The sequence below is a fragment of the Canis lupus genome, chromosome 6 (genome assembly GCF_011100685.1).
Source record: "Canis lupus familiaris isolate Mischka breed German Shepherd chromosome 6, alternate assembly UU_Cfam_GSD_1.0, whole genome shotgun sequence".
In the NCBI taxonomy this organism is placed as follows: Eukaryota; Metazoa; Chordata; class Mammalia; order Carnivora; family Canidae; genus Canis; species Canis lupus.
In genome coordinates, this window is record NC_049227.1 from 6,036,888 (window position 1) to 6,106,349 (window position 69,462).

At 50.6% G+C, this 69,462-nt stretch overlaps 3 protein-coding genes and 1 non-coding gene across 9 annotated transcripts in view; 1 reads left to right on the forward strand and 3 right to left on the reverse strand.

The window, feature by feature from the left end:
* The first annotated feature begins 295 nt into the window (after positions 1-295).
* Positions 296-38,915, forward strand: RFC2 (replication factor C subunit 2). 5 transcript variants are annotated; one of them, XM_038539077.1, is made up of 12 exons: positions 296-444; positions 692-841; positions 19,920-19,989; positions 22,674-22,715; positions 23,030-23,136; positions 26,774-26,875; positions 28,942-29,042; positions 31,999-32,156; positions 32,336-32,401; positions 34,757-34,837; positions 36,628-36,741; positions 38,538-38,915. In XM_038539077.1, coding segments are annotated over exons 1-12 (1,104 nt in total). In that variant the 5' UTR covers positions 296-442; the 3' UTR covers positions 38,649-38,915. The 5 variants fall into 5 exon arrangements, with proteins under 5 accessions (XP_038395005.1, XP_038395009.1, XP_038395007.1 ...); XM_038539081.1 differs by lacking the exon at positions 36,628-36,741; XM_038539079.1 differs by lacking the exon at positions 26,774-26,875.
* A 1,655-nt stretch (positions 38,916-40,570) lies between these two features.
* Positions 40,571-55,340, reverse strand: LAT2 (linker for activation of T cells family member 2). Its single transcript, XM_038541707.1, has 17 exons — positions 54,986-55,340; positions 54,800-54,894; positions 54,407-54,506; positions 54,187-54,319; positions 52,583-52,725; positions 50,859-50,981; positions 50,205-50,244; positions 47,743-47,786; positions 47,521-47,581; positions 47,239-47,276; positions 46,933-46,968; positions 46,821-46,851; positions 46,359-46,414; positions 45,104-45,169; positions 44,770-44,841; positions 44,267-44,388; positions 40,571-41,409 (listed from the first exon to the last, which is right to left on the reverse strand). The coding sequence occupies exons 1-16, from the start codon at positions 55,338-55,340 to the stop codon at positions 44,285-44,287; spliced, it is 1,497 nt and encodes a 498-aa protein (XP_038397635.1). The 3' UTR covers positions 40,571-41,409; positions 44,267-44,284.
* Positions 55,341-59,925: 4,585 nt separating this feature from the next.
* Positions 59,926-69,462, reverse strand: part of EIF4H (eukaryotic translation initiation factor 4H) — a 27,155-nt gene continuing 17,618 nt past the window's right edge. Inside the window, exons 3-7 of one of the 2 annotated variants that reach the window (XM_038539082.1) lie at positions 68,101-68,165; positions 67,916-68,012; positions 67,510-67,569; positions 62,243-62,380; positions 59,926-61,944 (exon numbers count right to left, since the gene is read on the reverse strand). In XM_038539082.1, the coding sequence (XP_038395010.1) occupies positions 61,805-61,944; positions 62,243-62,380; positions 67,510-67,569; positions 67,916-68,012; positions 68,101-68,165 (500 nt within the window). In that variant the 3' untranslated portion in view covers positions 59,926-61,804. The remainder of the gene's footprint in view (positions 61,945-62,242; positions 62,381-67,509; positions 67,570-67,915; positions 68,013-68,100; positions 68,166-69,462) is intronic. The other variant, XM_038539083.1, reaches the window with a different exon arrangement.
* MIR590 (microRNA mir-590) lies at positions 66,290-66,350 on the reverse strand. The gene has a single exon (NR_049341.1). It is a non-coding gene; the product is annotated as a microRNA mir-590 (primary transcript).

The following is a 69,462-nucleotide window of genomic DNA, read 5'->3' on the forward strand; positions in this document are numbered from 1 at the left end:
ATTAAAAAAATCTTTTTTCTTTTCTTTTTTTTTTTTTTTTTTTAAAGGAAGGCATTGGGCTGGATTATCTCCAAAAGTCCCCCTCTGCCTATGAAAGCCTGGGCTTTAGTATAACCACATTTCAGAAAGATAAAAGAGTCAAAGTCTGAGTGTCTCAGGAAACAGCCCTATGAGTAAAATTCAGGGGATGTGCGCTGCCACTGGTTTAGTTCCTAGAATTCCCAGAAGGTATAGAAAATGCCAAATCTCCCGCCCCGGGTCACCTTGATCGGCCAATTCAAATTTCCTCCAAATACCACGCGGGAGGCGGCAGCAACCGAAACTCTAAACTGCCTCCGGTCCCTACCAGCAGGCGGGGGTTTCTTCCCTCCTTGGCTCGGCCGAGAAACTCATATTTTATTCATGAAAATCTGAGGCCCTGGGAGGCCTCGGCCTAAACAGGATGTAAATATTTGCGGGCGGTGGGGGAGAGGTGGTTTTTGAGCTGGGGCTGTCCTAAGCAGGGGACCTCCGGACGCCGCTTACTCGGGCCCGCCCACCTCCATCCCCTCTATAGGGTGGGTGTGGGGGGCATGTGCAGGCTGTACCCCTGACTGGGGCCCGGGTTTGGGACTCCAGTGCCCTCCGAGGGAGTCCCCTAACCTTCTGATCACCCCCCCCCCCCGCCCCGCCCCATTCTCTTAATCCACAGGGTTCCTCCATCCGCCTTGCTGAGACTTAGCACTGGCTTCCTGGCGCTTGCGAGGCGCGTGGCCAGCTCCCCAGCCTCACCTGCCCTTCCTGCACCTGGACACCCTTTGTCTCGGCTGCGCGGAGTTCCCGCCATCCCCAGGCTGTACAGGTATTGCCCCGCGCTTGCTTCCACCGCTTGTTTGTCTGGACTTAACTTACCTCTTTGAGCTTTGACTTGTCTCCAAGACCCCCCTCCCCGAGTTTGCACGGACTACGCCCTCTTCTGGAACCCGGGCCGCCCCGCCTCTCGGGCTCCCCCGGGAGAATAACTCCTGCTCGGTTCTCAGGGCCTGGCCTGAGCATCACTTCCTGGAAGGAACTGTCCCTAATGCTTCTCCACCAGCTCTGAGCTCAGAGTCGCTCTCCTCCACCCGTGGCATCTGCCGTGCTGAGCGGAAGCCCTTCCTCATCTGTATCCCATACTGGGGACAGGGCCCTGACTTCGGTCCTGTTCACTAAATAAATATTTGTTGAATAAATGAACAGGTGGATGGATGGACGGACCCATAAAGACATGGTCCAATTACCGCCTGTGTCTGTGGCCATCTCTGACTTGCCGCTATCCCCAGCTGGCGCATCTGTACCTTGGATGGCGAAGCTTCTCTTTGGGGGCCTTTCACACCGCACCAGCTTGTCTCTAGCGTGTGTTCCCCCCACCCCACCCCACAGCCTGTGTACAGTGTCCCTGCACTGAGGGCACTTCCTGGGGCATAACAAGCTGCAATCTTGGTAGAATCTTGCAGGGTATCGAGGATTTCCGAAGTTATACCCTGCACCCCACAACCTCTGGCAAGATGCAAACATTCTTTCTGTGAGATGCACCTTCTTGGAATTGGGGCCCTTGGGGCTTCCCGAAGAATGTGGTATGCGCTCAAGCGCACAGGAGTGGGTGGGCATGCTCAGGCTATGCTTCACTTCGTGACTCCTTCAGGTAATGAGACCAGTGCTTGGCTATTTCTGGGATTAGGGAAAACAAAATACACCCCCAAACTGGAGTACCAGCAGGTCAGACTGGACCCAAGAGAAGCACCCCTTTGGCAGTGGAGGTGGTATTGAAATGGTGGGTGTGACCTCACACTGAGAATAATGTCCCGGGGAGATTGGTGCAGAAAGAAACGTCAAGCAGCCTAGGTGAGGTTTTAAAAATGCAGTTAGTCAACCCCAAATTGATCTGTGTAGACATGTGTTTTTTCTCAATTATAGGACTTCTTAGCTTAAAGTGGGCTCACTATCTAGCTGTCTGAATGTTCCAACACACAGAGAACCCAACAGGAAGTGAAAGAAAGAAAAGAAAAAAAGAAAGGAAGGAAGGAAAGAAAGGGAAGAAAGAAAGGAAAAGAAAAGAAAAGAAAAAGAAAAGAGAAGGTCCCACAGGAGCAGCCTAAAGGGCCTGTCCTGGCACTCACGTTTCTTCTGGGAGAATCTCCACACCCCCACTCCCACTGTGGTCCCTGCCTTTCTGGGTTCATTGAACTCTTGGAGCAGAAGTTCATTCCTGCTGTGTGCCCAGGCCCCCAGACCTACCCCATCAGAACCTCTATGGTGGCCTCCTGGCCTCGGCATTTGTGTCAAACCATCTCGGTGATTCTATGCAGCTACACTTGAGAAGCCTTGACCGGAGCTTCCCGAGACCGCATCTGTGTCCTGCTCCCAGCTAGTATGTCACTGTACCACACCTGATGTAGCAAGACTTTTACATAGAATTATTGTTTACTTCAGGGGCACCTGGCGTGTGGAGCGTGTGACTCTTGATCTCAGCGTTGTGAGTTTGGGCCCTATGGTGGGTGTAGAGATCACTTAAAATCTGAGGGGCACCTGGGTGGCTCAGTTAAGCACCTGATTCTTTTTTTTTTTTTTTTTTTAAGCATCTGATTCTTGACTTTGGCTTGAGTCATGATCTCAGGGTCCTAAGATCAAGCCCTGTGCTGGACTCTGTGCTGGGTGTGGAGCCTGCTTAAGATTCTCTCTCTCTTTCTCCCTCTGCCTCTCTCTGCTTGCACTAAATAAATAAACAAATAAATAAATAAATAATCTGGAAAAAACCAACAACATTGAATTATTACTTTTTTTCCTGTAACTCTTTTTTGCATGGAGACTTTTTCTAGTTGGCATACGTGAAGGACCTTTATTTTTTTCATTTTTATTTTTTTAAAGATTTTATTTATTCATGAGAGACAGAGAGAGAGAGAGGCAGAGACACAGGCAGAGGGAGAAGCAGGCTCCATGCAGGGAACCTGACATGGGACTCGATCCCAGGTCTCTAGGATCACACCCTGAGCTGCAGGCGGCGCTAAACTGCTGCACCACCAGGGCTGCCCAGGACCTTTATTTTTTAATGACTATGTAGTATGAATATAGCACAATTTACCTCCCCCTTCCACCTACAGATGGATTTCTCTATCATTTCCTGCTCTCCCCTGTTCTAAATTACCACAGTGAATATCGTCATACATATATCTGTGCATGTGTAAGCATTTCTGTAAGACGAGTTTCCAGAAGGAAATTCTGGGTCCTACAATATACACTTCTTTGTTTTAAGATTTATTTATTTGAGAGAAAGAGAGAGAGAGTGATCATGACTCAGGGGCAGGAAGGTAGAGGGAGAAGCAGACTCCTAGCTGCAGGGAGCCCCATGCAGGACTCCTGAGACCATGACCTTAGCCAAAGGCAGATGCTCAATTGACTGGGCCCCCCAGGCTCCCAAGAACCTACACCTTCTAAAGCACTGCTAGAGGGGCACCTGGGGAGCTCAGTTGGTTGAGCGTCTCCCTTAAAAAAAAAAAAAGATTTTATTTATTCAAGAGACAGAGAGAGAGGCAGAGACACAGGCAGAGGGAGAAGCAGGATCCATGCAGGGAGCCCGATGTGGGGCTTGATCCCAGGACCCTGGGATCACACCCTGAGCCAAAGGCAGACGCTCAACCACTGAGCCACCCAGGTGCCCTGAGCACCTGACTCTTGATTTTGGGTCAGATCATGGTCTCGTAGTCATGACGTCAGCCCTGCTTTGGGCTCTGAGTTCAGGTTGGAGTCTGCAGGAGATTCTTTCTCCCTCACCCTCTGACCCTTCCCCCCACTCATGCTCTCTACCTCTTTCTCAAATAAATAAGATCTTTAAAATAACTTCAAGGGATCCCTGGGTGGCGCAGCGGTTTAGCGCCTGCCTTTGGCCCAGGGCGCGATCCTGGAGACCCGGGATCGAATCCCACGTCGGGCTCCCGGTGCATGGACCTGCTGCTCCCTCTGCCTGTGTCTCTGCCTCTCTCTATCTCTCTCTGTGACTATCATAAATAAATAAAAATTAAAAAAAATTAAAAAAATAAAATAAAATAACTTCAAAAGAAAGTAAAAATTAAAGTGGCAATGATATATATATACATGTATGTTATATGTTACACTATGTATGTTACATGTAACATGCATATGTGCATATACATTTGCACACCACATTAACAACCAAACAGAAATACTCCTGGGAAGCCTGGCTGGGTCAGTTGGTGGAGCGTGCAACTCTTGATCTTGGGGTTGTGAGTTCGAGCCCCACATTGGGTGTAGAGATTATTTAAAAATGATAAAAAATCTTAAAAAAAAAAAAAGAGGGACACCTGGGTAGCTCAGTGGTTAGGCGTCTGCCTTTGCCTCAGATGGTGATCTCAGGGTCCCGGGATTGAGTCCCGCATCGGGCTCCCCGCCGGAAGCCTGCTTCTCCTCTGCCTGTCTCTGCCTCTCTGTTTCTCTTGAATAAATTTAAAAAATCTTTAAAAAAAAAAGAGGGATGCCTGGATGGCTCAGCAGTTGGGTGTCTGCTTTGGCTCAGGTCCTGGTCCTGGGATCCAGGATCGAGTCCCACATCCGGCTCCTCATGGGCAGCCTGCTTCAAATCAGCACTCCTATCCTGCATCAGCCAGTGATGGAGGAGGGATAACTGGACAGAACTGGAATGAGTGTGGTGCGCTGGTCCCCCATCCCTCAGCAGATTGAGAAGCAGCCACAGGAAGGCCAGGGCAGACACACTGAGTACAGGAAGAAGGGACAGCTTGGACGAATAAATAAATGGAACAAAATTAGAAGTAAGGAATCCAAACCTCCTCGTGGCCCAGGTTCTACAGTGTGGGGCAAATAGTTCCACCGCATGCTGCCTGTAGCCACGGGGTAGTGCCCACATCGCAGCACACAAATCCCACACCCACTGTACTGATCACCCTAAAGCACTGGGAAAAATTCTGTACCTTTTTTTTTCCCCTAAGAAGGCAAGGAAGTGTGTGAAGCAGTTTTCAGTTTCTCAACTGTTAAAATTTAACAAAATAGTTAAAATGAAAAACTTTGCATACAGAGGGCACTTAACCGGAACGTGTACTTACGTAGAACAGCTTGTCTCCTGAGAGGGTTATTAAACCACTGCTCTTCAGAATTTGCTTAAAGCAGGGCAGGCTCTCCTTGAAATCACCAGCCTTACCCACCCTAAAATGCCCTCTTGTGAGGAACAGTAAAGGTCTTTTAAAAGATGCATCTCAGGGTCATGTGTAGGTATCTCCCCTTGCCCCTCAAAGCCCAGGGTATCAGATCGGTGCTTTGCTGCTGAGGGGTGTAAACATTTAAAAATCAAGAGTTCTCTCTGGACACGTTTGCTCAGGTGTGTCGGATTTAAGCTTGAGCAAGCTTCCTTTGAATACTTAGTTCACAGGGCATCTCCCTGTGGGGCCTGGGCCACTCTGCTGAAATGCTCTCCAGGTGTCACTTGTAGTGTGTGGGACACCTGTACACCTGCCACGATGCTTGGACCATGACGCTCCTGTTAAACTAGCTTGGCATCACCTGCTGTGGTCAGAACAGAGTTCCCAGAACAGTGCTCATAAGGGGCTCGTCCTGTGGGGGCTTGCCTTGCGAGAGTCACATCGCAGCTCCACAGTGAGGACTGTCATTGTCAAATGGGCAGCCTTCTCTGAGATGCCTGTGAAAAGAGCCCAGCCAGAGATTACCCTGTGACCTCGTTAACCAGAATGACAGGGCAAGTCACACGCACAGAGATACACACCAGACCTGGGAAGAGACTCCAGGAGAGGTAGAGACAGGCATCTGGGGTACCAGATGCCTCAGTTTCCACTTCTGTAATGGGGATGACAACCTCACAGAGGGAGTCAGTGTAAAGCCCTTTACCCAGGCCAATTGCTAGTTACGTTAGTAAACCTTAGTGGGGCCTGAAGGCCGTCACCAGCCCCACACTCACTGCGGGGACTACAGAGACAGTCGGCAGAGAGGCATCTGTCCAAGGTGGAAGGAGCAGGCCCACGGTGGGGAGTGGGACCGTTGAGTGCACCACAGGGCACATTTGTGTGCCAGCCTCACATGGAATCTCAGTGGCCCGGAGTTTTCCCTTCTGTAATAATAATAGTACTTGATAATGGAGCAGCACTTTCTTCTCTATTCTTCTTTTATTTATTTTTAAAGATTTTTATTTATTTATGAGAGACAGAGAGAGAGAGAGGCAGAGGGAGAAGCAGACTCCATGCAGGGAGCCCGACGTGGGAGTCGATCCTGGGACCCCAGGATTACTCCCTGGGCCGAAGGCAGGAGCTAAACTGCTGAGCCACCCAGGGATTCCCCTCTATTCTTCTTTTAAATATTTTTTATTTGAGGGAGAGAAAAAGAGTGCGAGGTGGGGGACAGAGGGAGAGGGACAAGCAGACTCCCCGCTGAGCAGGGAGACCAACAAAGAGGCCTCAACCCCAAGATCCTGGGATCACGACCTAAGCCAAGTGCAGACGCTTAACCCCCTGAGTACCCAGGTACCCCCGGAGTAGCACGTTAAAATATTACCTCCTGGTACTGCTGGTACAGTAGTATACTACTGTACACTAGTATAGCCGATTGGGAAACAAGTGACAATTCATTTTTTAAAAAGATTTTATTTATTTATTCATGTTAGACACACACAGAGAGAGGCAGAGACACAGAGAGAGGGAGAAGCTGGCTCCATGCAGGGAGCCCGATGTGAGACTCCATCCTGACCCCAGGATCACGCCCTGGGGCCAAAGGCAGATGCTCAACCGCTGAGCCACCCAGGCGTCCCAACAAGTGACAATTCATACAGATGTGGGTTTGCCAGTGAGCCCTGAGACAACTTTTGTGCATTTAAAAATTTAGAAAGTTACAGATTTTCTTTTGACTTGTAAAGTTACAAATTTGAGAAACCTTATTCATGCTTTCAAGTTCACTTTACAAATCTTACTTTTCTTGAAGTGCCTGGGTGGCTTAGTTGGTGAAGCATCTGACTCTTGATCTCAGATCAGGTCTTGATCTCAGGGTCATGAGTTCAAGCCCTGCATTGGGCTCCATGCTGGGTGTGAAGCCTGCTTAAAACAAATAACATGGGCAGCCTAGGTGGCTCAGCGGCTTAGTGCCGCCTTCAGCCCAGGGCGTGATCCTGGAGTCCCGGGATGGAGTCCCATGTGGGCTCCCTGCATGGAGCCTGCTTCTCCCTCTGCCTGTGTCTCTCTCTCTGTGTGTGTCTCTCATGAATAAATAAATATTAAAAAAAAAAAACAACAATCCTTATTTTCTTTTCATAACTCTAGTGAATTTTGACATTTATTGACTTATACCATTATTATTGGCATTATTATTTTAAGTAATCTCTATTCCTAATGTGGGGCTCAAACTTAGAAACCGGAGATCAAGAGTTGCATGCTCTTCCAATTGAGCGAGCCAGGCACCTTTTGATGATTGATATTTTTAAAGGCTTTTTTAGATATAGCATAATTAAAATCTCTCAAACATTTTTTTTTCTAAGATTTTATTTATTTATTCATGAGAGACAGAGAGAAAGAGGCAGAGACACAGGCAGAGGGAGAAGCAGGCTCCCTGCAGGGAGCTTGATGTGGGACTCGATCCCGGGACTTCAGGATTGCGCCCTGGGCCAAAGGCGGCTAAACCACTGGGCCACCCAGGGATCCCCCTTGGATTCTGTTTATATAAAATGTCCAGAATAGGCAAATCCATAGAGTCAGAAAGCAGATTACTGGAGAGGCTGGAGGAAGGGGCAGATGATGACCGTTGATGGGTCTAGGGTTGCTTTTTGAAGCGATGAGGTACTTTGGAATTTGTGTGGATGACTGCTCAATTTTGTGAATATATTTTAAAACTACTGAAATAGTTTTAGAAACTATTTTAGAAATAGTAGAATAGAAACTATTCTATTAGAATACTCTACTATTTAGTAGAAACCTAAACTAACTAAACTAAAACTCTACTATTAGAATAGTAGAATAGAAACTACTGAAGCCTGCTTCCCCCTCTACCTATGTCTCTGCCACTCTCTCTCTCTCTCTCTCCTGTTTCTCATGAATAAATAAAATCTTTATTTACCCTCTCTCAAACATTTTAAACTACATTTATAAATTTAATTGTTCAATTTCCTTTAAGTTTCTTAGTTTTCTGACAAACCTAAGTTCTTAAATATATCCTATAAATCTATTAAACAGAATATGTTGAATCTCAAGTTCCCTTAAATATTGTAATACAAAAAAAATAATATTGTAATACTATTTATAATTTAATAAGATTTTAACCTAAAATCACAAGTTTAATTTTTTTTAAAGGTCTTATTTATTCATGAGAGACACAGAGAGAGGCAGAGACACAGGCAGAGGGAGAAGCAGGCTCCACGCAGGGAGCCTGATGTGAGACCCAACCCCGGGACTCCGGGATCACGCCCTGAGCTGATGGCAGGCGCGCAACCGCTGAGCCACCCTGGTGCTCTCCCACAAGTTTAATTTAATTCAGTTTTACATTTTATTTTTTAAAAATATTTTATTTATTTATTTGAGAGAGAGAGCAGAAGCAGGGGGAAGGGCAGAGGGAGGAGGAGAAGTAGACTCTCACTGAGTGGGGAGCCCCATGTGGGGCTTGATCCCAGGACCCTGGGATCATGACTTGAGCCAAAGGCAAACATTTAACTGACTGAGCCACCCAGGCGCCCCTACATTTTATTTCATTTTATTTAAAAAAAAATTTATTTACTGGGATCCCTGGGTGGCGCAGCGGTTTAGCGCCTGCCTTTGGCCCAGGGCGCGATGCTAGAGACCTGGGATCGAATCCCGCGTCGGGCTCCCTGCATGGAGCCTGCTTCTCCCTCTGCCTGTCTCTCTGCCTGTCTCTCTCTCTCTCTGTGACTATCATGAATAAATAAATGAAATCTTTAAAAAAAAATTTATTTACTTATTCAAGAGGGAGAGAGAGAGAGTGGGGGAGTGCAGAGGGATAGGAACAAGCAGAACTATTGGATGAGCATGGAGCCCAATGCAGGGCTCCATTCCACAACCCTGAGATCTCAACCTGAGCCAAAACCAAAAGTCCGACGTTTAATCAACTGAGCCACTCAGGCGCCCTTCAATTTTACATTTTAGGTTAGAATTATAAAGTTCCCTTGGTAGACACTAGTATGCCAACTTCTCTTTAGCATTTCAAATCCTTAAAATACTAAATATATAACGATCATACATGAATGCTACAGAAAAATACTAATGCAAAATTTTTACTTAGGTCACCATGTTTGTATTTCTGAAACTCCCTGGGATTATTCATTTATTAAAAAAAATATTTACCAGACAGCCCAGTGGCTCAGCAGTTTAGCGCCGCCTTCAGCCCAGGACGTGATCCCGGAGACCTGGGATCGAGTCCCACGTCGGGCTCCCTGCATGGAGCCTGCTTCCCCCTCTGCCTGTGTCTCTGCCTCTCTCCTCTCTCTCTCCTCTCTGTTTCTCATGAATAATAAAATCCTTAAAATATATATATATTTACCAATGACACCTGAAGCTAATGTAACATTGTGTATCAACTACTACACTAAAAAAAAAAGAAAAAAGAAAAAAGATAGGAAAAAATTTTTAAATATTTTATTTATTTTTATTCATGGGAGACACAGAGAGAGAGGCAGAGATAAACACAGAGGGAGAAGCAGGCTCCATGCATGGAGCCCAACACGGGACTCGATCCCAGGTCTCCAGGATCAGGCCCTGGGCTCAAGGCAGCGCTAAACCACTGAGCCACCTGGGCTGCCCCAGAAAGATATTCTAATGATCCTTATTAAATTGAAGATGCTCTTGCTTAGGACCTAGCAATTCTATTTCTATCTATGCTAGAGAAATTATCTAATAAGCACAATGGAGGGGCACCTGGGTGACTCAGTCAGTTAAGTGTCTGACTCTTGATTTCTGCTCAGGTCATGATCGTTGTGAGATCAAGACCTGTGCCAGGCACCGAGCCTGCTTAAAATTCTTTCTCTCCCTCTCCTTCTACCCCTCCCCCTCCAGGGCTCAGACCACCCAGTGTAGATCCAGGCTCCCTGCTACCTGCCAAGAGACCTTAGGAACAAAGCTTGACCCCTCTGTGCCTTGGGTTCCTCTTCTGTAAAGTGGAGGTAGAAGAGAGAAGACAAAAGAATGGGGTGGAGAACTTTAGCAGTATCCTAATGTTTTATTTCCATTTTAAAAAAAGAGGAACATTTTAACATCTGTCTTGGTGGATAAGTATATGAATGTTGATACTATTTTCAGTACATTTATTTCATATGTTTTATAGTTTTAAATTTAGAGGTTAAAAGATCACAAAACAGGGCAACCTGGGTGGCTCAGCGGTTTAGCGCCGCCTTTGGCCCAGGGCCTGATCCTGGAGATCCAGGATCGAGTCCCATGTTGGGATCCTTGCATGGAGCCTGCTTCTCCCTCTGCCTGTGTCTCTGCCTCTCTCTCTCTCTCTCCCTGTGTTTCTCATGAATAAATAAAATCTTAAAAAAAAAAAAAGAAAGAAAGAAAAAGAAAAAGATCACAAGACAGGGGCCCCTGGGTGACTCAACTGGCTAAGTGTCTGTCATAGGCTAAGGTCACGATCCCAGGATCCTGGGATTGAGCTCCAAGTCAGGCTCCCTGCTCAGTGGAGTCTGTTTCTCCTCCTCCCTCTGCCCCTACCCCCGGTCATGCTCTCTCTCTCTCTCTCTCTCTCAATCTCAAATAAATTTTAAAAAATATGATTTTATTATTTTTTGAAGATTTTATTTATTTATTCATGAGAGACACACAGAGGCAGAGACACAGGCAGAGGGAGAAGCAGGCTCCCTGTGGGGAGCCTGATGCAGGACTTGATCTCAGGACCCTGAGCTGAAGGCAGCTGTTCAACCATTGAGCCACCCAAGTGCCCCTAAATAAAACATTTTTTTTTTAAAAAAGATCACAAAACCAAACACATTGTACTCTTTTCTTTAAGTTTTTAGTTTTAATTACAATGTTGTTAACATACAGTGTTACATTAGTGTCACAAGTACAATATTGTGATTCAACAATTCTGTACATTACTCAGTGCTCATCATGAAAAGCGACATATAGTTTTCTCTACAAGCACCCTTGCCTCCTTCCATGCCACTTACCACATTGCAACCAGAGACTTAAAACATAAACTGGGCCTTATTGGGGCACCTGGGTGGCTTGGTCGGTTGATTGTCCAATTCTTGGTTTTGGCATAGGTCATGATCTCAGGGCCCTGGGATTGAGCCCTGCATTGGGCTCTGGGCTCAATGAAGAGTCTGCTTGAGATTCTCTCCCTTGTCTGCCCCTCCCCCTCCTAGTACTCTGTCTCTACAATAAACATTTTTTTTTAAATAAAGATTCTATTTATTTATTCGTGAGAGACACAGAGAGAGTGGCAGAGACATAGGCAGAGGGAGAAGCAAATTCCCACAGGGAGCCCAATGCCGGATGCAATCCCAGGATCACGACCTGAGCCGAAGGCAGACACTTAACCACTGAGCCACCGAAGTGCCCCTACAGTAAATAAATCTTAAACAAAACAAAAACTGGGCCTTGTTTCTTTTACCTAACATTTCTCTCGTCCTGCACAATCTGGCTCCTGTAGGCCTCTTCTCTCTCCAACACTGATTCGTACTTACCCTGGATCCTCCAGCCATTGTGTGGTCATTGTGTCTGTCAGGTCTTGTTAGGCCATGGGGATATGGCAGTGACCAGGATGGAGAGAGCTCCTGTTCTTAAACAGCTGCCATTTTAGGGAGGAAACAAATACTAAACAAAGCAATAAATCCAGATAATTGTGAGTACAATACAGAAATAAACAGGGTCTCAGGAGAGCAAAGCCAACAGGCACTCAGCTCTCAGATTCAGAGTTCAGATCTCAGGTCAAATGCCCCCTGATAGGTGGTACCCTATCACTGCAATCAGGTCCTTATTCTTATTCTTATTATCTTATTATTCTAACATTTAACCAGAATTATAAGTAAATAAACATCTGCTTGGCTGCTTGGTGTGTTTCCCTCCCTACAAAGTCAGCTCTTTGAGGGTGGAAGCTTGCCCTCTCCATGCAAGTGGCTGTAGGCACTCAGTCAATATTCGTGAAAGACAGAAACCAGGAATGAGGCTAAATGATTTCTACCAGTTTCCAAATTCCATGAATATAATCAGAGCAACTCCTGAGGACAAATGTTACCCAAACAACAAATCCTTACACTGTAGGTATGTTTAGGATATATACCTTTTCACTACATGATGAGCCTTTTAATACTGAAAATGCTAATAAGAATGTTAGAACAATTCTAAGGATGATGGAACACTGCAGCATCTGAGAGTTAACAATTATTTCAGTGGCAGCATCACCACTTAAAAAACAAACAAACCAGCTACAATTCATCAAGAAACCCACTGGAAAACAAAATGTGATTTTTTAAAAAAATTCAGGATAAGCAAGGCAAATGGCATCAAGTAGGCTCGATATTCTGGGGCAGTGAAGGGTACCAGTGGATGGAAAGCAGGTGTATAGGGTAGTCCTGGTCTTGAGATGCCACCCGATTTTCAACTCTACGACCTGTGTCATCATTGGGGAATTGGGCTACACTCTAGTGATCAAAGTCATGGTGTCATTTTAACCAAGATTTGTTGCCTGTCCCATCTAACAATTTATGAGAATGCTCTGGCTTTCAGTAAAGGAGTTGTTCTTTCTTTTCTTTTTTCTTTTTTTTCTTTTTTTTTTTTTTTCTTTTTTTTTTTTTTTTTTTACAGAGGGAGAGAGAGAATGAACAGCGGGAAGAGTAGAGGGAGAGAGAGAATCCCAAGCAGACTCCACACTGAACACAGAGCCTGATGCAGGGCTTGATGTCACAACCCTCAGATCATGACCTGAGGTGAAATCAAGACTCAAGAGGCTTACCCAGCTGAGCCACCCAGGCACCCCAAGAATTTTGTTTTCTGTCTTTTGTTCTCCTTTCCACGCCCTTCGTCTTTTGTATAACTAACTGCCCTGGTGAGGTTAAGAGTCAGGGAGCTTAGCCTAGGTGCAGATTCAATTTCCTGGGATTTTGCAGATTTGTTAGAAGAGGAGGAATTCACTTGGGCTTGCCCTTGACCTTTCCTTTGGTTTGTTGCTTGACCTGTGGTTTCCCCAACATGCCCTGCCCCCCCCCCCCCCCCCCCCCCGCCCCCGTGGCTGCTGTATGGCCTACAGGAATAGCTGGAGTTGGGATCCCTGGGTGGCACAGCGGTTTGGCGCCTGCCTTTGGCCCAGGGCGCGATCCTGGAGACCCGGGATTGAATCCCACATCGGGCTCCCGGTGCATGGAGCCTGCTTCTCCCTCTGCCTGTGTCTCTGCCTCTCTCTCTCTCTCTCTGTGACTATCATAAATAAGTAAAAAAAATTAAAAAAAAAAAAAAAGGAATAGCTGGAGTTTTTAAACTCTGAGCTCTGTTTGGGATCAAGTCCAACAAGTCACAGAAGGCTCAATATAAAGAAGCCCTGTTATACAGTTCTGCCCCAAAGGTCACCTCCTTCTCTGATTCTCCTGGCATCCTAAGTGTATCAGCAAATGCAGAGTCCTGTGGGTGCCAACAGGCCTCCTGTAGAGTGGGAATTTTGGAAAAGAACCATGAGAGAGTTAAGAATTATATATGGTTTTCTGTATTTATTGAAAATGATTTATTTGTAAGCTGTGTATATGGTGGAAGGGGTGTGTGTGTGTGTGTGCAATAGCTGACAGTAAGGAAAATATTAATTTCATCACGTGGAAAACACCCCAGGGAAAACCATGAAAAAGACATTTCAAGAAGAGTTTCTATTTCAAGAAAATTTGTATCTTCTCTGGAGAAATAGAGGATCTTTGAACAGCGATTTCTGAAACAGGCAGGATGGTTCAAAGGAGAATGGAAGAAGGAGAGCCAACTTCAAGCTTCCCCTGCCCCCAAATCATATAAAAGGGAAAAAGAAAAACACTAAGTTCTGAACCTGGAAACTTTAGTAATTACCACCAAAGAGAACAAACTGCTTCAGGATTTGAGTCATTTGTGGTTCCTGCCCAACTGGCAAGAAGTTAAACGGAATGAGAAATCATGTGTTCCCATCCATCTCACAGAACACAATTGTAAGTTGTGCCCACTGCTTCTAACTCGCTAGCCTGGGTGCAGAACCGGAATGAGCAGTTAGCGGACAGAAACTCGGCATTTACTATGTGCAAAGGAAGGAACCAGGCATTAGGCTGCAGGCACTTTTCTTCTCATGGAGCTGACCACTCAGGTTAGAAAGAGGGAGCAGAGAATTCACATGTGAAAAGTGAATATAACAGCAATATTGTGTTCTCCAATAAATGTCTGTAATTGGGGAAAGAAATCTGAAAGGTAAGGATAAAAATTGGACAAAATCACGTGATCTAGATTTTGGAGCCCATGATGATTTGAATGACATCAATCACCTAGAAGACAAGGTCTTCTACCAAAACGTATAGAGATTTTAACTGGTGATGGCAGGAAAACAGCCAATGGAGTTCTGATCGCCTTCTGGTGAAAGCAAACCAGTTCCTCACAGCTGACCCAAACTGTTGTGAAAACATGGATCCTCACTGTTCATTAAAGACCTTCAAATCGAACAATTACCGAGCACCAGTCCTTGTACTAAGCAAATAGGGATAGAGATAAATGGGTCCCAATTCTTCTCTTCGATTTGGCCATGAAAGCCAGTTTTTTTTTAAACCAATTCTTTTTTTGTTTTTATAAGTATTTTTTTTAATTTACTTATTCAGAGAGAGAAAGAGACTGAGAGGCAGAGACACAGGCAGAGGGAGAAGCGGGCTCCATGCAGGGAGCCCGACGCGGGACCTGATCCTAGGTCTCCAAGATCAGACCCCGGGCTGCAGGCCGCGCCAAACCGCTGTGCCACCAGGGGTGCCCGAAAGCCAGTTTTTAACCCGAAATTATGGTGAAATATGGTAAATGCAACACAATAGAATTTTTAAAAATTTTATTTATTTATTCATGAGAGAGAGGCAGGGACACAGGTAGAGAGAGAGAAGCTGGCTCCATGCAGGGAGCCTGATGTGGGACTGGATCCCAGGACTCCAGGATCACGCCCTGGGCATGAAAGGCAGGCGCTCAACTGCTGAGCCACCCCCATCAATACAACAGAATTTTACACGAGGGGCACCTGGGTGTAAAATTGGCTCAGGTCGTGATCCTGGGGTCCTGGGCTCAAGCCCCACATCAGGCTCCCTGCATGGAGCCAGCTTCTCCCTCTGCCTGTGTCTCTCTGTCTGTCTGTGTCTCTCATGAATAAAGAAAATCTTTAAAACATTTTTTTTTCCTAATCCAAACAATACAATATTATACCAATTGCTTTGGCAGCATGGTGGGGAATGAATCCTGGCTGGACCACCTACAGCCTAAATGACATGGGACAAATGATCCAATCATTCTCCAGCCTGCTTCTGTGGATAATTAGGAGTATCCGCCTTGGGTCTGGTGCACAACGAGTGCGTAGTAAACGACAGTCATTGTTCATTATCTTTATTATTCATCATTTTTAAAAAGGATTTTTATTTATTTATTATGATAGTCACACAGTGAGAGAGAGAGAGAGAGAGAGAGAGGCAGAGACACAGGCAGAGGGAGAAGCAGGCTCCATGCACCGGGAGCCCGACGCGGGGCTCCATCCCGGGTCTCCAGGGTCGCGCCCTGGGCCAAAGGCAGGCGCCAAACCGCTGCGCCACCCAGGGATCCCTATTATTCATGATTATTAGGACATCTGGGCTTTGCGATTGAAGATTACTTCAATAGGGCGAAACCCCGGCGCAAACAATGCTCAAAGCATTCGGGCATATGGAGCACCCATGTTTCCGGAATGAAACGCGGTCACATCCCGGAGGGGACAGCAAGTCCCACCTCGCAGCACCGTGAGAACGCCCCGACCTCAAACGCCAAGCGCCAGGGCGCGGGAGCCCACCGCACGGGAACCGCCGCTTCCACCCGGACACCCGAGCGATCGGGACCGCAGGGCACGGCCCACACGTCAGTCGGGGTCCCCGTCCGAGTCCGCGTGGGCCCGCCGGGGCGCAGCCGGATGCCCCTACGCCCCCCGCCCCCCGGGCTGCCCGGGCGCCGCCGCCGCCGCCGCTCCAGACCCACAGCGCCGACCGGGCCTCCCACACAAATCGCACAGAGACGCAAACCGCCGAACGTCCCCTCCTGGAGCGACCTGCCTTCTCGGCGTCGATGCGATCCGGCCTAACCTTCCGTTCATTAGCCGTCTGGACGCCGGGGCTCCCGTAGCCACCCGCACCCCCCAACCCCGGGCCGCGGCCGGGCGCTCTGCGCAGGCGCGAGAGGCGCTGGCCTCGGCTTCCGCGGCGGCCCGGCGGCCCTCGGGGGCTGGGGCGGGGCCTACGTGATGGCGTCATGGGGCGGGGCCTCCGGCGCGGGAAGAATGGAGGTGCAGGAGAGCGGCGGTGGCGCGGGGGAGCGCGGGCCCCAGGACCCTCCGCCCGCCTCCAGCAAGGCCCCGGGCAGCGCCGGCCACTACGAACTGCCGTGGTGAGGGCCCCGCCCTAAGTGATGGGTGCTGTGGGCGTGTGGTGGGCGCGTTGGCGGGCCGTGTCCTGCGGGAACTCAGGGGCGGGAGGCCGCGGGGTGGCACCGAGTAGCTGCGGATTTGGAGAAGGCCCCGCCTGGGCTGCGCGGTGGGCGGTCTGAACTCTGGAAGCGGGTTCTAATTGTGCTAATTGCGGTCGTCGCCGCCCCCTCAGCGCCTGGCGGGAAGCGTCGCGTGCGGGGTCGGTCGGAACTCGGGGTGGTGTGCTGCAGGCGCGTCCTGGGCACCGAGAGCAGCAGGTGACCTGGACAGTCACCTGCCACGGGCGCAGGTGTGGTGTGGGCCATCCCCTTCGGGCCCACTCCTCCATCCTCCTTGAGTGCCCATCCCTCCAACCCACCCCTCTCCTGACCAGATACCTAAATGGAGAGCAGTACACCTTCCTGGCCCATCCATCCACGGCTGCACTGTCCAGTCCCCCAGCCACTGGCCCCTTGAGGCCGTTGAGAGCAATGGAAATGAGGCTGGTCCGAATGGGGATGGGCTGATGGTGTACAAAATACACCCGATTTCCAGAACTTAGTATAAAAAAAAATCTCATTCGTAATTATTACATTGATTACATGTTGAAAATGATAATCTTTTGAATATATTAGGGTCAGTAAATTGTTAATAAAATTAACTTTCACCCATTTTTACTTAAATAAAAACAGTTTTTAAAATTTATTTCAGAGAGGGAGAGAGAGAGAGAGAGAGAGAGCGCGTGCACGCACAGCGAGGCGGGGGTGAGAAGCAGACTCCCCACTGATCCCAGAGCCTGGATGCAAAGCTCTATCCCAGGACCAGAAGATCATGACCTGAGCCAAAGGCATAGGCCTAACCAACTGAGCCACCCAACTGCCCCTCATTTTACTTCTTTTGTTTTTTTAAAGATTTCATTTATTCATGAGAGACACAGAGAGAGGCAGAGACACAGGCAGAGGGAGAAGCAGGCACCACGCAGGGAGCCTGACGTGGGACTCGATTCTGGGTCCCCAGGATCAGGCCCTGGGCTGAAGGCTGCGCTAAACCGTTGAACCCCCCAGGCTGCCCTCATTTTAGTTTTTAATGTGGCCACAGAAAGTGTAAAATTACACATGTGGCTTGAGTTATATTTTTTTTACGCACAACACTACTTTACATGCTTAGGATACTTCATTATACAAAACACTCTGCTGGGGCATCTGGGTGGCTCAGTGGTTGAGCATCTGCCTTCCGCTCAGGTCATGATCCTGGGGTCCTGGGATCGAGTCCCGCATCAGGCTCCCTACATGGAGCCTGCTTCTCCCTCTGCCTGTGTCTCTGTCTCTCTCTGTGTGTCTCTCACAAATAAATAAATAAAATCTTTAAAAAACAAAACAGGGATCCCTGGGTGGCGCAGCGGTTTGGCGCCTGCCTTTGGCCCAGGGCGCGATCCTGGAGACCCGGGATCGAATCCCACGTCGGGCTCCCAGTGCATGGAGCCTGCTTCTCCCTCTGCCTATGTCTCTGCCTCTCTCTCTCTCTGTGACTATCATAAATAATAAATAAAAATTTAAAAAAATAAATAAATAAAATAAAAAACAAAACACTGCTGCCATGAGCTTCCATTTCATGGGGAAAGAATAAAGAATAAACCCAATAGATATGCAGTATATTTGATGATGATAGGTGGCATAAAGTAAAATGACCGTGGTGGTCAGTGACGGCCTTTAATGAGATAATTTCAGCAAAGACCTGAACTCAGGAGTGAGCCATGTGGTGATGTGGAGAAAGCTTTCAGGCAGGAGGAGCCCCTGTGAAGGCCCTGAAGGAGGAGCATGTTTGCCATGTTCATAGTCCAGTTCAAATTTCAGCGCCTGACATTCCAAGTGTTGGCTCTCTCCCTCTTCTGAGCTTCCACAGCCCTTGGTTTATATAACCGGTTTAGCACTATAGCACTATATTTGCTAAGCTCTATGTGCTTGTTGATAGGAAAAGCCTTTATTCATTCATTCATTCATTCATTCATTCATTTCATTGTTTATTTTAAAGATAAACATTTATTTATTTATTTACTTATTTGACAGAACACAAGCAGGGGCAGTGGCAGGCAAGAGAGGGAGAAGTAGGCTCCCCGCTGAGCGGAGAGCCTGACATGGGGGTTGATCCCAGGAATCATGACCTGAGCCTAAGGCAGACACTTTACCAACCTGAGCAACCCAGGCACCCAGGAAAAGCCTTTAGAGCAAGAACGATGTCTTGCTTGTTTCTCTACCTTCCTCTTTTCTGCCCTTAAGGTCTCAAATTCCTTATATGGTGCTCAGCACCTGGAAAGGACTGAATATAAACAAGAAATGAGTAGGAACAAGCATGCTCCATCTGCTGGTCTTGGAGGAGAGCTCTTTATTTACTGTAGTATGTGACAAACAAGCTTCTTTGCACTTAGCTGCTTCTGGAGCAGAACCAATACCTGCAGGGACTGCAAGCTGAGGGTAAATCAGAGAGTACAGTCAAGGGCAGAGGAAGTGTTGATGGTCAAATCATTGCAAATCTATGCCACTTCTGTTCTCAGAGCTAGAGAAAGTCATAACATAGCTTGCTTTATTTGAAAAGAGAGAAGTGTTGAGGTGCCTGGGTGGCGCAGTCGGTTCAGCATCTGACTCTTGATTTCTGCTCAGGTCCTGATCTCAGGGTCATGAGATCCAGCCCTTCTTGGGCTCTGGGCTCCAGGGAGTCTGCATGGAATTCTCTCCCTTTGCCCCTCCCCCAGCTCATGTGCACGTATGCCCGTTTGTGTGCATGTGTTTTCAAATAAATAAATCTTTAAAAAGAAAGAAATGTTGATCTGAGAAAGCCACTAGCCTGTCCACATAGCCTCATAGGATCACAGGATAGGCTTATGATTTCTGTCTAGCCAGCCCTGCTGTGCACCTGGCACAAGTGTGCAGGAACTGGCAGGTAAGGGATGAGAAGGGGGCTGGGTTGCACCATGTCTGTCAGATTGGATGATATCAGTGCCGCATGTACTGAGCTTCTGTTGTGACGGGCAGACCGGGCTGCTGCAGTGTCCCATTGCTCCAGATGGCCCACTCTGGCCCTTCTCCAGCAACAACAGGTGTGTCTCTGCCGTGGCGGGTTTGAACCCTGTGGTGTACAATCCTTAGGCACTTTTCAAAGGGCACTTGGGTACCTTTTTAAATGTAAAACCTACAACATTTACTGTATTTAAATTGAATGTATACAGTCTTCTGACAAAGATCTCAGGATTGCCCTTTAGTGCTTGTTCTTGGGCAGAGTGAAAATAGTCATGTCAACATCTTTATGCATTTTCTTAAAAACAGGGTTGAAAAATACAGGCCAGTAAAGTTGAATGAAATTGTCGGGAATGAAGACACAGTGAGCAGGCTAGAGGTGAGTGATTTTTTTTTTTAAGAGATGATCTTATGTCACATCATGGTTTTGAAAAGCTTGAGGCATTTGGAGGAAGGCTGCCAAGATAGTGGGGTGGGGTGAACCATGAATCCAGATTGAGGGATTGAGAGATAGTCTGTTTGGAGAAGACTGGAAACCATGGTGTCTAACTTCACATGTTTCAAGCACTAGGTTATTGGGGTGGGGTTCTCTGACCTATGGTTCTAGAGCCGGGATGGCAAACCTTTTCTGTAAAGGCCAACTGGAAGATATCTGAGACTTTGTAAACTGTATAATGCCTTTGTCCAGTAATCTTAATTTTTTAAACAATCCTTTAAAAACATAAAAATTGGGCCGCCTGGGTGGCTCAGTCAGTTAAGCATCTGCTTTCAGCTCAGGTCACTCACGATCTTGGTCCTGGGATTGCGCCCAGCATCTGGCTCCTTGCTCAATGGGGGAATCTGCTTCTCCCTCTCCCTCTGCCCTTCCCCCTTCGCTGCTTGTGTTCTCTCTCAAATAAATAAGTAAAATCTTAAAACAAAACAAAACAAAACAAAACAAAATCATTCCTAGCTAGGAGGCTTATAAAAACAGGTCCAGGGGCACTTGGGTGGCACAGTCAGTTCAACGTTGGACTCTTAGTTTCGGCTCAGGTCATGATCTCTGGGTCATGGGAATTTTGCTTGGGATTTTCTCTCTCTCTCTCTCTCCCTTTGTCCACCCTGCTCGTGCTCTTTCTCTTTCTCTCTCAAGTAAATAAATCTTTTTTTTTTAATAATAAATTTATTTTTTATTGGTGTTCAATTTGCCAACATACAGAATAACACCCAGTGCTCATCCCGTCAAGTGCCCCCCTCAGTGCCCATCACCCATTCACCCCCACCCCCCGCCCTCCTCCCCTTCCACCACCCCTAGTTCGTTTCCCAGAGTTAGGAGTCTTTATGTTCTGTCTCCCTTTCTGATATTTCCCACACATTTCTTCTCCCTTCCCTTATATTCCCTTTCACTATTATCAAGTAAATAAATCTTAAAGAAACAACCAGACCTCAGCTGGATTACCTCTCACTTCCCCCCAACACTCCTTCATTATAGTTTGCCAACCCCTGCCTAGAAGGCCTAAGTGACAGGACACAGCCTACTTCAGGACGACAGGAACAAGTAGGAGTGAGTATTCACAGTATAGCAAGCTTTGAAATCCTAGCGCTAGAGGTCTTTAGTCAGAATCTAGAAGCCCAGCTAATTGAGGCATGATGGAAGCAGTCTCTGCAGTAATTGGGCCTTAGACTTTAACAGCTGCCAAGATATTTATTCTACAAATGTATTCATTTTACAAGTATTTCCTGGCCAGGTATGGTATGATGTTAGGAGCTGTTGATATAACAGTGAACAAAATAGACACAACCCCTGCCTGTGTGATTTAGTCTCATAGAGGCTAAAGTCAATAGGTACTGTGATGAGCACTCTGCCAGAGGAGGTACGGTGTGCTCTGGATGCACATGGGAAGAGTTGACCCGCTCACAGTGTCTTAGTTCTCAAATGGAAAAAGGGACAGCAGAGCTAAGTAAGTGAAAGTTAATCAGACTTGGGGGTCAGGAGCAGAGGGAGGGAAGGCAGCAGGAATAGCATATGCAAAGGCCCAGAGGTGAGAGGGCTTAGCTTGTTGGCAGTGGGTGGGAGCTATAGGAGGGTAGAATACAGAATAGTGTTTTCCAGACATTAATGGGTATATGAATTTGCCTGTGGGATCTTGTTAAAAATGCAGATCCAGACCCAAATTTCTGGAGCGGGGCCAGAGAATCTGCATTTTTCTAACAGGCTCCTGGGGGATCCGGGTGCTCTGGGTCCATGGAGCCCACAGAATAACAAGGCTGTAGAGTGTATATATTGGGGTGTGTAAGAAATGAGCTGGTGAGGTGGGCATGGTCTCCTGAGCCCTGTTTAAGGGTTGGGGCTCACAGGGCAGGAAGGAGTCTGCCAGGGGCTTCAGTCAGGTGCAAATGTTTTAATAGATGGGCATCCTAGAAAATTGGTTGTGGTTATAGTAGGGAAAGTGTATGGGCGTGAGGCAGGATTAGAAGCCAGGAGACCAATTAAGGGCCAGTTGAAAGCCATCCAGGTGAGAGGTAATTGGTGAAGTAAGTGGCAGTGGGGCTGAAGAAAAGGACATGGAGATAGAGGAGAGGAAATGGCCAAGCCTCTGTAACTGAGGTGCTGTTTGGGGCATGGGGAGTGGAGGAGGCCCAGTCAAGGATGACCATGACCTCTAGGTTCCTGGTGTAGGCAGTAGAGTTGATGACATGGACGGCCTAGGTGAGGGGAAACATGGGTAGGGCCTCGGGCATGAGGGGAATGAGGACGTTGGTTCTGAATATGCAGAGGAGAGAGTTCTGTGGGGTATCCACATGGAGAACCCTATGGCCATGTCCCTAAACTGGTCTGTGTGGCCGAGGAGGAGCTTGGCATCTCAGATCTGCAGATTAACCACTTTTTAAAAAAAAATATTTTTATTTATTTACTCTTGAGAGAGAGGCAGAGGGAAAAGCAGGTTTCCTGTGGGGAGCCCGATATGGAACTCTAACCCAGAAATCTGGGATTACACCCTGAGCCAAAGGCAGATGCTCATCCACTGAGCTTCCCAGGTGCCCCGCAGATTAACCACTTCTGATGCATATTTCTTCCTTCAGGTCTTTGCAAAGGAAGGGAACGTGCCCAATATTATCATCGCTGTAAGTACCCTCTTGGGGCCCTGTTGGTGATCTTAGAGTTTCACTTTCCCTCCAAGAGCTTAAGTGCACAGAGCTTCCTCGTCAGAGAGGCCCCTGGCCCCCAGAGCCCTTGCCATTCCCCTTGGCAGAGGGAAGCATTGTGCTCTGTTGGATCGGGAGGCCTGTGGGTTGGTGTCCGTGTCGATTTGGAGTGTGCTGTGGGTCAGGGTGGAGGTTCGAAGGGAAGGTGAACACCAACAGATTGGGGAGCAGTAACTTGGGAGCTAAGGCAAGCTCATTCTGCTGGCCTGTAGCCCTTTCGATCTTCTCCCTAGGGCCCCCCGGGGACCGGCAAAACTACCAGCATCCTGTGTTTGGCCCGTGCCCTGTTGGGCCCAGCGCTCAAGGATGCTGTTTTGGAGCTCAATGCCTCAAATGACAGGTATGCCCAGGAGTTAGGGCTGCATAAAGGGTGGCAAGTGTTTGAAGTCTTGTGTTGTCATAGAAACCACCTTTTCCTTGGAGTTTACTTCCCAGCTTTGTGTTTTCCTTTGATCCTTCCCTGTGAACAAGAATGGCCATCACTTGCCTATCCACATGGCATCCTGAGCACTGTTACTGGTTTACTTTATTTTTTAAAGAAGTTTTTTTGTTTTTTAAGATTTACTTATTTATTTGAGAGAGAGTGTGTATGTATGCACCTGTGGGAGACAGGCGAAGGGAGAGGGAATCTCAAGCCGACTTCCCATCAAGCACGGAGGGCAACTTGGGGCTCAATCCTATAGCCTAAGTGGAAACCAAGAGTCGGATGCTTACTGACTACACCACCCAGGCACTCCTTTAATGAAAGTTTTAAAAAATTTTTTTAATTGGAGTAAAATACACATTCCATTAAATGTCAGCATTTAAAAAAAAATTTTATTTATTTATTCATGAGAGACGGGGGCGGGGGGCAGAGGGAGAAGCAGGCTCCATGCAGGGAGCCCAATGTGGGACTCGAACCTGGGTCTCCAGGATCCCACCCTGGGCTGAAGGCGGCGCTAAACCGCTGGGCCACCCGGGCTGCCCAAATGTCAGCATTTTTAAATGCCCAGTTCAGCAGTGTTGCATACTTTCACACTGTTGTGCAACCATCTCCAGAACTCATTCCATTTGCAGAACTGAAACTGTATATCCATGAAACAAATAACTTTCTGTTTCCCCCTCTCTCTAGCCCCAGCAACCACCATCCTTGTTTCTGTTTCTATGAGCTTAACTCTTTTAGGGACTTCATCTAAGTGGAATCATACAGTATTTGTCTTTTTGTAACTGGCCTACTTCACTCTGCATAATGCCCTCAAGGTTCTTCATGATGGAGCAGGTGTCAGAATGCCCTTCCTTTTTGGAGCACCTGGGTGACTCAGTTGGTTAAATGTCTACCTTTCGCTCAGGTCATGATCTCAGGGTCCTGGGATTGAGCCCCACATCAGGCTCCCTGCTCAATGGAGAGCCTGCTTCTCTCTTTTTTTTTTTTTTTTTTTTAAAGGATTTTATTTATTTATTCATGAGGGACACAGAGAGAAAGAGAGGCAGAGACACAGGCAGAGGGAGAAGCAGGCTCCATGCAGGGCGCCTGACATGGAACTCGATCCCAGGTCTCCAGGATCACGCCCTGGGCTGAAGGCAGCGCTAAACTGCTGAGCAACCTGGGCTGCCCGAGAGCCTGCTTCTCCCTCTCCCTTTCCCCACCTTCCCCCAGTTCATGCTCACTCGCTTTCAAATAAATAAAATCTTAAAAAAAAAAAAAAGAATTCCCTTCCTTTTTAAGGCTGACTAGTATCCCACTGTGTAGAGAGACCACCACATTTTGCTTATCTGTTCATGTGTTTTGGACAGTGTTGCTTTCATCTTTTGGCTGCTGTGAATAGTGAATAATGCTCACATGAACAGGGGTTACAGACAGGTCTGTGAGACCCTGCTTCATATATCTCAGACACATAGGAAGGGGACTGCTGAGTTATTTTTGGCAATTCTGTTTCATTTTCTGTGGAAGTGCCACACTGTTTTCTGTGGTGGCTGTGCCAGTTGCCATGCACCCTGACAGTATGTGATTTCCCCACATCTGCACCAACATTTGTTTTCTGTTGTTGTTGGTGGTGGTGGTCATCCCGATGGGCGTGAGATGCTGTTCACTCTTCAGATAAAAACCAGTAGAGGGGGCAGCCCCGGTGGCCCAGCAGTTTAGTGGCGCCTTTAGCCCAGGACGTGATCCTGGAGACCGGAGATCAAGTCCCACGTTGGGCTCCCTGCATGGAGCCTGCTTCTCCCTCTGCTTGTGTCTCTGCCCCCTTCCTCTCTGTCTCTCATGAATAAATAAATAAAATCTTAAAAAAAAAACAACAGTAGAGGATTAGAAAACAAGGAACTGTTGAATAAAATGTCTGCAATCTGCCTTTGATTATTCCTTGAGGATGTGGTTCTCAGTGCTTTAATCTCTTCCGTTTTTTTTTTTTCTTTTTCTTTAAAGATTATTTATTTATTCATGAGAGACACAGAGAGAGGCAGAGACATAGGCAGAGGGAGAAGCAGGCTCCCTGTGGGAGCCTGATGTGGGACTTGATCCTGGGACTCCAGGATCATGCCCAGAGCCGAAGGCAGATGCTAACCACTGGGCTACCCAGATGTCCCAAGAGTCAGAGTTCTTAACTGACTGAGCCACCGAAGTGCCCCCAAACTCACTACTTCTAAGAACCAGTGGCTCATAATTTTGAGAGAATGGCCCATAATGGTAAAATAGTTCCAACTTAATTTGATGAACACCCATTATAATGATCAATACAATAATTTTGTTTTTCCATCTCTTTACTTCCAATCCCATTTGTATACATACCTGCCTTTAGCTTTTGATCACTGCCAGCTACCCTGTAAATGTTGGTGGACAAGCAAGCATCTTAAAAGATGAGAGAATAGTCACATGTATTAGCAAAACAGGATGGTCCACGTTCATGTCAGAAGATATATTGGGGAATGAAGTCCTTCTTCTTGAGTGACTAACTGGATGAAAACATACTTATTCTTTGTCCTTAGATCTGTCTTATTCACTTCTTGATGCTAAAGTTTGAAAAAATTCACCCGTGATTTTGGCATTGGAGAAGCACATAGTCTGAGGCTGACTGTGGTCAGTTTCACTGTCCTTGTTAGTGTCCAGAGTGCTGCTCTTTGTCTCTCTGTGGTTATTTTTTGATGTGTCCAATAATGTGGAATATTCTCTGTCATTTGTTTCCATCTTTTGTGGGTGGAAAATGAAAAAGTTTTGAGTTTTCAGCTGCGGTTAGTGAATGCTTTAAAAAATAACAAAGATGGCGTATTTGAACTTCTTTTATGTCTTCTAGAAAGAGAATGCAGACCCCTAATGACACAAAACATTGGAGGATGGGGCAGTAGGGACAGTTTTCCCTCTACCACACCATCCTAGGCAAGTGTGGCAATGTTGTGTATTCTTACGACTTTCATCTTATTTTTTTAGCATAGTTGTGAATAATTGATAAGGAATTGATAAGAAACAAGGAAATAGTCATTAGGATGATGACATTGCTATTTTGTTTCAAGATACAGGAAGAATAAGGTCACTGAGACCCTGCGATGTATCTCAGAAAGGGATCTGGTGAACTTTCATGCTATCAGAAGGAATAAGTAAATTTTATCTTTGTGTTTTGGAAGACCTCCAAGAAGGAATAAAAGTAATGAAATGTTAATCCTTATTTTTTTTTTAGAGATTTTATTTATTTATTCATGAGAGACACACACAGAGAGAGAGAGAGGCAGAGACACAGGCAGAAGGAGAATCAGGCTCCACGCAGGGAGCCTGATGTGGGACTCGATCCTGGGTCTCCAGGTTCATACCCTGGGCCAAAGGCAGGCACTAAACCGCTGAGCCACCCAGGGATCCCTGAAACGTTAATCCTTATAAATAGTGAGAGTTGCCCAGAAAACTTAAACACTAAAACTGTGTCTATGGTGGTGTCCTGCGGGTGAGAAGACCCCCTGAAGGTACCTGGATCTGTCTCAGAAGGTGACCATACAATTATGCCTTGTTTCAGGGGCATCGATGTTGTGAGGAACAAAATCAAGATGTTTGCCCAGCAGAAAGTCACCCTTCCCAAAGGGCGGCACAAGATCATCATCCTGGATGAGGCAGACAGGTAGAGTGCTTTGCCAAGTACATACTGACCTTTATTTCTGTCTCTTATCAGGCTTTATTAAAGCAGGAGGGAAAAGCTCTCTCACCTTTGCACTTTGGTGGCAGACTGGCTTATCACATCTTCAAAAAAGCAATTTAACAGCACCTGAGCCTTAAACCTTATCTTTACCTAGTAATTTACAAGCATTTGTCTAAGATGACTGACAATGTTGGTTACTGTGTCTATTCCAGTATCGCGTGAATAATTTCAATTATATATATTTTTTACTCTGGCAAAATACGCATGACATGAAATTTACCATCTTAACCCATTTTTTTTTTAAGATTTTATTTATTTATTCATGAGAGACCAGAGAGAGAGAGAGAGAGGCAGAGGCAGAGACACAGGCAGAGGCAGAAGCAGGCTCCATGCAAGGAGCCCGATGTGGGACTCCATCCTGGGTCTCCAGGATTACACCCTGGGCTGAAGGCGGCACCAAACCGCTGAGCCACCAGGGCTGCCCTTAACCCATTTTTTAAAAAAGATTTTATTTTTTTGAGAGAGAGACAAAGTGTGGGGAGGGGCAGAGGAAGAGCAGACTCTCTACTGAGCAGGGACCTGGACATGGGGCTTGATCCCAGGATCCTGATTACCTGAGCCAAAGGCTGACGCTTAACTGACTGTGCCACCCAGGCACACTCCTCAACCCCCATTTTAACCATTTTAAAGTGTATAGTTCAGGGGCACCCGGGTGGCACAGAACTGGTTAAGCATCCGACTCTTGATTTCTGCTCAGGAAATGATCTCAGGGTTGTGAGATCGAGCCCCCCATCAGGCTCCAAGCTTCACACTGGGAGTGAGCCTGCTTAAGACTCTTCCTCTGCCCCTGCCCCGAGTCGTGCTAGCTCTCTCTAAATAACAAAGTGTTCAGTTTGGTGGTATTTAGTACATCCACAATGTTGTACAACCATCACTGGTATAAATGAGAAGTTTGAGATGATGTTAAATGAAGAAAATACAGGGATGCCTGGGTGGCTTGGGACACCTGGGTGGCTGAGTGGTTGAGCATCCGCCTTCGGCCCAGGGCATGATCCTGAGGTCCTGGGATTGAGTCCCACATCAGCTCCCTGCGAGGAGCCTGCTTCTCCCTCTGCCTGTGTGTCTCTGCCTCTCACTCTGTGTGTGTGTCTCATGAATGAATGAATGAATGAACGAATGAATGAATGAACAAATGAAAAATAGATATCTTAAAAAAAGAAAACACAAAATTTTGTTCATATCTTGGTTTAGTCTCCTTGTTTTCTACACTTTGCATTTTCATATACTTGAGATCATAACATAATTTTTGTATCCTTATTTTTTCTTTTAATGTAAAAAAGCATTCCATGTTACTATAGTCTTGTTGCAAACATAGTCTTTAATTGCTACATTATATTTTATAGTGTGGATGCCCACTAACCACTATGGGCATCTGTATGCCCACTGTGTTTTACTGGAACATAATAGTGATGTTGCAGCTAACATTTATGGAGTGTTTCTTTCTTTCTTAGATTTTTACTTATTTGTTTTAGAGAGAGAGAATGCACATGCACAAGTTGGGGGAGAGGCAGAGGGAGAGGGAGAATCTCAAGCAGACTCTGTGCTGAGCCTGACGCTTGGAGATCATGATGTGAGCTGAAAGCAAGTCAGACGCTTAACTGACTGAGCCACCCAGGCATCCCTAATGCTGTACCTCTCATACCTGTGACTTATTGATTCCAAAGCTGGAAGCCTCTATTTCCCACTCCCCTTTACCCATTTTGCCATCTACACCCTGCCCACCCTCCCCACCTCCAAGCTCAGATAGTTTCCTGAGATCTCACAAGTTGAGTTTCTGTGAGACGAACTGGGGCAGCCTGACTGCAGGGCCTCTGCCCTCTGTTCCACCTGCATGCAGCCTGCCTGTGGAAGACCCACCTGGGGTCCTGGAGAGCAGCTAAGCATGCTCAGTCTGGACTTCAGGGTGCCCAGGCTCTCTAGGGAGGGATTTGTTTCCAGTGTACCCTGTGCCCCAGATGCAAAATGCCCCCCTGTTGTTTTCTTCTCAGCATGACTGATGGAGCCCAGCAAGCCTTGAGGAGAACCATGGAAATCTACTCCAAAACGACTCGCTTTGCTCTTGCTTGTAATGCTTCGGATAAAATCATAGGTAAGGGTCACCCCTGGGTGGCTCGGGATCCCCTCATGGTGCTCACATGGGCCCTTTGGCAACAGAAGAGTAGGGGCTTTTCTTTTTTCTTTTTTTTTTTTTTTTTTTTTTTTTTTGAGTAGGGGCTTTTTGATTGCCTCCCATGGGCTGAACACTACAGAATCAACTCTTTCATTTAATCTTATATTATTCTACATGAAGGTGTTACTGGCTCCACGTTCAAGATGAGAAAACTGGAGCCCAGAGAGGTTGAGTAGTTTGCCCATAGTCACACAGCAAGTGGAAGGGCTGGGCCTGGAACCCCAGGTCTGTCTGACTCTTGCACCATCACAGGCACACATGACATTTCGATATCCTGTCACGGTTCACTTGCTCCAGACGTGCTCTTGCACTTCCGGTGTGTTCTGAGCACTTAGCACACACTCCCATCAGCACATGGTGTGTTGTCATCACCAGGGACTGCCTCACCAGTGAAGGCTTCCCCATCAATCTGCTCTGACCTGGCGCCTGTCCCTCGCTTCCTGGAAGTCTCTCTGCTTCCTCACCCATTTGTCCCCCTCCTGTCTCAGCTTCTTGCTGGTTGCACTTTCTTCCCTTTGTGATACGCACTGAGAACCCAGTCTGCTTTATTTCCCTCACCATTTCTCACCGCTCTCTCACATCACCCCGCCCTGCTAAAGCTCAGCCCCCGGACTTACCCTTCACCCAGGCCACCGCACAGCTGCAGTTAAGCCTGTGGCTAGCCATGCGACACTGCACGGTCCTGGTTCCCAGCCTCAGCAGGCTTGCCATGTCCCCAGGATTCCTTCACGCAGGTGTCCTTCTACCTGCGTCAGATGCTCATCATCTCTTCATTAACCTGTTCAGTCATCATTGAGCAAACATTTAGTCTGTTCTGTATGGTGCTAGTAGGGAACATACAGCGTTGAAGGAGAACATGCTCGACCCTCAGGATACCACCAGGGTGGTAACAACTCTGAGGCCAGGAGTAGCATCATATTTAGAGACCTCCCCAAATGCATTTCACATAGGGCTGTGCATCCACAAGTTTGGTTACTGATTTGACACTGCCTACTGCTGCGGGCAGAGAAAGCCCTGGCCCTCCCTTGTCAATTTTGCTGATACAAACAGCATCCTGACTTTTTTTTTAATTAATTTTTTTAAGTTTTATTTATTTATTCATAAGAGATAGAGAGATTGGCAGAAACACAGGCAGAGAGAGAGGCAGGTTCCATGCAGGGAGCTGATGTGGGACTTGATCCCAGGACTCCAGGATCACACCCTGGGCTGAAGGCAAGTGCTAAATCACTGAGCCACCCAGATGTCCCGTTTTTTTTTTTTTTTTTTTAATTTCTTTTTATTTTATTTTATCTATTTTATTATTTTATTTTATTATTTTATTTTATTTTATTTTATTTTATTTTATTTTATTTTATTTATTTTATTTTATTTTATTATTTTATTTATGATAGGCACAGAGAGAGAGAGAGAGGCAGAGACACAGGCAGAGGGAGAAGCAGGCTCCATGCACCGGGAGCCCGACGTGGGACTCGATCCTGGGTCTCCAGGATTGCGCCCTGGGCCAAAGGCAGGCGCCAAACCTCTGCGCCACCCAGGGATCCCCCTTTTTTTAAAATTTCTAAACAGATACAATAGATATATGAATGAAATCACTGGAGAAATTTATTTCTGAGTAATCTCTACACCCAGCATGGCTCAAACTCACAGCCTTGAGATCAAGAGTCACATGTTCTCATGACCGAGCCAGCCAAGTGCCCTGCTGCAGAGTTGATTTTTCTTTCTTTCTTTCTTTCTTTTTTTTAGATTTAATTAATTAATTAATTAATGAGAGTGAGACAGCATGAGCCGGGAGGGGAGGGAGGCAGAGGGAAAGGGAGAAGTAGACCCCCACTGAGCAGGGAGCTGGATGCAGGGCTTGATCCCAGGACCCCAGGATCATGACCTGAGCTGAAGGCAGATACCCAACTGACTGAGCCACCCAGGTGCTCCCAGAGTTGATTTTTTAACTCAAACATCAGTCCTGGACTCAGTGAAGAGAGAGACACTCTTGTTCTGAGGAAGGCCATGCTGCTTTATTCTGACATGCATTTAAATTCTGTGAATTCTGGGGCGCCTGACTGGGTCAGTCAGAAGAGCATGTGGCTCTTGATCTTGGAGTGGTGAGTTCAGACCCCACCTTGGGTATAGGGACTACTTAAAAAATAGTAAATTCTGTGAACTCAGCTTTTGACGCTCCTCACGAGAGAAAAATGCGCTAAAGGATGCTTCTACTTTAGCTGGAATATTAATTGCTTTTAAATACAAACCTATCACTCTTCCTCTTATCTGAGCTGATAAGCCAAATATGTAATTATGGTTCCTCAGTAGAGCTTCCTGATTTCAGGTAAATTGAAATAGGCTAACTCTCAGGACTCTCAGGTTTCTTTAATGCACATAAACTTACAGGAGTGCATTCCTTGAAAGCCTGTGTGAGCACAAAGGATGGAACACAGAGAGACCACATGGGGCCTGAGAGATCCTGGAGAAGCTGTTGTCATAGTCTAAAGTGAGGGACAGGGGCAGCTTCCAGAATTCTGCATCTGCCTCTCTAGTGGTTCTCTTCCCTTGACTGTAGCCTTACAGAAACCACCCACATGTCCCATGCTCATCCTGGTCCCGCTGGGTATTGACACCCAGCATACACAGTGAGCAGAAGCCTAGCCTTGACTCAGCTGTGGGCTGTGGCATGTGTCTCTATCCTGGAGGGTCTCTTCCCCTTCTGGAAGCTGTGTCTAGCCAAGGCCATCTGGGGCAGTGCTGGGCGGGGCCTCTTGTTTCTGCTTTGAAACCAGCCTTGAGCACCCACTGGGGAGGGAGCGTGGGGCCAGCATGTCCTGGAGGGCTCTTGGGGATGTGCTGGCCTCTGTGGGGACCCCCACCCTTGTGTCTCCATCAGAGCCCATTCAGTCCCGCTGCGCAGTCCTCCGCTACACGAAATTGAGTGACGCCCAGGTTCTCGCCCGGCTGCTGACTGTCCTGGAGCAGGAAAAGGTGCCCTACACCGATGATGGCCTGGAGGCTGTCATCTTCACGGCGCAGGGAGACATGCGGCAGGTGCATACCCCCTAGGCCACAGGCACCCAGTTCTGGGGGGAAGTGGGGCATGGTCCTGGTGCAGAGACCAGAGACCCTGCTCACTGGGGACTTGGGAGGAGGAGGCTCTACTCAGATTCCAGGGGTGAGGGGAGGCCAGGACTGAACATCGCCCCCAAAGCACGCTTGCTCGTCCACAGGCACTCAACAACGTGCAGTCGACTTTCTCAGGATTCGGCTTTATTAACAGCGAGAACGTGTTCAAGGTACAGGAGCCCATGGGCCCCAGGTGGTTCTGCAAAGCAGGGTTAGTGATGGTCGGTGGGCAGCACTGGGAACCCCTGGACAGACCTGCAGCTGTGCTGGGACCCTTGTGTGCCCTGTGCAGTCAGGAGGGTCTTGGGAGTGGCCCCCCACCCCGATGTTCTCTGATCTGGTGGCCAAGGACACAACACCCCGCTGTCCCACCCCCCACCCCGAGATTGTCCTGCTGCTGGAGAGGGTGCAAGGCTCCTGTTGCCCGAGGGACAGAGATTCCCACTTTCCCCACATTGGCCAAGGGTTATTCTCCAGGGAATACTGTGGACAACTGGCTGCCCCATCCTAACAACTTGGCTATTTTGGAGATCAGTTAGTCCCCTTTTTTTTTTTATTAAAGATTTTATTTATTTATTCATGAGAGGCACAAAGAGAGAGAGAGAGGCAGAGACATAGGCACAGGGAGAACCAGCTTCCACATAGGGAGCTTGACATGGGACTCGATCCCGGGTCTCTAGGATCACGCCCTGGGCCAAAGGCAGGTGCCAAACTGCTGAGCCACCCAGATGTCCCAGTTTCCCCCTTCTTTGAGAGTAAAAACTGGGTAGGGCTGTCCACACATTCAGACCCTATCTGTTTCTTAGCCAGTTTGTGGGTAATGAGAGCGGTGTTGTGGGGATCCCTGGGTGGCTCAGCGGTTTGGTGCCTGACTTCGGCCCAGGGCGTAATCCTGGAGTCCCGGGATCGAGTCCTGTGTCAGGTTCCCTGCATGGAGCCTGCTTCTCTCTCTGCGTGTGTCTCTGCCTCTCTCTCTCTCTGTGTCTTTCATGAATAAATAAATAAAATCTTAAAAGAGAGAGAGAGAGAGAGAGAGAGAGAGAGACAGAGGTGTTGAAAGCCCATTTAGCCCCGGGTGGTGAATGTGTTTTCAAGGACACTCAGGGAACTTGCTTAGTCTCTAGACAGTTCAGGTTCTGAGCCATCCTGGAGCAGACCTTCTAGGGCTATGAAAAACAGAATTTTTTTTAATATAGATTTTTATTTATTTATTCATGAGAGAGAGAGAGGCAGAGATACAGGCAGAGGGAGAAGCAGGCTCCATGCAGGGAGCCTGATGTGGGACTTGATTCCAGGACCCCGGGATCACGCCCTAGGCTGAAGACAGACGCCCAACCACTGAGCCACCCAGGTGTCTCTGGAAAGCAAGATTTCTGAGGGAAGTTCACTGAGCTAGGAAGAGAAGTTCCAGGGCTCATGGGGCTGTGGGAGAGAGCAAAAGGGTTTCCTTTAAAAGTAAATGAGGGCAGCCCGAGTGGCTCAGTGGTTTAGCACCGCCTTTGGCCCGGGTCGTGGTCCTGGAGACCCGGGATTGAGTCCCACATCGGGCTCCCTGCATGGAACCTGCTTCTCCCTCTGCCTGTGTCTCCGCCTCTCTCTCTCTCTCTCTCTCTCTCTGGTCTCTCATGAATAAATAAATAAAATCTTTAAATAAAAGTAAATGAGAGGGGGTTCCTGAGTGGTTCAGTCAGTAGAATACTGACTCTTGATTTTAGGTCTTGATCTCAGGGTTGTGAGTTCAAGCTCAGCATGGAGACTACTTTAAACAAAAAGAAGAGGAAGACGTTTTATTTATTTTTTTTATTGTATTTATTTATTCATGAGAGACCCAGAGAGAGGCAAAGACACAGGCAGAGGGAGAAGCAAGTTCCACGCAGGAAGTCCAATGTGGGACTCAATCCCGGTTCATGCCCTGAGTTGAAGGCAGACGCCCAACCACTGAGCCACCCAGGGGTCCCAAGAGGAAAAAGTTTTAAATGTGGGTCCTGAGGTAGAGGGTGGAGCGTGGACTCCAGGCCAGTGGAGGGAGGGGCAGGGGGGCAGCCTCAGGCTCAGGGATACCTGCACACCCCCAGGATCCTCTTCACCCTGACATGCTGAGGTGGAGGACCATTGTCCCTAGAAGAATAGTTTCTATTCCAGGTGGGAGGCTGGTCCCAGTCTTCAGTGGATTCTGAGTGGTTCTGGGCGCACCATCCTCCAAGTGACCTAATAAGGTGTGTAGCTAATGGCTCTTAATAAGGCAAAGGATTCCTGTTGGCCCTGTTCACTCCCCTTGTGCTTGGGAAATCTGTAACCACGGTGTTAGAACTTCCCCCACATACACAGCCCCCGGAGTGAGGAAGGTGATGCCATACTCTGGTGACTCAGTTGGTGGTGACTGGGGCGTTTCCAAACCTGGTTCTGTTTGCTGGAGAATTTGATGAGAAAAGCCCGCTGAGAAGTTGGGTACTTGGGTGAATCGGGGCTCCTCCTCAGGTGGGTCCCCGCAGCCCCTCACTGGCCTTCTTTTCCCATTTGCTCAGGTCTGTGATGAGCCCCACCCCCTTCTGGTAAAAGAAATGATCCAGCACTGCGTGAATGCCAACATTGATGAGGCCTACAAGGTTTGTGTCCCTCCTCCCCTGACTCGGGAGGAGCCTTTGCTTCGGTAGCAGAGCAGCAGGAGCCTGTCTCTGTGCTGGGGCTTCCCTCACAAGGGTTGCTCCACTGGATTCTTAGAATGATACTAGCAGTTGGGTGCATTCCGGGCGGGGGGAAGCTGAATCTGGGAAGCTGGATTCCTCACTCTAAATCACACTATTGACAAGCACTCAACCTGCAATTCAGAGTCACATCACTGTCCTATAATTATATCCTCCACAAGGGAGCTCTGTTCCCCCAAGACCTGAGGAAAGACCAGTCCAACTCCTTACGTTTCTGAGACATAGTCTGTCTGCCTGCAGAGGGAGACTTCACTCTCCGTCCCCCTGAGGAATGTGGGAATGGCTTTCTGGGACACAGAGGTGCCTGGTCATCCAGGAGAGGCAGGACCCAGGGCTTCCAGCCTCCGTGGAGCCGGGCACCATGTGCAGATCACAAGGGCCATCATCACAGTCCAGATTACCCTCAGGTCCACAGGGGTGGCAGTGGTGTGATTTAAGGCCATTGGTCTGATCCCAGCAGGTTTTCCTCCCCCCTGCTCCCGCCAAACTAGACCAGAAGTGGACTAGATTTAGGGCAGGATGAGATGTAATGAGTTACCAAAGGGTAGGGCAAGGAGCCCAAGGCAGAGACCCAGGCACCTGGCCCGAGGGCAGCCTTCAGATTTATGAACACAGCTTCCGTGCCCCCGGCATCCACCCCGAGATGCCAGAGCAGAGGTGATACCCTGCAGTCTGAGTGGGCTGGGTGGGGTTGGAACTGGGGCAAATCAGGCGGGGACTGAGAGGACTCTGCTCTAGCCCCAGTGAAGATTTGGTGGAGGCTAGGCCTGCAGTGAGTGTGCCTCGTGCCTGGCAGCTCAGAGAGCACAGCAGACACATGGTCTCCCTTTTCACTCATACTCACTGAGATGATTAATACAGCTTTTTAGGAGCCTTGGATTAAGACGCCACATGGGTGCCATAGTAGACCATGCAATACATTTTAAAGATTTTATTTTATTTTTTATGAGAGAGAGAGAAAGAGAGGGCATGAGTGAGCAGGGGGAGGGGCAGAGGGAGAGGGACAAGCAGACTCTGCTGAGCTTGGAGCCTGACACAGGGCTTGGTCCCATGGCCCTGAGGTCAGGACCTGACCTGAAACCAAGAGTCAGATGCTTAACCTACTGAGCCTCCACAGGCGCCAAGCAATACCAAGCAATAAATTCTGAAACATTTGTGACATTGGGGTGCAGTCTATTGACCGCCTCAGTCAGTAGCACGTGTGACTCTTAATCTCGGGATCCTGAGTTCAAGCCCACTGTTAAAAAAATTGAATAAGTAAAAAATAAGACATTTGCAATCCTATCTCTACCTGTTGGGAAACTCCAGTGATCCCCAGGAGGTCTGCAGGCCGTGGCCCCCCAGCAGCTCCATCAGCTGGCCGGGTTGAGGGGCACCTGGGTGGCTCAGTGGTTGAACCTCTGCCTTTGGCTCAGGTCCTGATCCTGAGTCCTGGATCAAGTCCCACAGTGGTCTCCTCGCAGGAAGCCTGCTTCTCCTTCTATGTCTCTGCCTCTCTGTGTCTCTGATGAATGAATAATAAAATATTGAAAGAAAAAAAAAAAAAAAAAAGATGGCTGGGTTGCTGAGGATGGTGTCCTCTCCCTGCCATGGGATAGGCCCAAGACTGGTGTGGCTTCAACCTCGTGTGTCCCTCCGCGTCCCCCCCCCCCCCCTTACCCTTTGTCACCCAGCGGATCTTCTCTGTCTAGATTCTTGCTCACCTGTGGCATCTGGGCTATTCGCCAGAAGACATCATTGGCAACATTTTTCGAGTGTGTAAGACCTTCCAAATGGCAGAGTACTTGAAACTGGAGTTTATCAAGGTCAGTGAGAGGACAGCAGTGGTTCTTCTGGGGAAGGTGGGCCACGCTGTGCTCTGTTCTGTTTGTGCACAGGCCTGGCCTCTGGACGATGCTCAGTGAGCGTCCCAACCACAGCAGAGGCAGGCAGCTCATGTCCTGGGACTGGGAGTTGCTTTAAGCCTGATGTACCAGTCAGTGGCCTTGGGTTTCTTAAAGGGGCTCTCTTCATTCAAGATCAATCTGTTTACCCTCAGTTAATTGAGGCATAATTTGCATAGATTAAAATGCAGCCTCTCCGGTGCCTTCTGTTGACCAAAGAGTTCTATCATTTAAAGGCCACAACCTAGGTCTGAACGGTTGTTTATAATTCCTCCTCCAGATACACGTGCCCGTTTGTAGGCAGTCAGCTCCTCCCCTAGCAGCTGGGAACCCCCGCTCTGTTTTCTCTTTGGGGGAATGGAATTTTTCAGAATGTTATATGGGAATGACCATGGAATCCAGTAGAAGGTAGCCTTTTGAGTCTGGCTTCTTCCACTTAGCTTAATGCACTTCGGGTTTGTTCATGTTGCATCTGTCAGTGGTCTCGTTGCTGAGCAGTGTACCACAGTGTGTGTTCACCGCTTGAAGGACACCAGGGTGTGCGGGTTCCGGTGACCATCAGTAAGGCCACTGTAAACATTTGCAATTGTGAATTACTGTGCAGGTGAACATGAGTTATTTTTCTTAGGAAACTTCCCAGGAGGTGGGATTGCTTGTTCTGATGGTCAGGGTACGTTTAACTTTATAAGAAACTGCCAAACTGATTTCTAAAGTGGTTGTAGTATTTTTCATTTCTCCCAGCAGCCTGTGAGCACTTCAGATGATCCACAGCCTATACAGCCCTTGGAATGTTCAGTTGATTCTTTTTTTTTTAAGATTTTATTTTAGAGAAAAAGCAGGGCTGGGGCCACGGGGCAGAGGGAGAGAGTCTCAAGTAGACTCTGCATGAGCACAGAGCCTGACTCAGGGCTTGATCTCAGGACCCAGAGCCCAAGCGGAAACCAAGAGTTGGATGCTCAACAAACTAAACCAACCAGGTGCTGGTTGAGTCTCTTAAAGCCACTCTAATCTCTAATAGGTGTGTCATAGTATCTCAACATGACTTTAACGTGCATTTTCCACTAACTGATGGCGTTGAGCACATTTGCGTGTGCTGATCTGCCATCTGTAATCTCTAACAAAGCATCTGTTCAAATCTACCGATTTCTTGATTGGGTCATTTTCTTGGTATTGAGGTCTGAGACTTATTTATGTACTCTGCCTTCAAGTCCTTTATCAGATATGTGTTTTATTTTTTTTTTAATATTTTATTTATTTATTCATGAGAGACACAGAGAGAGAGAGAGAGAGAGAGAGAGAGGCAGAGACACAGGCAGAAGGAGAAGCAGGCTCCATGCAGAGAGCCCGATGTGGGACTCGATCCCGGGACTCCAGGATCACACCCTGGGCTGCAGGCAGCGCTAAACCGCTGTGCCACCAGGGCTGCCCAGATATGTGTTTTATAAGTATTTTAATATTTTCTCCAAGCCTGGCTTTTTTTTTTTTCTTTTTCTTTCTTTTGGTATTTTCTAAACAATACCTTAGAGGGAAATATCAACATCCTTTTAGAAAAAAATAAAGTGAACTTTAAGCATAACTTATGACAACTTCAAGTTCATGTTCCAGCTGAAGTTTGATTCATTGCATCAATTTTAAGTAAACTATTAGTTCAAGTGAAAAAAAAACATCAAGCCCTCCCTCTTTTATTAACCAGATTTACATTTGCTTTTGTTTTTCAGGAAATTGGATACACTCATATGAAAATAGCAGAAGGTGTGAACTCCCTCCTGCAGATGGCAGGGCTCCTGGCCAGGCTGTGTCAGAAGACAATGGCCCCGGTGGCCAGTTAGGGCGGAGAACTGGTTGATCGGAGTGATGAGAGTCCTGAGAGTCCTCATCCGGGAGAGATAGGAGTCCGCGCCTTCTGATTTGGCACCTTCCTTTTACACGATCGTGGCCATCACACTGCTTCCATGAGTGCCTGCAGTCAATCTCAGACTCACGGGTGTGATGACAGGGTGGAGAGGCCCTAGAGAACCTCCAGGGCTTGGCACCCAATCTGGGCATGTGTGGCATCTTAGCTAATAAAAGAGCTGGACAGTTTTGTTGGCACTAAAGTGGCATCGCCAGGTGGCAAGGAAAACCAGCATTCTGTCTCTGAGTGCCCCAAGCATCCTATCAGTAGAATAGGCGATTTAGATAATAGACTGATCAAGCTAATCTCAGTTCTTTTAGACGCTGGGAGGGCAGTCCCTGGGGTCAGGGGCAGAGATAGACATCTCAGAGGAGCCTGGGACAGTGAGCCCTTCAGAGAGGACGTGCGGGAATCCCAGGGGCTAGTGGTGTAGTACAGATGCTTGGGAAAACTGCTGGCCTTTTCTGTGCAATCGTGTGCACATGGTGCTTTGGAATTTCCCAGTGAACTTTGTTTTACTTTGTATGATTGTTCCTGCCAGACAAGGTACTGGTTTTTTTCCTAATTTTTTTTAAATTATAAAAAGTAGAAAGAATGGGGGCACCTGGATGGTACAGTTGGTTGAGCGTCCAACTCTTGATTTCAGCTCAGGACATGATCTCAGGGTAGGGGGATCGAGCCCCGAGTCAAGCTCTGCACTCAGTGCAGAGTCCGCTTGAGATTCTCTCTCCCTCTCTCTGTCGTGCTCACTCGCTCTCTGAAATTAGTAAATCTTAAAAGAAAAAAAAAGGTAGAAAAAAATGATACAGTGAACTTTCTGTATCTACACCCACCTTCACAGCTTTAGCAACACCTGACCATTCTTGGGTCTGGTGTGTTCCCTACCACTCTACCCCATTCCAGGTTGCTCTGAAGCAGATCCCTGATGTTAGGTTACAGTGGTGTTTTTACAGGGGTTGGGGGTGACTCCACTTCTGTGATTGGTGGCCTCCTGTCTAGAAGCAGTTGTGTGCCATGCTGGCTCCTGCCCTCTCAGCTCTTGCAGGAAGGGCCACAGCAAGGTGCTGTGTGTGTCCTCACCACAGATTTGCATATGGTTCTGGAATAGCCAGGCAAGCCCACGTGCTTTTCTCTCCTCAAATCCTCTCCCAGCCCAAGGTTGGCCACAGGGCTCAAGAGCTCCAGCCTGAAGCTCTAGAGCTGTCGGAAGCAGAGAGGGGCAGGGCCTGCTGGCCTCCCACTCTGCCATCCTTCCCAGGCTGGCTCTGTCCTCTGTCCAGGCCACAGGGACACTAGACCAACACAGGAAAGGCTCTTTGGGTTAAGGCTTCAATGAAGAGGGGATAAAAATAATTAAGGTCTTCAAAAACTGCAGTTTTGTTTTACAAAGTCTTTGAACATGTTTCTCTCAGTCTTATTCTTCATCTGGAGCCTCATGATCCCTGCGGTTTGCAGGGGAGGACCAGGGCCCAGAGGTATGTGTCTGTGTCTCACACGCAGTGACTGTGGAGGCAGGACTCCTGCCTGGAGCTGCCCCCACAGCCCCACTGCGCCCCACTCTGTATCTCAGACTGTGAGATCAGTACCCCTGGGGGTGAAGTAACAAGTGGCCAGCAGTTGGCCTGCTGTTTTTCCCTCTCACTTCCTGAGGACAAGGTACTGTCCTGAGGGCATTATCTTTTGGAAAGAATCATGTAGCATCCTGGAAAGGATTAGACCCCAGGACCAGGTTCCTGTCCCCACCCCACACTCTTCATCTCTCTCTCTCTTTCTCTGCCTCAGGGTCGATTAAGCAAGAGGCTTGACTTCCACTCCCTTGGAAGGTTTTGCATGGAGCAGGGGAAGCAGACATGAAAATCTAGTCTTAAAATGCTTTATTGAGGTGTTTCAGTTGAAAGGAAACATCTTGTTTCTCCAGCTATGGCTTTTCTGACCTAGAAGCTCCCTTTGGGCTCCCCTCACTTCCCATGAAGCAGTTGTGTTTCTGCTTAGCCAGCTCAGCCAAGTCCAGTCCTGGGGCAGGGAAGGATTTGGGGGCAACAGAGGGCCACCACTCAGCCACTCTGCTCTGCTCCTCCAGAAACATGATGCATTTTGTCCACAGCAGACGTTTCCACTGAAGAGCACGGAGATGTCTGTAGCCTCATCTCTTTCAGGTAAACTGAGGCCTGAAGAATGGAGCACCAGCGCTCCCCCCTAACTCTGCTAAAATTATGTGTAATGCTCATAGGAGGCAGGATGGTCGAGAATCTCTAGTTGGAGATGTAGATTATTAAATATGGCTCCACCTATATAAATTAACTGTACAAGTTTATGGATCAAGGAAAATATCCCAGCAGTTGACGTTAGTAAGCAATTTGGAATCAGAATCCAGAGCAAAAAGGCACAGGAATACCAGCGACGCACAATGTTTTCAGACATGGGGTTGGGGATGCAGCCTGCCCTGAATCTGACATCGGGTCACAGCAGGAGCCACGTTGCCCTCAGCCTTGGGTTCCTGCAGAAGCCAGAAGCCAGGCCAGGGGCTGGTTCCATGTGTAATGGTCCTTTCCCTGGCCAGTCTCCCCGAGCCTGGTGGACGATCCTCTGGACATCTCCTGCATCTCCCAGGAGTAACTGGGGGGATGTAGAGGTTGGGCAGCTTGACAGAAGCGACCCTGGAGGAGGCAGTAAATAGCCTGGTGTTCCCTCGGCTCCTTGATGAAGATGAAAAGGTTTGTTAAAAGGGAAAGGGTCACTTGGACTAGCACTTTCTTCCTTGGCCACTGGAGTGGCTGGGCCAGAGTCAGAGGGTGGGGATGGTCAGCATTCAGCCTCCTTCCAGCAGCTGGGCTGGGAAGGCCGCCCCCATCTCTGAAATCCCTGTGCTCATTGATCCTGGCCAAGGCTGCGGTTCATCAGTACAGGAATGCCTCTGCAGAACGGCAGGTGGCCTTCCGTGGCGCAAGTCTGGTGACCCGACACCTTCCGGACGCATCCTCTGCCTTCCCACCCAGAAGGGACCTGCTCGGCGTCAGCTGTAACTCAGCCCAGCTTCCGCCTTGCCTGGCAGCCCTTCCACTTTTCTGAACCCAGGAATCAGGCCACTCCGGCCCCCAGCAGGGCCACCGTGGACACTGGCCTGTGCAGTTCAAATCCCTGAGCCTGACAGGAGCCAGGATGCGAAGGTTCCATCTAGCCACGGCTGAACCCAAGCTTGAGCCCACTGCATGGTTCCTGCCTCCAGATGGTCCAGCTGAAAAGCCTGTATAACCCCTCCAGCCCCTGGCCCATGTCTCTGCTCCGTTCCAATGTGGGACTTCTGGAATGTTCTCCGCTCCCTGTCTTGGGACTCCTGTATTCTGAATGCGAGCAAGCTTTCTCCCCACCAGTGCCCACCAGTGCTCGGTACATCTCCGCCTGCCTCGTGCCTACTCCCGCCCTCCTGAAGTGCTTTCCTCAGGCCCAGGACACTGCCCTTCGCGGCTTCATCCCCCAGCCTCAGGCCTGCGGGTCCCCAGAGCTCAGTGCCAGCTCCTCTTTGCCTTGTTCCCCTGAGGATTGACGGTTGTCGCTTTCAATGAGGACACCCGCCTCTGTCTCCAGCCTGGCCTCTCCCTCGGTCCAGGCTCAGCTGTCTACCCGGCCACGAGACCTGCTCTGCCCACAGCCACTCACACCTCGGCTGGGGACAGTGACATTCTCTCGTTGCTCAGCCTAAAACCTCCAGCCCTGGCTCCTCTCTACCTGCCTCCCCCGCCCCCCCTGCGCTGTGCATCAGTGAGTCAGTCCTGCGGGCTCAACCTTCAAAACCCACTCCCGTTGTGGACATGACGGTTAAACACAGAACATTCCATCCCGAACACCAGAATACACATTCTTTCCAAGGGCACACGGAACATCCCTCTGAACAGACCACATGGTAGGCCACCAAACAAGCCTCAGTAAACGTAAGAAGATTGAAGTCATACCCCATACATCTTTTCCGACCACAAGGGTACAAAGCTAGAAATCACAAGAAAAACGGAAAAACACAAACACGGCAAGGCTAAACAACATGATACTAAAACAACCAAAGGGTCAGTGAAGCCATCAAAGAAAAAAAAATTTTAAATACATGGAAATGGGGTGCCTGGCTGGCTCAGTCGGAGTGCATGACTCTTGATCTCGGGGTCGTGAATTTCAAGCCCCAGGTTGGGTGTAGAGATGACTTAAAAATAAATGAACTTAGAACAAAAATCTAAAATTCATGTTTGTCTGCAGCCCAGGCCAAGAAGTCACCTTTCACCTGGATGCTCGCTGGTCTGTATGTCCCCTGCTGCCCCCTGAATTCATCTCCCTCCTTGGCAGCCAGAGGTCCTGTTCCTGCGCCCCTTCTCTCCCGTCTCAGAAAACCCAGGTGTGGCCACGTGGCTGCGCCCCCCCACCCAGAGCTGCGCCCTGCCCCCTGTCAGACCCTTGTCAGACCCTCTGGGCATGTGCTCTGCTGCCCAGCAGGGCGGGAAGGGAGCAACCACGGCTGCCCTGGCCACCCCATATCCGAGGAACCCGGCCTCCTCTCTGAGGGTTTGTCTCCACAGGGCTTGTTACCTCCTAACATGCCGCCTGTCCTTCCTGTCGTCTCAGCCCACAGCCATGCCATCTGTGTCCTCTCTCCCACCAGAGTGGAGTCCCGAATGTTCGGGGATCCAAGTGGATTTTTTTCTTAAGATTTTAAAGTAATCTGTACACCCAGTGTGGGGCTCGAACTCACAACCCTGCGATCAAGAGTCACAGGCTCTGCCGATTGAGCCAGCTGGGCACCCATGGGTGGATTTTGTTTATTGCTGGGTCCCCAGTAAACACCCTGGGCAGATGCCTGCTAGATGTCGGGGGAGTGCATGAGCAGTGGGCTGGGCAACCTGGGCTCACGCTGCAGCGGCCTCTCCTGCTGTGGGGGCTCTCCCAGCGCAGGAGCCGCCACCTGCCTGCCCTGATCGGGGCTTCAGGTGGCCTTCAAGGGCCCTCTGGGGTCAGTCCTGTCTCCCACGCAGTGGCACAGCCTGGGCTCCAGTGGCTGACTCCGAGTGGGACCCAGGGCAGGTGGCTGAGTGCTCTGCGTTTGCGGAGCTGCGAGCCAGTGTGCATGAGCATCAGTCCCACGCTCGCTGGCATGGGGTGGGCGTGGGGGGGTTGCTTCACACGGTTCAGCCATGACTGTCATGGGCACCATCCTCTATCTCCCCGTCTCACCCCTGTCCCATGTCCTTCACGTACTGTGCCCCATTTGCTCCACTTGGCAAGTGAGGAATAGTCCTGGAAGGTTAAATCACTCACTCGAGGTTGCAGAGAGCCACCCGGAGCCCACCTGTTCTCTCCACAACTCACCAGCCTCCCCAGCCCGACACCCCCCTATAGCAGTCTGAGACCCGGGTGTCTGCCGTGGGGGGTGGTAGGCACCCATTTCAGCACCCATAGGTGCTGCCCCCTGAACCCCGTTGGGGCCCCCGCATGGCTTCTGCAGCCCTGTTCTTCCCTTGGGGTAGGGCCCCTCGGGCCTGTGAGGTCCACCCCCTGGGAGACCAGCAGCTGTACCTTCCTTCCAGATCCTCCCTAGGCTTCTCTGGCTGCCACACTCTCATTCACGTAATCGGGGTCCTCGTTGTCCTCGTCCGGGCTTCCTGCCAGGGACAGAGGCGCTTCCCTCGGGACTTGCTCTGCGGACCAGCGGGCAGATGAGCAGATGTGGTCAGTCGGTTCTTGCAGACATACTCACGCCTGTTCCCCAGCCAGAGGCTCGGCCCGGGCCCCAAGACGCCACAAAACAGCCAGCAGGAAGTGCTACACGGAATGGGGTGCCGCTCCCGGCCCTGAGGTTAGCCAGAGATCTGCCCACGGGGGCGGCTGAGGCGTCCGGTCCTCACTTGGCACGAGGCTGCCGAGGCCACTGATGGGCCAGAGGCTTCACTGTGAAGTCAGCTGCAAGGGCTGCAGGGGAGGCCACCCCGCCTGGCGCCCCCAGGCCAGCCCCCCGACTCTCCCCCCTTCCCCGCCCCCAACCTGCCAGGCCCGGCTGCTGAAGCTGACCGGCCACGTACCCACGACCCTCCTGGACTCCCGCCACTGCCGGATGGATGCCGAGTTCTGGTAATCCTCGGATCCCTCGTCGCCTGCAGGGAGACACCAGGTCAGGAGGGGGCACAGGTGGCGCCGCCACGGCCAGTCCTCAGGCCAGCAAGGCGCCCGGGCTCGGCCCCTCAGGGAAGAAGGGATCCCCTCAGAAAGCTCGGGCCCCCTGGGCCTCCTCCAGGCACTAGAGCGACGCTTTATCCAAAGGCTCTGGAGCTCACGGTGAGCCTTCAGGCTTCCGGGCAGGTGGTGCCTTTGAGCCGTGAGGGCTTTGGACTCGGGGTGTAGGCGGGGCGGCCTCACCTGACTCGGGGTCCTTCTGCTTGCAGATGAGCACGTTCTCATATGAGTTGGCATCGTCATCGTCATCTGCCAGGCAGAGGGGTGAGGGTTGCTCGTGGGCCCTGCCCGGTGGCCCGGCTCTCCCTCCCTCCCTCTGTCCTGCCTTCCCCTCAGTAGATCTGTCCTGCCAAGCCCCAGCCCTCTGGGTTCCCCACGGAGCCTTCCAAACATTCTCCTGGACAAGATTCTTTTTGTTTGTTTGTTTGTTTGTTTGTTTTTGTTTGTTTGTTTGTTTTCCTGGACAAGATTCTTAGCAGATGCTGGCCTGGCTCCAGCAGCCTCTACCCTGGCCTCCTTCATTGTTTTCCGAGGTCACCCCACATGCACTGGGGAGCAGAGATTAGGGGATGGGGTTGCACAGGCAGTTGGATAGTTGGAGGGAGAGAGGCCTCTTCTTATTGGCCAACTAGGGCCAGTGAGAGCCGCTGGAGGCAGAGGAGAGCCGGGAACCAGGCCCCGGCTGCTCTGAAAGCAGCACCTTTGGGCAGGGCAGAGAGAACCAAGGCTGGATGGGCCTATGGGAGCCCGGCACCCCATATCGCCCCTGCGAGCCAAGCTCTAACCACTGCCCCACTCAGCGTCCGTCTGTGTCAAAGCGGCTCCAAGAGATGAGGGCCCTTCCCCTACTCAGGAGGGGCAGGGGGAAGAAGAGGACCCCCCCACTTCCTGCCCACCATGTGCCCAGCCCCCAGCTCAGTGTAGCCCAGGCGGGAGCCAGGGTGCAGGAGCAGACCTGAGCACCTGTCAGCAGGCCCTGCCCACCCTCGGTCCTCAGTTTCTTCTTCTGTAAAGCAAAGGTTTTAAGGGCCTAAGAAAGATCCCAGCCTCCTCAGCACCCACAGGGCTCAGCGTCTGTCAGCAAGGCTGCCGGGCCCAGGGCCTTCCTCTGAGGTCCCACATGTTCTCAGCAGTTGCTGCCCAGCCCTGACGGGGGCCTGCGTGACAAGGGGCTCAGCCTCCCCCACTGCCCCTGGCCCCAGCTCCCCTCTGTGGCCCACCGCCCTCTCCCCTCCCTGCCCCCCACACCCCTTCCCTGCTCTGCTCCTGGGCTCCTACCCCCCTGCCAGCCTCCGCAGTTTCCCCAGCTCCCCCAGCCAACCAAACCTAGGCCCAGCCAGCCTCCTCCTCCGAGCCTCCCAACTGCCTCTGGCCTGGGGAGTGTAGCTTAGGAAGCTCACCACCTCCTCCCTCTTCCCCTCCTCCTCTTCCTCCTCACCTGCCCTGGGCTTCTGGAACTGCCCCCAATTGTAGTAGTCTGTGGTGATGGGGTCTCTGGCAAGAAAGCACAGACACAGAGCACTGGCTGGACAGGCGTGTGGTTGGGGTGGGGGCATTGTGGGGGGGCAGGGATGAGAGGGCTGCTCCAGCCATCACCCTCCAGGTTCTTTCCTGGTCCCTCTGCCCCTCTTCCCTGGGCCTTGGTTCACCCATCTGTGAGATGAAGAGATATCCCCGAGGCCCTTTCTCTGGGTGATGCAGGATGAGTCCCCCAGACAATCCCTCCTCAGAGCAGGGCCACATCGTCCCTGTCCCCACAAAGCCATGGTCACCTGAGGGGAAGTGATGCTACCGAGCACCTGCTTGGGCCCGTGGTTCTAGGGCAGGAAGCCTTCATGAAGGGGGAAGCCCGGCAGGGAGGGTGGGGGGAGGAGGTGGCTGCCCGCAGAAGGCCACTCACATGTAGGCTGAGTCCGATCCGTGTCTGCTTCCTGCAGGAGGAGGTGAGAATTAGGCCTGAGCGCTGGGCTGTGGGCCCCACCGTAGCTCCCACCTCCCGGGATCCCACCCACCTTTGCTGAAGTTCTGGTACCTGGAAGACTCAGAATCTGGAAGAGAGGCCCGCTTGTTGCTTCCTCCCTCCCCTGCCCTCCTTCCAGCCCCAGGGAAGGGCCTTCCAGGTCCCCAGGTTTCCTACCTTCCCACTTCCCAACTGCTCTCCATCCCTTCCCCTGCTAGGCCCCACCAGGGCCTCTGGCCCAGCTCCCGCGGCACCTCCAGGCCTCCCCTGCACAGGGGAGTTCCTGTGCTACCGGGTGTTCCCCTGTCTTGGCACCCCCCCACCCCACGCCCCACCCCGGTGTCTGAGGGCCACTCACCCTCCAGGCTGGGGGAGAACCGCAGCAGCTTGTCCTTCCTGCAGGAGAGGGGGAGGGGAGGGGCCGAGCAGGGCCCGGCGGGGAAGAGGCTTTGGGGTTTCCGAACCACAGCCCCATGGCCCCCTCATGGGGCCCTCACAATCCAGCTCTGGGGCTCTGAGGTCCGAGGTGGCAACAAGGTCTTGGCCTGAGCCTGGCCAGAGGGGACCCCGGGGCCTTCCTTCCCAACGCCTCCCACAGGGCTGCGACCCCTCTAGGCCAGGGATGGGGGCTTATTCCTACCTTGTTGGTGCCACGTGAGGGTCTTTGTCCACCAGGGGCCCTGGCCAGGCCTGCCTGACCACTGCAAAGGACAAGGGGCGTTGGCTGGGCCCCAGCCAGCCTGCCAGCACAGTCCCTCACTCACCCAGATCAGGCCTGGCCACAGTCTCAGAACAATGAGGACACACATGGACACCCCCAACCCAGAGCCCAGTCTCTGGACCCTGCCGTTCAGGGACTCACAAGAATAGGTCCGGGCCACCGCAAAGTTCTGTTGGCTCTCTTCCCTGGAAAAACATGGAGCTGTGCTGAGCCAGGGCCTGGCTTCTCACAGCTCATGAGACAGAGATGGAGAGACAGACAGACAGGGATGAGGAACAGAGGGGAGAGGGGCCGGACCAGGGCGAGGGTGAGCAGGAGCCGCCACCCCTCTGGGCCTCAGAGCCAGGGCTCCCCGATGCCCCCCATTCTCAGGACTGCTCCCAGCCCTGCCCACCGGGTAGTTGCCCTTCTCACATGGCCCTGGCTGGAACCGGCTGCCCCTATGGCCTCCCCAGGAACCCTGGAGATGGTCCTGAGGGTCTGTGCACAGGGCTGGGGGGGGTGGCCCTCAGATTCCGAGGTGAGGGTGGGGTGGCTCTTCAGAGCCTTCAACCAGAGGGTAACTTCAACCCCTCTGGAGATGTTCGAACACAGCCTTTCCTCCCAAGTAACCGGCGAGATAACCTCAAGGCTTAGCAGACACAGCCAGGTGCCTAGCCATGCCTGCATCCCCTTCGTCCTCTGAAACGGATTTTTATTTAGGCCCATCTAAAAGGCTGAATTTTCCAGCCCCCCTCATGCCTAAGTATGGCTGAGGGCTTTGGTGCTGAAGTCAGTGAAATGCAAGCCCAGATTGTTGGGATTTCCAGGAAAACTGCTTCTGAGGAGGCACTGCCAACAGGAGTGTGCCCTTCTTGTCCTTGCCTTTCATTCTTACTACTGCGTGGAACACAGAGATGAGGGCTGGTGCTCTAGCTGTCATTTTGGACCATGAAGTTCCCTCAAGAATGGAAGCCCCCACTAAGGATGGTAGAGTGGATTTCAGCTACACATTAAAGCCCTTTGGGTTCCTCCTCTGGACTAGAAAGGAGACCCGGCCCAGGCTTCCAGGGGCTCCCAGGGGGCTGGGAGTCAGGGTGACCTGATTTGGGAAGGATGCCCTTAATCCACAGGCAGGACTGGACCCAAGTGAAGTGGGGAGAATCCAAGTCTCCCCTCCTGCCTCCTCCCACCCAGGCCATCTCCTTCCCACCATGAGGAGGTTTCACTTCTGGCTGAAACAGCCTATGTTTCTACCACCAGTCAGAGTCCTGGAGTGGGCCAAGAGAGGAGGAGAGAAGAGGGGGAGATACGGAGGAGGCCTGCCTCGGGGCAGGGGCGTGGGGGGCACCAGGGGAGTCCAGTCCCCTCCTCCCCGGTAGAGGCTGTGGGCTGGTGACCCAGAGCACCAAGTGGCCAAAAACCCTGGAAGAGTCCAGCCCCAGCCCCAGGGGTGGGCATGGACGCGGACATTCTGTTTTCAAATTTCATTGTGGTTTTTCAGTTGCAAAAGGAAATGAGAAAGGGTGTGTGCGCGTCTGTACGTGAGTTCCTTCCCCCTAGGCATGTACGCGGCCAGAGAAGCGCATGCATGAGCAAGAGTGTGGGCACATGTGGGTGTGAATGGGCATGCCGGCCTGTGTGCGTGTGTGCACGCAGGTCCAGAGGCCCCCAGGTGCACCGTCAGTCACCTTCCTGCTCAGCCCAAGGACCCCAGTGGCCGCTGGCCTCCTGCCTGGGGTTGTCCTTGGGCCACATCGTGGTCTGCAGTGACCAGCACGGCTGACTGTCCCAGGGCTCCCACACAGAGCAGCTCGCCCCCCACAACCGCAAAGTGCCTGGATCCTGTGGCTCTGCCTGGGGTCAGTGACCAACCCCCCACCCCAGCCCTGTTTCCTCTCTACTCCTACCTCCCTGCTTCCTACTGCACATAAGTCCCTGCTTCCAGCTCGTCTGTGGCTCCCCTGGACCCTCAGGACAAAGGCCCTGGCCTCTCTCCACAGTCAAGGCTCTCCTCCCTCCTCATCCAGCTCATGCCTCTTAAGATACACCCCCACGAGCCACCTCATCCCCAGAAGAAAGTGTGCGCCCCAGTCCAATGTCGGCAACTCCCCGCCCTGTTCTCTCTCTGGAATCCCCTTTTGCCTCCTTTCTCTCTTGCCATCCTCCCCACCTCCTCCACCAGGCCTTCTCAATCCCCCAAGGACATGCCCACATCCTCCCCGAGCTCTGTCAGCACTTTCCCGGGGAGACTTGCAGACAGCTCACTCTGCTTTGTGCCCAGTCTCTGTTCCCCACATTGCCCGGAAGGCGGGACTCTCCGTCTTCCCCCAGCACCAGCACTGCGGGCTCCCCCGGGCTGGGGCCAGAGGCAGTGTCTCTGGAGATGCAGGTGGGCAGGCCCCAGAGTGGCGCCTCCTCGTCCCCAAGCCCTCTGGCCAGGCCCGGGCAGCACAAGGACAGCCCCGCGTGTCCCTCCCTCCCTGGACCAATTAGGACCCACTAGAGCCCGGTGTGGAGGAGGTGGGAGTGCAGGGGTGAGGGGAGGGGTGTGTGGACACGCGAGGGGATGCCCACAGCCAGGCCACACGAAGTCACTAGGCCGGGGACCCCGAGGCACTCACAGGCTCCTCTGCTCGTAGATCTTCTCGGACTTCTTCACGGCTGAGAGAACAAGACTAGATTAGCAAGCGTCCCCAGCCAGGGTGTTAACCGAGATCCGAGGCCCCCCTCGTCCTGTCTCCCCTGTGCCCTGGGCAGGCCTCAGATGGGACGTGGGGGCTGGACTGCCAATCACTGTGGGCCACCTGTCACTGACAGGGGCTTGCTCACCACCTATCAGGAGAGCAGAGCGTGCAGAAGGTGGATGCTGCAGGCAGCACAGCAACCTCGCTCCCTCGTTTTTCCAGAGCATTCCCCTGCCCCAGACTCACTGTTCCACCAAAAGCCAAGTCCCACAGTGAGCCAGACCCATTGTCTTCACGGGCAGTTTAGGGGGTTCATCTCTGCCTCATGAAACTTATCTGACTGCCCTTCGGGCTGCAGCCAGGTCTGGGGATTCTGCCCTCATCCTCTACTGCGCATCCCCCTCTTTTAAAAATTTTATTTATTTGAGGCGGCGGGGGGAGGGAGAGAATGAGTGGTGGGGAGGGACAGAGAAAGAGAGAAGCAGGCTCCACGTGGGGCTCAATCCCAGGACCCCGGGATCGTGACCCGAGCCGAAGGCAGACGCTTCACTGACTGAGCACCCCCAGGACCCCTCTCCACCGCGCCTTTACCTGGGCGGGAGCAGCGCACGCACAGGCCTGCCACCGTCCCCAGCAGCAGCAGCAAGGCCACCCCGGGCCACAGCAGCTCACTCTCCACATTCATGTCCACTCCTGGCCACTCGTCCTGCAATGCTGCAACGTGGGGCATCCTGTGAGAGCCAGTTGAGTCCCCCAGCCCCACAGCTGAGCCCAGGCCATGGAAGCACCATGGAACCAGGAACGGGTCAGGCTGCACCCGGCCCTGCTCCCCCATCTGACCCCGGCCTGCACTTGACAAGTGCTGGAAGGTTCTGGGGACCCACCAGACAGCACTCTGTGTCTCAAATGTGCCGTTGCTTAATCCACACCACCGCCCTTGCGGGGGAGAGGCTCCCGACGTTACACAAATATAGAAACAGGCTGGGGTTCTCAGCTGCAAAGTAGAAAGACAGGATTCAAACTCGGGCCTCCGGACCCTAACTCTGCCTCTACCCACTGTGTCCTGTCACCGCCTGTAAACCCAGCTTTGCTCCCTGAGCTCAGTCCATGGCCCCTTCCACACAGGAGCCCTGGTGGCCCCCATGCACCCAAGCCCCTGCTCATGGCCCCCTGGGGGAGCTGGGAGTGGGATTTCTGTTCTTTAAACACAGAGGGGGTTCCCGAGGGCCTAAGGGGAAGACGGGTGCTCTGGGCAGAGAGACTTGGTGGGCTGCCCATGGCTGCTGGTGGTGGGATGTGCGGGGGCGGGGGGGCTCTGCAGGGTGAGGAGGCTCTGAACCCGCCTGGCACCAGGCCACTGCTGGTCGAGCCATGCTGTGATTGCCAGGCCGTGGCGAAGCCCCAGGCAGCCACACACCAGGGCCTGGTGGGTGTAAGTACAGCCCCCGTGAGAGGGCCCCCAAGGAGAATCACTGCAACTATAGAGACTCGGTCTCCTGGCAGTGGCCGGGGACACGGCCGAGGGCGACAGCGCCTTCCGAGGGGGTCCCCACCCCATGGCAGGCAGGTGGAGCCCACAGCCCCCAGAGCATCCACTCTGCATGTCTTTTTTTCCCGGTTCAGCCACCTGGAAGGAGGGCTTCTCCCCACTTTTCAGCGGGGGAAGGCTCGGCTGGGCTCGGGAGAAGCAGAGCTCTGTGCTGCTCAGCTCCTGTGTTGGGCTCCCCTGAGCCCTCCGCTGCTCCCGGCTGTCCCCTCACTTCTCCCAGCTTCCTGAATCCTCACGGCACAACTGGCAAGGCTGAGCAACACCGAGCCTCCATCGGGGCCCTCCTGGAGAAGCCACCTCGCCTTCCCCAAACACTGAGTCAGTAGGAACACGAGAATTCCCCAACCCTATGATGGGATGGTCCCATCACCCCAGGATGTCGTCCGTGGCTGTCCCCTGCTCTCGGGGCCTGGGCACTGCCCTCCCCACTTGCACACCCTCCTCTTTCCGCCCACCTCAGCCTCTCTGCTGCGCCTCTAGCCTCAGCCCAAGTGCACTTTAGGCTGAGTGGGGTGGGGAGCACCGGGTGGTGGAGGGAGGACTCCTGCCTGTGCCTTTGAGTCTGTTGGCCTCAGTCTTCTCATCTATACAGTGGGGATCAACCCAGTGCCTTAAAGAACTGCTGGCAGATGATAAGCAGCCTGGCTCACTGTCCGGGCTTCTTGAAGAGTAACCTGCTGCGGGTCAGATTTCTAGCTGCCTGGTTTGAAGAACTCCCTCGTGCCTCCGAGGCCTGCACTTGAGGCCCAGGAGCCGGCCCACTGACCTTTGCAGCCGTCCTGGAAAAGTGGTCTTCCCCAGAGGATCCTGGCCACCAGGGAGCCCTCTTGCTTCCTGGGCCCTGCAGTCCTGGGCCAAGCAGCACAGTCGGGGTGCCCCCAGCCTCGCTCTACCCCCATCCACCTGGCACTGAGTGAGGGAGGGGAGGGGAGGGGAGCACGAGAACACAGAGTGGGCCTCCACTGTTGAAGCCCTGCGTTGCTGACCTCTGGTAGCCCCTTGGAAATGGGGAAATAATGACACTCATCCCCCAGTTTGTCATGAGGCCCAGCATCGAGATGATGCATGAAAGTTGGGGGGGACACTGTTGGATGACTACTATGCCTTGCCATCATCTGGGTCCCTGTGGAATGGGAAGTGGCAGTGGCAGCCTTTTTGGGGTCAGGAGGAGCAGTGGAGCAACCTTACCAGAATCCCCCTGCCTGGTCCCCAGGGGCATGCAGATCTGCACCTCCCCCCACCTTGCCTCCACCCCCGAGACTGGAGGGCAGGGTCCCCAGGGAGGGCTGCGCTCTGCCCCAGCCCCTCAGTTGTCACAGACACACCGAGTGCCATGTGGGAGATGCCCGGGAGGAGAGGGGGGCCCAGAGAGGCAGGCACTCGATCTGAGTTCGCCCAGCTAGCCAGTCACAGAGCCAGGACCCCGTCTCAGGCTGGGCTGACCCCAAGGGCCCTCCCAGCTCTCCCCCACCCCTTACATCACGTTTTTAAGAACCTCTTTTTAAAAAGAGAGACCAACTTGTTGCACATGCCTGTGGCTGCCCCTGGACTGAGCAGATCTGCCCTCCGGCCTGGCTTTTCTACCTGGGTCGGGGAGCAGGGCAGGCGGTCAGAGGAGGGTTGGGGGTGGAGGCCGAACGGGGAGAGGTGGGAGGGCCCCAAGGGGCAGGCAGGGCTGGGTGGGGTGGGGAAGGAGGAGGCCACAGGCCCAGCACTGCAGAGCCAAAATAGCACAAAGGGAAGTGCGCAGTTTTCAGATGAACAAAGTTTGCAGCGGCCAGGCCTGTGGGAAAGCCCTCAGGGCTGGGCTGGGCAAGCCTCAGTGTCCCTCCCGCCCAGTTTCCCAGCCCTCCTCGGGCCTGAGTGGGGAAACTGAGGCCTCCCTGGGTCGCAGGGCGGGCTCCGGGGTGGGGGTGGAGTGGGAGGTCTGGTCGGAGCCCTGGGAAGGCCCGCGCGGCTCTGCTCGGTCTGCCCATGACCCCGGCCTTCACCTGCGGCCCCGCAGGCTCCCGGCGCTCCGGGCCAGGGCGGGGGTGGGGGTGGGGGTGGGGAGGCGGGGTCGGGGTCGGGGTCGGGGTCGGGGCGCCCCGGCGGAGAGCGGCGCGGGCTGGGGAGCGAGGGCTGCTGCCCGGGGCCTGCCGAGCCGCGTGCCTCCTGGCAGGGCTGTTATGGTCCCATTTCACGGATGAAGAAACCAAGGCTCCGGGCCTGGCCCCTCACCGGTCTGAAGGAAGCGGCGGGGCCAGCCGGGGGCTCCGCGGCCTGTGTAGGGTCCGCAGGGTCGGGCGGGGGCCCCTTCCCACCCCGGCGCAGCCCGGCCGTCCCGCGGGGCCTCGCCTGAGGTCGCGGGCGCCGCCCCGGGGGCCTCACCTGAGCTCGCGGGCGCCCAGCGCGCGCCCCTCATCCCGAGCGAGCCGACGGCGGGCGGACGGCGGCGGCAGCGCAGGGCGGCGGCTTCCTGGCCGCGCCTGATTCGCCCGCGGGCTGCGCGCAGCGGGCCGGGCTCGCGGAGGAAAGGGCCGGGGCGCGGGGGCCGCGGGGGCCGCGGGGGGCGGGGGGCGGGGCTCCCGCGGGCCGCCCCGGGGCGCACCCGGCGGGCCCGCGGCAGCGCGGCGGAGGGGCGGGCGCGGGGCCCAGGGCGGGCGGCAGGTGCGCGCCCGCAGGAGCAGGACGGGGGCGGGGGGGCGGGGCTGAGCGGCCCGCACCCGCACCCGCACCCGCACCCGCACCCGCACTCGCACCCGCACCCGCACCCGCACTCGCACCCGCACTCGCACCCGCACTCGCACCCGCACCCGCACCGCACTCGCACCCGCACCCGCACCCGCACCTCGCACCCCGCACCCGCACCCGCACCCGCACCCGCAACTCGCACCCCGCACTCGCACTCGCACCCGCACCCGCACCCGCACCGCACTCGCACCCGCACTCGCACCCGCACCCGCACCCGCACCCGCACTCGCACCCGCACCCGCACCCGCACCCGCACCCGCACCCGCACTCGCACCCGCACTCGCACCCGCACCCGCACCCGCACCCGCACTCGCACCCGCACTCGCACCCGCACCCGCACCCGCACTCGCACCCGCACCCGCACCCGCACTCGCACCCGCACTCGCACCCGCACCCGCACTCGCACCCGCACTCGCACCCGCACCCGCACCCGCACCCGCCCGCACCGGCAGCAAGCGGCTGGCCCGAGGCCACCAAACCCTGGGGGGCCCCCGCGGGGCGCCGGCTCGGTCGGCCTGGCGCTCCGGGACGCGGGCCCGACGCCCGACGGCGGGTCTCTCTGCGGGTCTGTCGGGGCCGCCACGCGCGCCCGCGGCTGCCCCCCGGTGGGCGAGGAGGGGACTGCGCCCGCCGGCCTCGGGGCGGGAGAGCGCGAGCGCCCCGCCGCCGGGAGCTCCCCCAGCCCCGCGCGGGGTCAAGCCGGGCGCCTGACTCCCACGCTCGGCCCGTGTCCGTCCGGCACCACCACACTCCCTTGTTCCACACTGGCCCGTGCCGCATTCGGTTCCCATGGTAACTGGCCCCTTGGATGTCACTTTTCTTACACAGGTGAGAAGACTGGAGGCCCGTGGAAGCTATGCGGGACTTGAACCCAGCCTCCAGCCTCCAGCCTCCAGTCTTGTCTTCCCAGCACCCACAAGTGCAGGGGGGTCGGTGGGTGAGCGCCAGGACCCGTCAGGACCACCTGCCTGACCCCCCCCCCCCCCCCCCATTCATACCACTGGGACCCACCAGCGTCGGTTTCCATGGATCCCTGGCCTGTGCACCTGCCCGGGGGTTTCCAGCTGATAGAGAGGGGCGGGGGCTCCACCTGTCCAATGGGAAGTTGCTGTCCGACGCCTGACTTCTTTCTGGGGCCTTGGCAATGGCAGGAGTGACCTCAGACAGCTGGCAGTCTCCAGGACAGTCTGCAGTGGAGCCTAGGAGCCCTCAGACCCTCTCTGAGCCCATTTTCCATCTACAGCAACAGGGGCCAGTCAACCCAAAGACGCTTTTTGTTATCTGACTGGCAATGGGATGCCATGCCCTTTCTAGGCAATTCTTAAAGTCCTCCAAGGTTCTGTCTTATTCATAAACCACTGAGTTGTGACCCAGAAAATAAGCTTTGAAAAACTAGACGGTTCACACCCAGTTGTATTGTAGTGCACTTAAGGTATAAAAATATTTTATTCTAAAAAGTATTTTAAATAATTCAGCAGTTTGTGTATTATCCATTTTCATGACCATTTAGCCACTTCTAAGTGTGCGATTCAGTAGCATTACATTCACAATGTTGTACAACCATCACCATGATCTATCCCCAAAACTTTTTCATCACTCCTCAGACATTTGGCTTTTCAGTTCAGAGTACCTGCTGTGTGCGTGCACATTTGTAACCCAATCAAGATACCTATGTAGTGATGCAACAGCACCCAAAACTTAACCACAAGTGGAGAATCTTCTGAAGTCACGTATACCCTAAAGGCTGATGGGAAACTATGCATTTTCTTCAGAAAAATCACCTTGTGAAGTGTGTGCGACATTCTAGAAACCCCTGGAGCCTGCCTAGGTCGTCTGTCACCCCCAGCTCCCAAGTCTTAAGGTGCAAAGGAGCCTCCCATCCACCTCTCCTCCCCAGCAACTTCTGACATTTATTCTTCATTGTAATTCAGTACCCAAAGGAACCTAGAGTGTCCTCATTCTTCTCCCTCCCTCCATCTCGGGACCTGCTCATGTTGTTTTGTCCTCTATGTGTATTTCCTGAGATTTTGATTACAGTGCCACGACTGCTAGGGAGGCTAAATGTCATTCTTCTCATTTTGTTTATATTTTGAGGGCATAATTAAAAAAAAAATCTAGTGAGCACACTCTTAAATTCAAGAGTGTAATGCATGTGAGCAAGACCTCTACCCATTCCAAGGAATCTTGGTGCTATTTACAGCATCTCTGGGCTGCCTGAAAAGCTTCTCATTTCCCTCTCTCCCCATTCCCTTCAGAAAGATAAGCTTCTGGGCCAGAAATGATTTTATTAACATTTACCTTGCCTCCAACAGGTACAGGAAAGGAGTCTCTGTAGTGCCCAAACTGAATACCAAAGAGCCTGCCATTGTGAAATAGTGTGCTTTTATTTATATATTTGGTATTTTACCCCTAGAGGGTGGTTACAGGGTGGGGGGAGAGATTAGTAGTAGTAGGTTATAGTTTAGTACAGAGTCTTCATTATTTCAGTTCACGATCATGGCAAAAAAAAAAAAAACTGCAAAGCCTCTAAAATGGATTTATAAGCCTATTAACTTTAGGTAAATATCAAACATCTCACCGTTGTTAGCGACTGGCCAAGAAAACACACGAGACAGAGCAAAGCTCTCACTAAAACGAAGGGCAGACGTGGCCAGGCCCAGGCCAGATGCTTCTGAGAAAGCACAAGGAGCCCTGCCCAAACCACCAGCCACAGAGCAGTCTCCCCGCAGCTCTGGGCTGTTTTGTGGCCCTGCACGCTGGGAAACCGGGCCTGGGGAGAGGGCAAGACAGCCACCTGGACTGCTGTCCTGTACTGAGGATCGCTTACAAAGCCTGGGATCGGACACCCTGTTTGCCTCCCCTCCTGACTTCCCTGAAAGAGCACTGGTGAGAAGTCCACTGGGCAAGACTTCCAGAAGTGGCTGGGCTGGGCTGCCTGCCCCATTCTCTGCAAGATCAAGAAGCCCCACGTACCACACTGGGCCGTAGCAGGTGCGGTTATCACTCGAAGAATAAACCTTGCAGAGGCCAGCGGCCCCACATGACCCCAGCAGCTATGTGTAATCTGAGAAGAGGATGGAGGGAAACAACAGAATATTTAAAGTACTCCTGTGAAAAGAGCCAACTCTAAGGAATAATTTAAAGAAACAAGTAGGGGGTCCCTGGCTGGAATGTGTGACTTTTGATCCCGGGGTCATAAGTTCGAGCCCCACATTGGGCTGTTGGGTGTACAGTTCACAAAACAAAACAAAACAAAACAAAACAAAACAAAACAAAACAAAAGAAACAAGCAGGCGTTAAGAATCCCCTAGGGCCACAGAGTGCCGGCTCACTGCATGCACTGCCAAGAAATGCCATTTGCAGCGAGTCTCAAGCAGGAGCTGCTTGACAGGCTTGCTGGTAACTGGCTCTTCTTGCTCTCAACTGAATTCTTGACCAAGTAACCTCCCGTCAGCAAGAAAGTCAGGCTATTCCTCAGATTCTGAATCAAGAGAGTAGAAGCCAGACAATCCCAGCACCTACCTCCTCACCTCTTCCTTTCTGCCTCCTGCTAAGACCTCCCTAAAGGAACAGGACATTTCAATCAGGATGGGAAGCCCCAGCTTCTGGAAGTTGGCTGTGCAAACTTCTCCTCTCCTGGGACCTGGAGAAACAATCTGGCCCCCGACAAGATGGCCTCTGAGGCCAGAACATTCTTCGAAACCTGAGCTCCTTATTATGAAAAGGGCCTTAGGTGGCATTCCACTAAATCTGGTTCCTCTAAGACACAGACATGGCCAACAAGCACATGAGAAAATGCTCCGAATCACTGGTCATCAGGGAACTACAAATCAAAACCACAATGAGATCCCACCTCACACCCAGTGAGAATGGGGAAAATTAACAAGACAGGAAACCACAAATGTTGGAGAGGATGCGGAGAAAGGGAAACCCTCCTGCACTGTTGGTGGGAATGTGAACTGATGCAGCCTCTCTGGAAAACTGTGTGGAGGTTCCTCAAAGAGTTAAAAATAGACCTGCCCTACGACCCAGCAATTGCACTGCTGGGGATTTACCCCAAAGATACAGATGCAGTGAACTGCAGGGACACCTGCACCCCAATGTTTATAGCAGCAATGTCCACAATAGCCAAACTGTGGAAGGAGCTTCGGTGCCCATCGAAAGATGAATGGATAAAGATGTGGTCTATGTATATACAAAGAAATATTCCTCAGCCATTAGAAACAACCAATACCCACCATTTGCTTCAACGTGGACGGAACTGGAGGGTATTACGCTGAGTGAAATAAGTCAATCGGAAAAGGATAAACATTATATGGTCTCATTCATTTGGGGAATATAAAAATTAGTTAAAGGGAATAAAGGGAGAGAAAATGTGTGAAAATATCAGTGAGGGTGACAAAACATGAGCCAACTCCTAACTCTGGGAAATGAACAAGGGTTAGTGGAAAGGGAGTTGGGCCGGGGGTTGGGGTGACTGGGTGATGGGCACTGAGGGGGCACTTGGCGGGATGAGCACTGCCCCGGGTGTTATGCTAAACGTTGGCAAATTGAACTCCAATAAAAATAAATTAAAAAAATAAATCTGGTTCCTTTTAAGGCAGTTCAAGAGCAGCAGGGACAGAAAATGCAGAGGAACCAGGCCAATGGTCTGTCTAAACCTATCTCCAGAACATTCATAGTGGGCTCAAACTTTTATGAAAATGAACCTATTTACTTAGGTGCTTATTTGGGCAAAGACGTGCCCTCCTCTCTTAATTCAGTTACTTATGGATGAGATGCAGGTATGAAGATGCTTTCTATGAAATTTAGTATCGTACAAACACTATGGACCAAGGGAATAGGTGCCTGTCAAGAGGCACAGGGGGACAGAGAAGACAGGGTCCTGGGATCGAGTTCCGCGTCAGGTATCCCACAGGGAGCCTGCTTCTCCCTCTGCCTCTCATGAATAAATAAAGCAGGAAAACCTTGGTATCATTTCTAACCAACACTGGCTCTTAAAATAACTTTTTTTAAAAAAAGGACATTGTAGAAGGTGTTTCTGAAGACTTTTTTAAAAAGGACTTATTTACTCATGAGAGAGAGAGAGAGACACAGGCAGAGGACTAAGCAGATTCCTCACAGGAGCCCGATGTGGGACTTGATCCCAGATCCCAGGATCACAACCGGAGCCGAAGGCAGCAGCTGCCGAACCACTGAGCCACCCAGGCATCCCTCTTAAAATAATTTCATGACTCCTCTAAGTTGCAAAAGCAAGACACTTTTCTCACTGCAGGTGAAGGATGCTCTATGAAACTCAGCCATCACCTCCCAACTTTAAAACTGTGAAATTCCACATGAGGGCAGGTAAAAAGAACTCAAAAATAAGGACAAGCATTAAATATTACGTAAGGTTTTCTTTTATTTAAAAGATCATTCACAAAATACCATATCCATAGATTTACTTTCTGTCATATAGCTGAATGTGTTAAGTGTTTGGAATTCCATTCTTATGTTTTAAAAGTCAACTGGATGGCCCAGAAGTTTAGATGATTTTGTTTTGTTCTTAATCTTTTCCACATTGAAGATGTAAGTAGGTCATCTGAAAGCATCAGGTTTGATTACAACCACATAATGCATGTCTTTCTTAAGTTAAGTATTGGTGTCACACAAATGGTTCTTATTTCAGAAGCAGAGGTGGCAGGGGGAAAGGAAGGAGGGGAGAGAGTTCTGTAATTGCTGAGACCTTAGGACAAAGACACGGTAAGAGAAGCCGAGGCAGCCAGCTGGTGACAAGCACTGCCGCAGCCCAGTGTGCCGCCCAGGCCGGGCTACCCCGTGGCCCCTGGTCACCAGGGTCTCTTCCCCAGGCTCTAGCTGCTGGCAGGCCCCAAGCTGCTCCCAAGGGGAGGAGCAGGGCTCAGTGCTGCGGAACTGGAAGTTGTTCACATACAGGTGTGTTCCAGCTCAAAGGCAAAGGCCCAGCACACTGCCGGGCCCCTGGCCAAGTGCCGAACACAGTGTGTGTGGGATCAAGAAACTTTGTCCCAAAGAGGAGACTCAGTGACAGACAGCCACCTACCAGCTATCTGAAGGTTCTGGACAGTCCTGCATAGTAGAATCCTCAATTCATTAAGTGAAACAATAAAGTGCCAGATTTTAGGCCCATTTTCATTATAAAACTCAGGGAAGGTGGGAAGCACAGTATCTCACTATTACACCGGGGGGAGAGACAAATTCAAGGGAGAGAGGTGGGACCCACGCATGGCGGGGATCTGAGGAGGGGCAGTGCAGCCCTGGCACGGCTCTGCCACGGCCACCCATCAGTGCCCCCACAGCACCCTGGCCAGCAGGAGGGATAGCAGATGGAGGTTCTGTGTCTAGCCGGCCAGAGGCACGTCTACTACTGCCAGGGAGGAGGGGAGCAGCCTGGGACACTGGCGGGTGTGAACACAGCAATGTGCTCAGCTGGCCTGATCCAAGTTCCTCACCGACACTCCACACCCCTATCCCCTTCTTTTGGGTTCCATGTTTGAATTGAGAGCCTCTTCTGCTTGAAAAGTCCGTTCTGGGCAGGAGTAACAGAGACAAGGCTGCTTATAAATAGGAATAGGAAGAATTTGCAAGGATCAACAGGTATTTTACTCTTGTTTTGAAAACAAGGTGCCTTAAATTCTGTATGTTGATCACAGCGGAATAAAGATGCTACCCAATTTGTGATTTCTTTCCTGTTTTTTTTTTTTTTTTTTTTCTCTTCATCTTTTTCCCCCTCCCCATGGAAGCCACAGCAATACAGAACTCTACATGCAGGTTAGAAGAGAAGCGCTGAGAAAAATCAAAGAAACACCTGGGTCTGGCCAGTGCTCTAAAGTAAAGAGAGAAAGTAAAGAGAGAAAGCAAAGGAGAAAAATGGAGCAGCACCTCCATCCAGAGAACGCCCATGGGTGGCTGCTTTGTCCCTCAGGAGACACTCATGTACTGGAAAGAAACAAGAAGCAGGAAGGAGAAAAGACAGAAGGAAAAGGCGAAAGGAATGGCAGAAAAAAAAAAAAAAAAAGCACGAAACAGGCACTAGATAGGTTCAGCAAAGCCAAGAATGTACTAAAAACCACTTGTTAACTGCTGACATGCGCTCACAAGCTGTGTTTCCGTTGTAAGAAAGGAGGACAAAGGTCAGGCGCAGGAATGGTGGATGCAGGACTGCCAGCCCAAGGGGCTGGCCAGGCTGTGGTCTCGAGCTAACTCCCCCACACCCCATTCCCTCCCAACCGCAAGCTCATTCTTGTTCCTTGTGAACGACTTCCTCTCTGGGCCTGGCTCCCCCGAAGATAGCAGAGTTGGGATTGGCTACTTGATTGAGGGGCGTTGCAACTGTTCGAGGCTTCAGTTGGAGCCGTGGCCTCTGTGCTCTTTCCTCTGTGGGAGAAAAACCAACGGTGGTTTATAAAGAATGGACCACCTTCCCCATCCAGGCAAAATGACCAAATGGAGGGCAGCCCCTACAACCCAGCCCGCTTTCTAACCAACATGCCCGCCTTGAAGATCTACCCTATCCCCAAACCTTCTATTAAGAGGTAAGAAGGTAAGCTTACTATTTAAGACTAAGAGGTGGTCCACAGAGGCCACTGTCCATGGCCTAAGAAGCCTTGTGTGTGCGGGGGTACAGCCAGAGTACCAGGACAAGATACCCTCTGCTGACAAAATAGTGCCATACCTTCTGTTGGTTCTCTGAAGTCCATATTGGAACCTCGAAGGGGAGGGCCATCTCTGAACCGACTCCCCATTGGGGGGCCTGTTCGCCGGTCACCTGGGCGACTCCCTCCCCTGCCTCCTAAGAAGTCATCCCTGAAGCCTAAAGAAGGAAGAGGACACTGGATTACTTTTTAAGCTCCTGTCTCAAAGCTGACAGTGCAGCTGTTGTAGATGGTTTGATTAGAAATTCAGTCTGTCCGACATCAGAAATTTTGGAAAATAAAGTGTACTGAAAGGAGTCCAATGTGAACATGTTGGGTAATTTTCAGTTATAACGTATTTTTAACAGTTTTTAGGTTAAAAAAAAAAAGTTGTTTAAACCTTAGCTTGCAGGAAAAGTGGGAGGAAAATCACCTAAGACTATAATCTAATAAGGCTTACAATAAAATAAAAATCCTCAAAGCCCATTTTATTTTGTCTTCTAATATAAACCTCTGATTGTTAAAGACAAACCCGAAGTTTAAACACGCCGCCACCTCTGGGTAACACCCCATCATCTGTTTTTCTGCTGTGTGTCAGGTGCAGATCACTCTAAAAGTTAAGCACCTGTGCTGTAAACAAAAGTAGTTACGGAGCTGGACTCACTCCCAATATATGCCACCTCTTCCAGAGGAAGTGCTTCTCCTTGTTCCCAGGGTCTCTGCTAAAATAGTTACCAAAGTAAGCTGTGCCTCATTATGAGTGCTAAGAGTATTATGATGCTCGTGTGTAGATGATTTTCTCCATAGGTTTTAAGAAGCCTAAGTTTTCTTTCCTTTTTTATTTTTTTTAAAAGATTATTTATTCATGAGACACATACACACAGAGAAGCAGAGACAAGCAGAGGGAGAAGCAGGCTCTATGCTGGGAGCCCGACGTGGGACTCGATCCTGGGATCCAGGATCACGCCCTGGGCCAAAGGCAGATGCTTAACTGCTGAGCCACCCAGGTGTCCCTCCTTTAAAAAAAAAAAAAAAGATTTTGAGGGGATCCCTGGGTGGCTCAGCGGTTTAGCACCTGCCTCTGGCCCAGGGCACGATCTTGGAGTCCCGGGATGGAGTCCCAGGATGGGGTCCTGTGTTGGGCTCCTGGCATGGAGCCTGCTTCTCCCTCTGCCTGTGTCTCTGCCTCTCTCTCTCTCCCTCCCCATGTCTATCATGAACAAATAAATAAATAGATCTTTAAAAAAATAAAAAGATTTTGAGAGGGGGAGAATGAGAGAGAACACAAATGGGGGTGGGGGGAGAGGGAGAAGCAGATTTTCCACAGCAGAGAGCCCGATGCAGGGCTCAATCCCAGGACCCCAAGATGATCATGACACCAACTGGAGGCATACACTCCAACCGACTGAGCCCCCCACGGGCCCTGAAGCTTTTTTCTTTAGCTTCCTTTTTACTGAAAGACTTTCATTGAGGGGGGGTCTGAGCTAATTAATTATTAGCCTTTTAACAGTATAGACCATTGAAGTTAGAGTTCACATTCGGTCAAAACTTTGACAAAAATGTAATCAAACAAATGAGCCTACTCCCTCTCAGCCCTCAAAGGGCTACTTTCACTCTAAGGATGGTGCCATTGCTTAAAGCTTCTGAGGAACGTAACTCTATTTAGAATCCTGAGGGAATGCCTGGGTGGCTCAGTGGTTGAGTGTCTGCCTTCAGCCCAGGGTGTGATCCTGGAGTTCCAGGATCAAGTCCCACATCAGGCTCCCTGCATGGAGCCTGCTTCTCCCTCTGCCTATGTCTCTGCCTCTTTCTGTGTCTCTCATGAATTAAAAAAAAAAAAAAAAATCCTGAGCTGGAGGAATATTCTAGATGTGGTCTTATCCCCATTACTTGTAGATTTCATATTTGCCAATAGGTCTACTAGCTAGCATTTGAATGCGACCCTAAAACCAATACTTTTGGCACTTCTGCTTTTCTAGACATGCATAGAGTGGTGGAAGATGGGAGCTGCCTGAAATGCACATTTTACAGCTGAGGTCAAATGAAGCAACCCTCGGCCTTCTTGCTCAGACCATAAACAAATGTCTTTTCAATCTATTCAGTGCCAGGTTTCTGCTCTTTTGTGCTTTTCCTCGGAACAGAGCGCCAAAGAGTTGTCTGGTATAAGTGCAAGAAGGTGGTCTTGTGCCTCACAGAGAAAGTACGAGTTAGGTAAGCTCCATTCGGGCAGAGTTCTAGTGCTGCTGGCCATGAGTTCATGGTCAGGTGAATCAACAGTATATATGAACTAAGGTGTCTTTAAACAGAAATCCATACAAGAAGGTATGCACTGCCTGGCTGACAAAAATGCTATGACCAGAGATTCTCAGGAATCCGACCTTGTTGTCTCCCCAGGAGCAATGGTTTGGTGTCTGGTTATCAGGTGTTCCCAGTACTTTTTTTTTTTTTTTATTTTTTTTATTTATGATAGTCACACACAGAGAGAGAGAGAGGCAGAGACACAGGCAGAGGGAGAAGCAGGCTCCATGCACCAGGAGCCCGATGTGGGACTCGATCCCGGGTCTCCAGGATCACGCCCTGGGCCAAAGGCAGGCGCCAAACCGCTGCGCCACCCAGGGATCCCTGTTCCCAGTACTTTTAAACTTAACTCCCTTGGATACGGAGAATGATTCTTTTTGCAAGGATGTTATTTTTCTGTTCTTTAAGGGTGGCCAAGGAATTTGGGAAGAGATCAAGTTACGTTGTATCTGGTATGTTGTATCACAAAAAGAGCTGGACAACATCAATTTTAACAAAACAAGTAATGAAAACAATTTCAAAAACATTCAGGCCAAGAGAAGCACTGAGTTGGGGAAAATACACTAGGACGCGCAGAGTCAGATCGAAGATTCTTTACAGAATCTTTTGAATCAGAGCTCACACTGTTTATTAAATAAGCTTGCCTGGTATTCAAACATTTAACCTGACATATCCCCCCCCCCCCCCCAATAAACTGGGAAGCATATCTTCCCACGTGAACATGGAAGTCACTTCCCCTGTGCACATAATTCTTGCTACCAGTGTGTACCAGTAAGCAGGTCACACTCACACTGACAAGGCAGATAAAGACAACTGCTGCTTTGTCCAGGTGGCAGGAGACAGTCTAATGGAGGAAAAATACCCAGTGCATGTTAAGAGCAAGTAACAGCCCCATTCCCAAACTGCTTGTGATAGGAGCAGGGGAAGATGACGAGGGAAAAGCAAGGCATGACATTAGTCAGTATCTTTTAATTAAGTATGAAGATGGGACACCTGGGTGGCTCGCAGTTGAGCATCTGCCTTTGGCTCAGGGCATCCCAGAACGCCAGGATCAAGTCTTGCATTGGGCTCCCTATGGGGAGCCTACTTCTCCCTTGGTCTCTGCCTCTCTCTCTCTGTGTCTCTCATGAACAAATACATAAAACTTTAAAAAAAAACAAAACAAAGTCTGAAGACAGATTTTTGGGAGGCACACTCCTCATGAGAATCTTCTAAGTTGTCTTTTTTTTTTTTTTTTACAATGAGCATGTATCATCTTAAAAACAGTATCATTCTGGGACACCTGGGTGGCTCAGTAGTTGAGCATCTGCCTTCAGCTTAGGGCGTGATCCTGGACTCTTGGGATGGAGTCCCACATTGGGCTCCCTGTACAGAGCCTGCTTTTCCCTCTGCCTGTGTCTCTGCCTCTCTCATGAATAAGTAAAATCTTAAGTAAAAAACAAAGCATCATTCTTTGAAGAACAGAAAAGATCTATTTTCACAAATAACACATATAGGCATTACTCCATGTGGGCACTTTGGGTTTCAGATACCCCCCAAACACTGCAGTTGACGCTGAAACTGGCGGGTGTTGAGGAGGCCTCTGGCTGTGTTCTCTGTTCCAGAAGAGTACAAGCCCAAGCTAAGGCAGCAGGTCCTTAGGTAACCTCCACATATCCAGAGCCACAGCTTGTGTATTCCTCCAGTCCCAGGAATTCAAAACCAGCAGGTTCAAGACCACTATTCATCAGGCCACTAAGGGCTGCACCTGGACTGACTGAGAAGACATTTGTTGCATGTTTCAATCAGAGACTAGCTTATACATAAAATTACAGGTTTACTGGATCATACTGTACTTTTATGAATAAGCTCATTTCTGATTGGCTAGAGGACTTTTAGGATTTAAGTTATTCAACAGATATAAGCAGTCATCTGTTTAGCTAGATTAGTGCTGAAAGGAATTTTTAATAATTCTGATCTACAACAGCTTGTCCTACTTCTTCCAATACTTACCAAATACTCAAATACTTTATGCTGAATTTGGTTTGATGGGGGGTGGGGGGAGGATGATAGTGGGTGGGGGCGCTGATGGCACCATCTTATATAGTGGGGAGTGCAGAGTCTGAAGAAAACATTTGTTTTTCATTTTTTCACCTTTCTGTTACAACTGATATTTTTATTGCATATGTGAATTACTTTTATTAAAAAAAAAAAAAAAAAAAAAAAAAGAGGGATCCCTGGGTGGCACAGCTGTTTGGCGCCTGCCCTTGGCCCAGGGCGCGATCCTGGAGACCCGGGATCGAATCCCACATCGGGCTTCCGGTGCATGGAGCCTGCTTCTCCCTCTGCCTATGTCTCTGCCTCTCTCTCTTTCTCTCTCTGTGACTATCATAAATAAATAAAAATTAAAAAAAAAAAAAAAGATTAAAAAATGTTTAGTAGGAGATCGACCCTTCAAAGCAGAGGCCTGACACGCAAACTGATCTCCTATGTTAAGACAGAGAGGCACCTGACAGCCTGTCTTGGTAGGTTAAGAAAAGGAATAGTCAAGTGGATCATGTCCACCATGAAGGGATGGGAGTTCCATGCCCTTCAAGAAAAAAAACCCTGGTCACCAGGACTTCAACCATGCAAGAGGGAGTCACCAAGAACTAAAGTGACAAAGCTTTCTGTAAGCTTCCAAAACCTCCACGCTATTTCTAGAAGTAGCAGAGCTTCTATTTGTACCATGCACCCTAGCGCTGCCAAGGGGATTCCTGAGACCAAGGCCTGGATGATAACTGTAGGCCAAGGCAAGGTAAGACAAGATGGAGGATCAGTCTACCCTGCCCAGTGGGGAACCTCTCAAGTCCTACTCCAAACACTCAGGTTCTAATAGAGGCTTGGTGCATGCCTGGGGACCTTTTGGGAAAGTTTCATCTGTGGAATGAGCTAATGGAGCGGTCCGGCCGGGCGGGCTACTCACAACAAACGTACAACAGCAGCAAGGCCACTGAAAAAGGTTAAGTGGCAATATTCTAAATGCTGATACCGGAATTGAAGTCATCCCGGGAATCCCATCCACCTCTAGATTCTCCAGGGCCACCCATTCCTGAGGATACACAAGAAAGATAAAGTTGAGGTTGTACCATTACCTTGCTGCACAAACACGGAAAAATTCAGTGGGAAGATGGACAACTCATGTGATGAGAAGTTCACCGGAATTATAAGAGTTCTTGCTGCCACAGAAAAAAACCCTGAAAAACCAAAAAACCCAAACAACAAACCAAAAAACCCTCCAGGCTTGCAGAAGCACCATCCATTCTCAAGATTTTTACATGTGTTTAAAAACTCACAAAAACCTATCAGACCTGTAAGATAGTTTTACTAGTAACCTTCAAGAGTTGTAATCAGTGGGCTACAGCAAGTTTATGTTCAATTTTAGAAGAACCAATCACCTCTGTCATCTGGTCCACCTTTCCTGAATCCAAAGCCACCTTTATCTTGTTTTCTGCCTTCTGCAATGTCCACACGAAGTGACCGATCACCCAACAGCTAATGATAAGGGGAAAATAGTGTAAGTATTGGCAGGAAAAAAACATCTCAACTTCTAACATGACACAGAAAACCTGAAGATACTTACTGCACCATCGTATGTCAAGGCTTCCTTAAGGGAATCCACCTCATCAAATTCTACATAGCAGAATCCTGTAAGAGAAACAAACCCCAATTTCCTCAAGGAATTCTAGGTGAAGACATGGTGGGATTCCTGTCGGGTCCATTTCCCAACTCTTGTATCTAGGGGACACTAGACTAGTAGAGCCTAAAAGTGAGATTGCACTTTCGGATAAATACAAAATACCTGACTGGCATTCCTCCCTCTCAATTATATTCTGTCAGAAAGAGCCAAACAGGCATTGAGATATTTGGCAGCTCCGTTTTTACAGGTTTCTTTTTATGAATTTTAACCATAATATTCAAACCTTTCCTGAGTCATTGAAGAGCTGTCAGGACTGACTTTTGAGTAACTTTAATATAACACAACAGGGGCTTAAAGACAGATTTCACATTCAATACCAAACATGCTTTGGAGGAATAGGCTGAAGGTGCCTACTACTTAGTACTCAGGTAGTTGGTATAAAATCTGCTTTATAAAACTAAGAAATATACCCTCAGTAACAAGGGCATCCTCTTTGGGATGCTAGTTAAAAGACAGATGGCCTAGGTCCAAACACGTGTTACCCACAATCTGTGTCCCTGATGCCAGATTCTGACAAAGGCCCGGGAGCACATTCCCAGGCAGAGGAAACCACACCTTCTCTCACCTCCAACCTTTGCATTAGCTTCTCCCTCTACCTCCAACACACTTTCCATGGTCTGTCCTTGCCACCTGGTGTCTAAATCCAGGTTAAGCATCCCCGCTGCCCCAATACGCTCACACTGCACCCCATGCCAACACCCTTCCACCCTGTATATCCCTATCCTGTGTGATGATTACACTTCACCTTCAAAGCCCACTAGACCGCAAGTGCTCTGTAGGCTTGGGTCCAAACTCGTCCTGCTCACCATCTACTCATTAACTACTTAAAGAACGCATTGCTTAGCTGGAGAGTCTCCACCTTCCCTGCAAGTGGATTCAATGTCTGGAGTACTTGAGGAAACCACTTTGCAAGTTCAAAGAGGCCACAAAAGCCCACTCACCCATCTCACCCTTCCTGAGTTGCTGAAACTGAGGATGACCCTCCAGTAGACAAACTAAAACTTGCTTCTACAGACTCAGCCCAAAGGCTGGCCTCCCCCACCCATTTCCCCTGAAGCCAGGCACTCCTGGTGCCTCAGGGAGGGATACTGGCTGGGGCTTACTTTCACAATAGAATGGATACATTTGTTTTCATTGTTTGGGCACTTAAAACAAGGCTTCAGGTTCTAAAGCCAAAAAAAAACTTTCAAAATGATAAAAGTACCACCTATTTGCAAAACTATTCAGAGGAGTGAAACTTCCACT

Coding starts and splice junctions, on each gene's coding strand:
- RFC2 (XM_038539077.1), top strand. Junction 22,716..23,029: donor TGCCCAATATTATCATCGCT/GTAAGTACCCTC, acceptor TCTTCTCCCTAG/GGCCCCCCGGGGACCGGCAA. Junction 34,838..36,627: donor ACATTGATGAGGCCTACAAG/GTTTGTGTCCCT, acceptor TTCTCTGTCTAG/ATTCTTGCTCACCTGTGGCA.
- LAT2 (XM_038541707.1), bottom strand. CDS start 55,340: ATGGGAACCGAATGCGGCACGGGCCAGTGTGGAACAAGGGAGTGTGGT. Junction 47,277..47,520: donor CCTCACGTGGCACCAACAAG/GTAGGAATAAGC, acceptor CCTCTCCTGCAG/GAAGGACAAGCTGCTGCGGT. Junction 46,415..46,820: donor GGATCGGACTCAGCCTACAT/GTGAGTGGCCTT, acceptor CTTTCTTGCCAG/AGACCCCATCACCACAGACT.